Source organism: Parambassis ranga, chromosome 10, assembly GCF_900634625.1.
Source record: "Parambassis ranga chromosome 10, fParRan2.1, whole genome shotgun sequence".
Lineage (NCBI taxonomy): Eukaryota > Metazoa > Chordata > Actinopteri > Ambassidae > Parambassis > Parambassis ranga.
This window is the reverse complement of record NC_041031.1, coordinates 19,194,417-19,266,505: the sequence shown is the minus strand read 5'-3', so window position 1 is coordinate 19,266,505 and position 72,089 is coordinate 19,194,417. Positions and strand designations below refer to the sequence as shown.

The 72,089-nt window shown below is 40.7% G+C and overlaps 3 protein-coding genes across 3 annotated transcripts in view; 1 reads left to right on the top strand and 2 right to left on the bottom strand.

Moving 5' to 3' along the window:
• gria2b (glutamate receptor, ionotropic, AMPA 2b) overlaps positions 1-2,068 on the bottom strand; it is a 50,167-nt gene extending 48,099 nt beyond the window's left edge. Inside the window, exon 1 of the mRNA XM_028415862.1 lies at positions 2,055-2,068. The gene's annotated coding sequence lies outside the window, so the exon portion shown is untranslated. The remainder of the gene's footprint in view (positions 1-2,054) is intronic.
• A 3,317-nt stretch (positions 2,069-5,385) lies between these two features.
• glrbb (glycine receptor, beta b) lies at positions 5,386-28,087 on the bottom strand. Its single transcript, XM_028416093.1, has 10 exons — positions 27,800-28,087; positions 24,074-24,212; positions 21,658-21,764; positions 19,807-19,874; positions 16,328-16,554; positions 15,483-15,565; positions 14,952-15,092; positions 12,970-13,122; positions 8,552-8,844; positions 5,386-6,013 (listed from the first exon to the last, which is right to left on the bottom strand). The coding sequence occupies exons 2-10, from the start codon at positions 24,193-24,195 to the stop codon at positions 5,720-5,722; spliced, it is 1,488 nt and encodes a 495-aa protein (XP_028271894.1). The 5' UTR covers positions 24,196-24,212; positions 27,800-28,087; the 3' UTR covers positions 5,386-5,719.
• Positions 28,088-34,813: 6,726 nt separating this feature from the next.
• On the top strand, positions 34,814-71,852 carry pdgfc (platelet derived growth factor c). Its single transcript, XM_028416980.1, has 6 exons — positions 34,814-35,611; positions 55,958-56,150; positions 60,200-60,380; positions 70,071-70,278; positions 70,351-70,571; positions 70,734-71,852. The coding sequence occupies exons 1-6, from the start codon at positions 35,500-35,502 to the stop codon at positions 70,845-70,847; spliced, it is 1,029 nt and encodes a 342-aa protein (XP_028272781.1). The 5' UTR covers positions 34,814-35,499; the 3' UTR covers positions 70,848-71,852.
• The last annotated feature ends 237 nt before the right edge of the window (positions 71,853-72,089 follow it).

The following is a 72,089-nucleotide window of genomic DNA, read 5'->3' as shown; positions in this document are numbered from 1 at the left end:
AGAAAATTACATTGCATGTAATCTGAATTTTCTTCAACCCACAAAGTGCTAAGCTAACACAAACTGAACCCCAAAACCTTTGCTTTCTGACGCCGTTTAACTAAAAATCTATTTACCATTAAAACAAATTGCACACTCAACTACTCGTGTTCCTCCGGCTCTCATATGTTCATCTGTTTGACCTTGTATGGAGGTTGTGCCATGCATGGATTCACTCTGCTGCTGCTAGACTGAAATGCAATTTGCAGTTTGATTATCTTACAGGACAATTTACCATGTAGTAAATTTGAAGCCTGTTTAATAATTTCACTGTGACCACACTAAAGGAGTGTCCTAATGAGTTTTTTAGGTGGAGGAACGAGACTTACTCATAATCATAATCATGCCCTTGCTGGCTGTGTAAAAATGTTTACCTTTAAGTCAATTTACATAAATAAAACACAAGTGTAATGGGAATTTTGCACATTAATGACTGAATCCAGCACAGTCAGGCCTGTAGAGCAAAAAGCTGGTAAAACCAAGTCACTGACCTTTGCAGAAATGTCTAACCAGCCTGCTTTATGCACCCTGGAAATCCTGTGCAACTGTTTCCTAGAAAGCATTCACATTTCTGACATTTACTTGGTGCTCTTATCTTAAGAGAGGCATACAGGGAAGCATTTAGTGGCCTCTTTATTAGACACTTGGCTTGTGATGGACAAACACTGGCTGTGAAGTTCTGACCCTTCCAGACGCAGAATGCTGGCTTTATGATTCCCTACTGCCATTAGCTGCAGAAACAATATGTAGGCGTTTCTATACTATCAATTATTTGTTCTTTTTTGTGTCCTCTAGGGGGCTTTTCTGCTAAATGTTAAACTTTATCCTTCCTATATAGTTTTATTTTGAAATGATTTTCTGTTTAGACTTAATCAAATATTAATTAGAAATTGAGTGAATATGCTACAAAAAAAGAAAGGTAATGCTGAAAATTGCTCCAGCATTCACAGAGATGGAAAGATATTTCATATCACAAGATATTTCAGACACTGTGCTGTTAAATTGATGAAGAGTTTCTCGTCCAGCAAGACCAAAAACACCTGGAGTTTAAATCATGAGGTGACTCTCACCACCGCCAAGCCAGCCTGTTGCCCCTGGGCTACATTGTGCAATGTGAAAAATTTAAAACCCATCTTCCTCAGGAAAGACAGAAGAAAAAGAGCTCCAAAACCACAACTGGACAACACATGGCAAGATATGAATTATATCTCCAGAAAATGGGGCGCATAATAGATAAATGTGTGGACCACCATATGTATTTTTGTCCAGTGTATATTTTGATCCGTTATATAATAATATAGTAACTCTGTCCCTGGTAAGCTCAGCATCTCCAGAAATTCTTGAAAAAAAAAGCATTACCTCAGGGAAAACACTGATGCCAACTGCACCATACTATTAGGCAGCTGAGCATTTGAACGCCCACCAACACATGCATTTATAGTAGCATATTATGTCTCCTAGAGGCCAAAAACAACTCCTACAGCAAGGACCAACACCACAAATACAAGAAAGAGCAGAAGACATGGTCACTGATGTGATGAAAATGCTTTGTGTTGAAGTATAAAAAGTAAAATCAGGTTTTTAGATCAGAAAACAAGTGACTTCCAGCCGCTGCTGACATGACAGTGAAGCAGGGGCTGATTGAGCATACTGTAAAGAGGTGATGTGAATACTTAACAAGGCCTGTGGTCACACAAGTTGCAAAGCCCAGCATATCCTGCCATTAGAACTGTTTGAGGGGAGGAGGAGTTAAAACCTGCAGGGATGAGTCCCAAGGTCAGAAAGAGTGCTGAGACTGGACACTTTGCTGCATCTGCTTGTGCCAATACAGCATTTAATCTTAACTGTTTTGTACTGAGCTCCTTCATGTATGTGACCTTTGATTATATGAAAATGTATTACGCATTAAAGTGACGATATTGATGAACACACATGGACTCTTTGATGTGAGTCCAACTCTGAGCAGATAGTAAGGTCTTGTGCTTCATAACTTAAAGGATTTTCTCATTACTTACCCACCATGTCTTCAGGAAGCAAAAGAAGGAGGGGACAAATCACTACCTGTATTTAAGCACTTCCTGGTAGCATCAGTGATGTCACTGGGATAGTCCATGTATGAGAGGGGGGTTGGATCAGGAATGTGATGTTATGTAAGCGTCATTTGTTTTTTGTTAATCTTAAGCTCATTTTGTTTAGTTGAAATGCATTTTTATGGTGAACTAAAGTGGATCTAGTTGAGGAATTATTTGACTTCAGCATGTTACCTGTTGCACTGTATATACGGTTCTACCCGGATTGGCTCCTGCTCATGGAAGGACTATTTAAGCAGTGGTGCTATGGCTGTTACTGGTGATGGATGTTAAAGTGCAGCATGTTACAGCACCTGAAGTGACAATATTATGGAGTCCTGGAGACTTACGTCATGCACAATCCTTTGGCCCAGACACAGGTAATAACCATCAACCCTACACAGCTGTTGTTTGATATTTTGGTGTGTTTGGACCTCATGGTTGACCTAGTGTTTAAGTTTTTAAACTATACATTGCAGATATCTACACGATGTCATGTGTGTGACTACACTATGGATTTGAATTTTGCACAGAAATGTCATCAAAACTTTGTGTTGCTGTAAATGTGAGGACATTTGCATAATCACCAGTGAGTCATAAGCTCAATAAACAATGTTGTCTCATGTGGTGCAAGACAATGACTCGACAGACGGATGAAATCTTTTAGGCTGTCTTGCTGATGAATAACAGTTGGAACATTTAATTTGCGGATGTGCAGTGTTCTTGTCTTGACAAAAGAAAGGTGCACATTAAAAACACACATTGCTTCAGTGGAACCAGATGGAGGAGTAAATTAGGTTGGCAATGATTAACATTGTTGATGATGATAAAGAGCAATAGTTTCCTGTCTTTACTGAGTATTTTATTTTCCAAATATATTTTTATTTCCATCTTTTTTTCTGTTTTGTTTTTTTGAGCCAAGTCATACTAGTTCAAAATATCACTTCCAAACCTGTACTGTAAATGCAACAACACATTATACTGAAACATTATGAAATAGTTTGGAATTCTTGGAAAACTGATTTTAAATTGAGGACACCAACTTTTTATACATGATCATATTATCTTGCTGCTTTTATGGCCCAGTTTAATTTTCTATTCCTCTCCTTTTTTCACTATCAGGCCTTCACACCATTTCATCCCCGTCTCTCTCTTCACACTTTATCGTCTCTGGTTTTTGCAGAACTAACTTTAATGATGGGACCCATGGTCATGGCTGTTTTACAGATTGGTTCGGTCTGTCTGGAACTAAGCTTCCTCTTTTTTATTTTTCTTGCCACTTTTTGACCTCTGACAGCAAATGGCATCCTCCACACTTTTAAGACAAGCCAAAAATCCACCAGACAGTAACAGTGTGAAGAATTGTGTTTGACCTGAAATCTGCTGTAGCGTTTGGCAAAAAAATACTATTATGTCTCAGGTTTTAGATAAAACTACCATCACTGAACAAAGTGAAGGAAGGCAAGTTGTTTATTTTTTTGTTTGTTCTTTTAATGTTTAACTGGGTAATATGATGGAATATGGATGATAACATTGGATAGTGGTAGGACTGAACTTATACTTGACGTGTAGTATGCAGTGTTGTAAAAGCACAACCCTGATGTGTGAAGGCCTTGTTCACAGTAAATGAGCTTCCAATAAGCCTTGTGGCCTCTCCTCCCCCCCCACAGCTCCTCCACTAATCATTGCCTGACTGTCATGGTGGTTGTCTTGGTGGCTCGGGTGGATGCCTGGTGAGAGGTCATGTTGGATTAGAAAGCACCCAGTGTGATATAGGTTACTGCACTGTGCTGCTAGCAGGGGTGCTGAGGGTGCGGGGGAGGAGCATGCACACACACATGCACACACATGCACACAAACACACAGGGACACATGAGTCACACCTGTGAAAAGGGCTTCGTTTGATACTCCCTCTCTTTGATTCCTCCTCTCTGAATGACCAGTGATGTAAAATTGTCTTGCTCATGTGTGCTTAGCATTGCTTGATGTTTTCAAAAGGGGTTTGTTGCCATTATTATTTCAATGAATAATCACTAATAAAATGTCTGGAAATCATGGTTGTTTGTGCAAAAACTGAGGCGCTTTCTCTGCATCTACCTGCATAACATGGAAGTCTGCCTCTTTTTTTCAGAAGGAAGATCTAGCATTATATCTGTTTCTCTCCAAGGAGATGATTTATCTGTTTATTACATTAGACAAATATTCATGTGACCATTAGGGGGCACTGCAATGCAAAATCTCCCTTGACATTCAGTCAGAGCTGAAATGAGTCCTCAGATCTGTCCAGATTAATTACAGATATACTGTCATTAAAGCCAAACATCCTCTTGATGTTCCCTCTGTGATTGTAGTGGCTTTCCCCTCCTCTTTCTAGTGTGTTACAGGCTCGTTTTTGCAGTGACAGACTAAATTTCTTTCCTGTGTCTGTAACCATGGCAGCCACAGAGAGGTGTTAAAAAAAGTCGTTTTCTCAATTTGAGCAAACCAAAAAGGACAAAAAAAAAATCAGAGCAATGATAATTTCCCTCTTATTTACTGGAGAGCAATTCCAGCCTGAATGGCTTCAAACCTCATTAATATGAACCTGTTGTCATGACATTAGGTCAGCATCTGTCCTGCTTCATTAAGCCAGAGACAGATCTCATATGAGGATTCTCACAATTATAGTCAGGGGTCATTTTCTAAGCAGGTTTGCATGAATAATTGATGGGCGGTTATTCAGATTATGAGAGGTTAAGGCTCAGTGGAAACAGATGTTGTATGATGTGACAGGCGCTGTATGTCAATGCCAACCAACCCGCACCAAGAAGAAGAAAAAAAAAAGATGCACAGTGTTTAATTCAAATCTTTGTGTTGACTTTTATTCACATCAAATGGTGAAAAGTCATTTATTTATTTTTGCTTGTAAATTCCACAAACACGTGGTCCCAGCTCACTGGTGACCCGTTTAAACACAGGTGAAAGTTTGTAAGGAGTGGCAGTGTCACATGACCATCTGGACAGGAACAGGAGTGTTTCATTATCCACTTATCTTCCCAAGAGCAAATCAAATCAATAAGAAAAGTGTGATAAATACTTTGTATAGATTTAAACTTCATCTTCATATACATGCATTTTTTTTAATATATAACATGCAAGGTAAATTACAATGTTACACTTTGCATCGAAGCTTAAATAAAATGTTTAAACTTGGCAGCACACTCCCACTGGGTGGGGGAGAAAAAAAAAAATCAAAAAGCTATTTACAAATGCTCTTCGATTAGATCTGTGTGTCTCCGGCTGTTCTTACTCAATCTTTGTGGAGTTTACACACTATTCATCACAACACTTGTCTTATCTGTAATCCTGTATTAGCCTCTCAGGAACCACTATCAATAATTAAAATAGTTCAATACAAGATGCTATATATATCTATTTTAGGAAAGATAAGAAAGTAGTAATAATTTAATACATAAATGACGATAGTTGCCTTTTTGTGTGAAGATAAATGGAATTATAATTTTTTTTTTACTTTCTTCTTTAGTATGAGCTTAACATTTCTTTAATGATCACTTAAAAGTCTCAACCTGAACTTGTGAGAAAGTGGAGTGGAGTTAATAAATTCAAGGTAATCACAAGTATATGGACCAGTAAATCACATTAAAGAAGAGGAAGGAAAAGGGGAAGAGGGCTCTGGAGTACAGGTCAATTCTTTTGGCAGCTGAGGGGATGACCGGTTTCGGAGGAGGAGGTTTCTTGTTCTTCGCCTGCGATTTGCTGTGAGCGGAGCCGGTGTTGATGGGTTTCCCATAGCAGTCAAAGTTTGACAGTTCAAAGTCCCTGGGGAGCGAGCCCACGATGCTGAAATCGCTGGTCCTCAAGTCTGATTTGGAAGTGCACACCTTCTTGCAGCGTGTCTCAGCCACCTGGGGTGGGTTGGTGGGTGGGGGGAGGAAAGAAGGAAGCAGATTAAACATTAAATTGTGCATCATTTTATTCCAAAACAGATTTACCCATAAGAAACATATGAGCTAAAATGAGATTAGACTAATATTCTGAAAGCACTGCTGGCAGACCCCCCCGAGGCAGAACAGCCAGACCAAAGTGGTTTAAAACTGGTCGACTGAGCAGTGCAGTGCACGGAGGATTGCATTATCCTTACAGAGATTATTCTATCCTGCAAAACAAATAACAGTGATGAAGTATACTCATTGTTTTGTCTCTCAGGCTTGCTTACTTTTACATACTTTCATTCTATACATTCTATCCTGCTTGGCCGCTGCTAACCCTACTTGTCGTTGCACAGTCCATTACTCTACATGTTCGCTTGCTGCCATCAGTGTTTTAACACCTGAGCTCCACACCCACACCCATGCACCTGCCCCTCAATCCCATATTGTTTCCCTCAGTCCACCAGCCCGGGTGAGTTCTTGGCTTCATTCCTGCTCCTTTTTTAATTTTGTTTGCCTTTGATGATTTACTCCATTTTGGATGCTGGCTTTGGAACTGGACAGAGTAAACATGGCAACAGGGCAGTATGAGTGTGCAAACTTTACTCTGTTCATTCCCTGATTCTCCTGTCTGCAAACATTGGCTGACACAAACAATGGCAGGTCAATAGGTCAAGATAATACATGCAAATTTTAAGGCTTTGATGGAACTTTCGATGAAATATACACACCTGCTCTGGATGTTATCCTCTCTGCAAACGCCTGGGAACTCTTATCACTCCTATATTTAAGACTAATAGGGACCTCCTTTACCTATCAGCTATCACCCTTGCTATCTCATTGTAGTTGCATTATCCAAACCACAACTGATAACAATCCCCTTAATCACAGGCTGCTGTGTCTAATGGTTACAGGAAGCTCCTCATCACTCATGTGAATAGAGGTAACACACCTTCTGCTTGACTGTTAGCTACAACAATGCTTTACTTTCCGTAATTATGTTGCAAAAGCACTGATAACGAACACTGAATGGGCCAATAACTTCTGGCCATATACATGTTTTTGTGTTCAGAAAGGCTTGCTACTCATTTTTAGTAATTCACTCCACACTCCCAGCAGGTAAATCTGATCTGTAGTAGTGTGTGTGTACAGACACTTGGATGCATTGATGTGCACACAGGACCACAACTGTAGCTGCTGATTAAACATTTCTTGTAACACATACACACAAGCAATCTTACTCAGGTCACACTTGGGCAGTTTGCCTTTGCTTCCTAGAGACTTAGCCTTAACGATACTCGCCACACTAACCTCAAATACGGATTCTAAAATGTGCACTTTCCAAATTAGGACACAGCTTTTGTCCCCACTTGCTGGCCATGGGCCTGCACATACTTCCCTGTGTCCACACAGAGTCTGCGCTGTCTGTTACAGTCACAGATGTCCTGGCTGTGGACTGTTTTTCCATTTACAATGTTTCTACAGCGTTGGCTTGCACACTTCCTCTGAGTACTCTACTATCACACTATGAAAGCAACATTTAAATAAGTCTGTTAAGAACAAATGGAGTCCACTGAAAGCAGACAGCACTTACAGTAAAGAGTTGTTTGATCCCAAATCTTGGACAGAATTCACACTGATAAATCAAAACTGCAGCTATTTTAAGAGATCTTTGTTGCCAAAATTAGTTTGTGCTTTACAATGTTGCCTAATATGGTTGTTCTCTCATCTTGTAACACACACGCTATCACAACCTGTGCTTACACAAAACAATCTGCAGCAGGATTTAGTTTCATCCAAAAAAAAATCCCTTTCATCGACTTCCCTGAAGGCCTGCATGGTGAGCAGGATCTAATCACACTATGGATGCTTACTCACTGAAGTCATTAGGCTCATTAAAGCTTCATTATTTTGATTTGGTTTTGACAAGAAAATCTATTAAACCTCAATGGAATAATGTAATCCTCTCAAACCAAATGTGGTTCGGACTAACATGGACTCAGAGGTAAATTAATTTCAATTAGGCATACAATTGGAAGACCCACACAACATACTGCACGCCTGATGCATGCCAGGCTTGAGCCTTGACTGAGAAGAGAGCGTGTATGTGTGTGTTAGGGTGTGTGTGTTACAGACAATTCTCATTTTTAATAACTGAATTTCCCTGTTTTGCATTTAGATTGGATCTCAGTGCTACAGACAGAGAGCTGCCAGGGGATATAGGATGTACAGTATGAATTTTAGCATCTGTGCTACAACGGTAGGTGGAGGAATCAAATGCAAGCACAGGCAAAATGGAGTCAAGTAACACCTGATGGTGCAGTTATCAGTCCATACTGGATCTGTTGGTTCTGTTTAGATTCATCCAAGTTAAAGTGTTTTCACCTTTTGTTACTGAACTTGTTCACAATATGTATGTTAAGAAAAAGAAACGCTTTACCAATCACCTGACAAAGAACCATTAAATTAAACAATGCAGACACACATTCAAATGATCAAACCAGATTCACTGACATGCAGGGTGCTAACATGGAGCGGCGTCCCTCCGGTGCCATTGACCGTGTTGTTCCTAGCAGTGGGGCTCTTTCCTGCAGCCTTCTCCTTGGATGCCATCCTGGCCTTTTCTGCCTCGATACGCTTTGGGCTGTTGAGCATCACCTGAACCATAGCGTACTCCACCAGCGAGGCGAATCCGAACAGCAGGCAAGCAATGAGCCAGATATCGATAGCCTTGACGTAGGACACTTTGGGCAGCTCGGAAGCCAAGGAGGTACACTCGGAAGACAAGGAGAGCACCGAGAGGATGCCTGAGTGGAGGGGGAGAACAAATAACCTTGTCAATCAGCAAAGTAAGAGGAAGGGTACGAGACTCCAGTGAATATAATCATGGAGTGTAACTACAGTAGAACCGCTTTTATAAATGCAGTGAGGCCTGACATTAAAAAGTCCGAACAAGTATGCCATTACATGACATGTAGCAATGTCATACTCTTTTCTGCTTTCCTGTAATAGTTTCCAATCTTTTGATGATATTGTGTCTACATGTTATTAGCAGTCATAGTACATATCAGTCATTTCTCCATGTGCAAGCTATAGAAAGGCCCAAGTCTTTTCCTAGAACCAGACTAGTTCCAGATGAGACACGCGAATACTGTGTGCTAAAGGTGTGAAAGGGCATTTTAAAGTTAGAATAACACATTATCTTCTTTCATAGTCTTGAATTTCCAAAAACATTTGATCAACCTTCTGCTAAGGTAAAATCCTGAATAGATTAACCTGCCCTTAAAAGTGAACACCCACAAAGGTGTTTCTGATAACTGCAATTAACTGTTCCTGTTATACCTGTTTTATGAGGAGGACATCTCTGAGAGCTCAGTGAGCCTCCAATGTGAGAGCCATTTTAAACAGTTCTTATCTCTGATAGCTGGCAGGATAGCAGATTAGTTTCCCCTGTTCAGCAGCAACTCTTGTAGGCAGAAATAATCACAGACACTCAGAGGAGGGCATTCAAATCTTCAATAAGGGACTTTACTTTGCTTCCTGTAATGCTACTTCAGAGGAAAAATAAACACATATAAAGGGCCGGTAGGTGTTGTCTCCGGGCCTCATTATGGTCACTGTAGGAATGGTTTGTATTGGCTTCAGGATTTCCAATGAAACTCAGGCTACCTCACTGGGGTTATTGAGAGAATGGTGGAAGCTCCCCTATTATCAATGAGCAGTGAGAAAACATGGAAGGTGGGGAAACTAAAATAGCTTTGTTTTGTCTTGTTCCCCAGTGACACACTCGGCAGCTTGTACAAAATAAACCTGGCCTTTGTCATCAGATTGGCTAACATGCAGTCTGATGTATTTCTGCAATGTTATGTGAAACCAGTTTTTACTGGTACATTTGTTCACATTGCCCACGGGACCAGAACATGCTGTGTTTCACTACAAACACACATTCCCAGACAAATTAACACATGGGTGCATATGTAGACAACATGTACAATGACAAACACACACACAGAATAGAGCAGTAAATGAGATAGGTCCCACACCTCGGTACTGACTGACCTGTACTGATCCCATTTAGAGAGAAGTCAGAGGAGGCTTCCAGGAGGAGTTGGAGTGATGATGGAATGAAAGTGGCGATAAACAACTCGAGGTAGGATGGAGAGAAAGGAGGCTGTGGGATGACTGAAGTGGATTATCTTATCCATGCAGCCCTGTATACACACAGTGAGGTGATACTTTGTGTGGGTGACACTGATATATTACAAAAGGCTTAAACCATGGAGGAAAAAATAAAGTGCAGGGAAATAGACATGAAAAATATGAATATCTATACAGCAGAGACACATATGGGTATTAAGGGGTCATGACCTCCGATTCATTGTCATTCCCATGACCTTTAAGACTTTAAATTATTGTTGAGTGTGTATTTTGGTCACATATTTGACAATAGAGGCCAAATATTGTATGTGTAGCCAAAGCTACACAAATGATGTATGCTTTGTTACACCGACAGCAGATGACATGAGCAGGAAACCATGCAGAAAAATAGCAGTAGCTTTATCACTGCAGCTAAAATGAACATCAGCCTGAATTTGCATGAAAAATCTATACATTTTGAGAGATAAATCTGCCACTGTTATCACTATAGAAGCGTAGTAATACAGATGTTCACTTTGTGCAGAATCTTAAGAAGCTGTGGTTTTCATTCACTTCTTTTACTGAAGAAATGTCATCATTGTGACCACTTTGGAGTGATTTTGCAGCCAATATTGGCCCACAGCTAAAGAATCCATCTTTGTATGAGTGTATATATATATATCTGTGGAGACTGAGTGTTTTATATTGTGACATAAGACAGATGAAATCATTCAGGGCAAAAATGCAAAAATGCAGTCATCACTTACTGTGTGATAGTTTTGCAGCCAATGGTGCCAACAAAGTGTACAAACCAAGTTTAAGACTTTTCTGGGACAGACTAATGGAAAACTAGGACTGTGTCAGCAACTAAGACAATAAAAAGGGGGGCCAGCAGACAGTTTATCTGTGATGTTTTCAGTTCACAAAAAATACACAAAATAGCCTAAGCAGCCTCGACTAATTGAGTAATCTTAGGCCCCGTTCACACTGGGGAAAAAAATGTGGCTTAAGCAGGATTTGGCCGCATCCAGATCAATCCAGATGTGTTTTTTTCCGAGTGTGAACACCTCCAATCCGGCTGAATCCAGTTTGATTTCAAGCCGGCTAGATCCACCCTCGAGAGGTGGATCTAGCAGGATTGGCTCAAATGTGGCTCAGGTGTGAACGCAAATGTGGCTAGCGAATCCGGCTAGCAACATTATTAGCCATATTACGAGGCGCCCCCTAGTGGTTTGGAGAACAGCAAACACGCTGGATGAAGCCGGATTGAGTGCGGACACAAGTGTGTGCTAGCCAGATTTGAAAATAGGTCTGAACGCATCCAGCTTAAAGGCTGTCTGGGCTCAATCCTACTCTAGCTGGACTGACTCTCTCCAGTGTGAACGGGGCCTAAGCTAGACCTCCAGGCTAGATGCATCCTGTGCTTCTCTGGTTTGGAAAAACAGCACTGCTCTCAGTGAGCTTCAGTACACCCCATCATTACTTGGGTTAATAGGGATCAGGTGTGCCTTGTTGGTTTTCTCAGCACTTTGCTGCTCACACTGAATAACAGAAACATAAGAGCCTGTGCTTGTTTTACAACAACAAGACATCACAATCTAGGAGGCATCTTTTTTTGCACACTGATGGAAAAAGGGAGCTGGTGCATCATAGAAACAATAATGTCCACAGATAAACTGCTCTATGATTTAAATAATGTGGTTCATGAACATTAACTGAGGAGCAGACAACTGTCATTAACACAGTGAAGCTTGGAGCTGGAGCAGCCCGTCACTGACTGCAGAGGGACAAACATGGCACTGACACACACATGCACACTTTCCCGTGTTACTTATTAGTTACTCCACACACATCCTTATCTAACACTCCCGCATTCAGATGGTCTTCATACATTTATACAAACACTTGAGACATGGACATTAATATCTGTTGTTCATTCACTCGCCTGCACCCACACCAGCTGTCTGACTGTCCACGCCAACTGTTTGAGTAAAGTGCTAGTGGTGCTAAGAGTGTCTACCTGTCTGAGACAACGGCCAACAATCTGCAGCTAAATAGTGCATCATAAAGTGTGCAATGTAGAAGCTAAGCAGACCAGTCCCACAGCAAAGAGGCCACATCCCCGTCAGTCTTGCATTTCTTTTCCTCTTTTAGCTCTTGGCAACATAAGCCGGTCCAATATACATGCTTTTGCTCAGTCTTGTTTCCTCAGACAAGATCCTCTTTGGCTTCTTCACTGGCTTAGCTATAACATTCACTCAGAGCATAACATGCTACATAGCTGCATCAGATCCACCTTCAGGCAGCTATAGCAATGTATGTCTGATGTACACCATAAAGCAGGGGGGGTTATCCATAGTATCACTTTAAATCTTGGTCACAGCAGTTAGTAAAATGGCTCTAATTCCCATTGGACCCACACCAGATAAGTGCTTCTTGCACCACTGTAGTGGGTCCCATCTGTCAATTACAGCTATATTCATTGATGTATCACATACAACCAAACAGTGGACACGGTACCATGCTTGATGGATAAAGTCCTTCATGTTGTCAGAGTGATAGATGATGTCATAGTGGAGATGATTATAATGTCAGTGAACCCTAAAAAACCTCCCAACCTTTATCTATAATATTGTTTCTCTGGATTTACACCTAATTACCTCAGCTGTACATGCACTTGCACTCGCCCCTGTTTTAAATGTGTAGTCATGCTTTTAGCCCTCGTTGGGAGAAATATTTACAGATTTAATATAACACAAAACATCAGATGGTGAAATTGATCAAAAAATCCATACCCAGCGGGACCCTGGCAGCACTCGCATCAGGGTTGATCCAGAAGGACAGCCAGGAGAGGACTACGATGAGCAGGGTGGGAGCGTACACACCCATCATGTAGAAGCCGACCTGACGCCTTAGAGTGAAGATGACCTCTACGCAAGTGTAGTACCCTGCATGAGGAAGGAGGCAGTGGTCAGATATCACAAAATGGCGTATTTCAGTTCAGGGATTGGCTGTGGGTGAAGCTGTGAGACCAATGTTAATGGAAGTTTAAGGATGTTGCTGTCAATGTCAGCCCATTAAGACTTATTGGGTCTTGAAACTCGGGAACATTGAGCCCCTGCATTGAAACAGAGCAGGTGAGAGAAATGGTCCTTTACTGGCTCAGTCTATTAAATGCACATTAGGCATTAAGGTAGCAGCCAGGTTAAGTCTTCAATCTGATCGGCCTGTTTTTGCCCATGTGACGTGCAGCTGTGTGCACCATTAGAAACAGAGAGAGCCAAAGAGAAGAAAGGGAAAAGGTGATCAGACACAAGGGTTTTAACATCATTTCAGCTAACCCTGTTAAAGCTGAGACCTCTGTGGGAACTCATGGTAGCACCTTGATAATGTGCCAACTGTGTAGGAGACCTAAAACTGTCACACATTTGTGTGTGTGTGTGCAGAAATGTTCTTTTTTCCTGCTTTATAGTTATTATTCTTGATATTAAAAAAACGTTTCTACTCATAAATTATATTTGTTCACCCTTAACTTCTGCTGGAAATATGGCCTTCATTAGTAACCACTATGGAATGATCATCCATAAACTTTCAGACCTTCTTCCATGAGCACCGTGTTCCTGCTCATTGAGGCTGGTCGGTTGGTCCAATGGGATGGTAGAGTGGATGGGCTGAAGTAATATTTAACTAGCCCGGGGATCTTCAGGGAGCTTTTATACCACATATAAGGGCTGCCTGTGTCGCCGTGCAGGCTCAAACCAATCGTACACAGAGGTGATCTTTGTGTCTGGCCATGTAGTCATAGCAACCAGTTAAAAGCCTGACTCACCGCCAGCAGTGTGCCTCCCAAGTGTGAGAGCACTGAGGTCATACCAGCCCTGCTGGCTGATACCGAGTTTTTCCATTTCATTGGGAAAGTCATATGTAGAACTCTACAGAACCTTTTTTGTTTTTTTATACTCTATTTATTGAAGGAATAGTTTTTAGCACTTCAATCATGTGGTAGTTTGATTCCCTTCTCTGGCACTTATACACTTATAGCCATAGCGTGCCCCCAGTGGCTGCACCGTTGATGTGCTGATGTGTGTGTGCTTGTGTGAGCAAAAGGATACATTTGAAGCAGTGTACAGCGCTATATGAGTACAGAGCACTTCTCTATTTATAATATCTCTCTTAATTCTCTTGTTTTTAGAGATTTTATGGCCATGCATTGAAAGACATAATTAAATATGGCACCTGATCATAAATTAATTACAACCACATCTCTGCTCTGTGAACCTCCTATATAACAAAATATGAAATGTTCGTAGTGCAACATTGCTTTGGTTAGTAGTTTAGATTTGCTTCACTCAATGTTGCAGGATTTAATTATTCAGTTGTAGCTTCTTAACTAAAATTTTTATTCTGATTTAACTGCAGCCAGGCAACACATCACTACACAACTACAAGATAATTCTAATTAGAACCAAAGAACCCAGACAAGTTCACAGGAACATAGTTTTGGGTTCTTAATTTAATTTAATTTAATTTAATAAGGACACTAAAGCTTTGAGCCTACCCACAACAAAATACAATTCAGACAGAATAATTAATGAAGAGATGAAAGCTAAGCCCACAGATGAGCAGCAGGGACGCTAAAGTCTTGCTTGAGTTCAAAAATACTGCTGTAAATTTCCCTCTTTCAATTGAGAGTGCAATTTAAAAGATGGTGCTTTTAAGGTTATTTTCATAGAAGACGTCGTTGTTTCATTGGCTACATGAGAGGTGCAGACGGTACCTGTTCCTGCATAGTACTTGGTGCAGTTTCCATAATCAATGTCTTCTTGTCTGATATCAAACTGTGGCAGAGCGATAGCATCCATTTGCACAGGATCTCCTGTCTGCCACATGAACTGCAGGTCATCAGTAGTGTAGCCAACTGGGGGTAAAAAGGAGCACATATACATATTAATCAATCACAGTGAAAATATACATGAAGTGTAAATGCATGAAGGCCTGCAGAAAGCTACAGAGCTCAACAGCATTAAAGTGTAGTAGTGGCTTCAAGTGGTGTTACTTAAGTCTACAGTGCTTCATAAACAAGATGCAATAACACCAGTCAGGCTCAATTAGCTGTGAGACGTTCCCGACAACCCTAAAATATGATGATTTATTCTACTTCTCTAACTGAAATATGCATCTAAGCAAAAATTTTCCGCCCCAAACAACACATTTACAAAAACCACAAATATATCCTCCCAACCCATAAATACCAACAAGTAAACATGTGCCAAAGTGCTTTTAGGTGGCGTTAATTCTGCAAACTTACAGCTTTCCAGTTGCATTTTACACCTCTGCGTGTCCATAGGGAACAATGTCAGATCCAGAGGACAGGAGAGGGTGATGGACAACCTGAAGGAGGATCGGACAAAAGTGCTTTGTTTAATGTTCTCCTTCAGTGTATATATACACACCATATGCACCCACACATAATCCTTGTTTGCATAGCACTAGTATTATCTACAGATATCGCAAGACTTAAAGCTTAAAAGTGAAGATAAACAAAATATGCTACAGTCAAAATTACAGACACATGTCACGGATTATGCCCGGAGATGACTGAAACATAACACAGCACTGTTTAGTGTAGCTGTGGCCCCGACTAGTTTACACTGAGCCTCTGTGGGAGATAATATGTTTAACTAAAAGTCAACAGTCTCATTATGTTTTGAGATTTCAGCCATGCAGCCTGTGGCCACAAATAATATCGAGAAAAACAAAAAAGAGGGAATTTTGGACATGGAAAAAAACCAACAGACTGAAAAATTATACTTAACAGTCAATGCATATTTGCAGGGGCATTACAGAAAACATGATTAATGGCTATGTGAATTAGCAGTTTCCTTTTTAGTTTTGGTTTTGAAACAACCTAGTAGTGGCATTGTGCTCATGTTAGTCATCTTTATGAATGAGGATGTTCCTGTAACCATTAATAACAAGAAACATTTTGTTTTGCTCTTTATAGCTCACACACATTGTGTAGGAAGATTATTCTTGACCTCATCACTGTAGTTCTGATTGGTCAGGACCAGGCCGATTTTGCCAAACCCCTTAAACACAACTGCAAGTTCTGGGCATACATTGCAATTAATTTTAGAAAAAATATATAATTACCTCATGCTGATCAGAACGTCTCCATTACGGAAGATGAAAAGCAGGATGTTTTCCTGCGTAACGTCATGAAAGTTGGCACTTTTCTCATTAGCGAAGAACAGATCAGGTTTCCAGAGACATTTGAACATCTTGGGATCGACAGTGAGAGAATCAGACTTGAAGTCTGGTGGCAGTTTCAGCCTGGGGTCGTTCCAGCGCTGCCGCAGGAAAATGTTGACTCTATAATCCTGTTAACAGCAGACAAGTACAAACATGGTTAATGTTGAGTAGCTGCATGTTAATGGTGCCGGACACGAGCTAACTTTATGACTGAAAGCTGTTTTCCAGCTGACAACACTGCACGACAATCCCAGAGGAGTTTTAAAGGGGCAAATAAAGCACTTTAACGCTCATACCATCCCATTTGCATCATATTATATCTTTGCTTTTAGCTTTTTCATAACTCACTCATCTTGAGGTGCAGAGAGACATTTTACAGCTGCAGCAAAAAAACATGCATGACGTCTGCTTTGAAGCAGCAGGAAACTGCACCGTCCAGGGGTCAAAGGTTATCAATACAACAACAGCAAATAGCTCATTAGAAAGCTTATTAGTGAAACGGCCACATTCCTGTTGGTGGGAAAGTATCACTGGAGGTTTAGGGACGTTTTCTTGTGGCCATGTTGATGGTGTGCCTCAAGCTGTTCTGCAGTGCAGGTGGACTATTAATGCTGAGCCTGAAGATGGATGATATGTCAAATACAGCTGCCAAAACACCATCTGTATGTGTGAAGACTTCCACATTTCCTCCTCCTCTTGTTATCCCTGCTACTATTACATTGGTATATATTTTTATTTGCAGCACAACAGCTTGTTTCAAGTTCGCCTGCATCTGTCATTGGACCGTTTGTGTTTTAAGATAAAAAAAAAAGCTAATGCAGTTAAATATATCCTCAAACAATCCACTTTCTGCCTTGGCTGTGTGACGTTCGTGCTTTTAATATACACCAATACAACATTTAAACTGAGAGAGCATCTTTATCAGCTATCATAGATTGTAATAGAGAAAAAAAAACATATAAGAGATAAGTCCACACAATAAATGTTTTGAGGAAACATATATTGATATTTCATTTTTTGGAAAGCAGGCTGCCATTTCTTTACATCCTCATTTTAAGGTTTCACTGTCCAACTAGTCCTCCAGCGACAGCATAGACAGCTTCTGCTGGCTCTTCTGTGTCTGACGGAGACACTGGCCAATTCCCACACCTTTCTAAAAACCAGACGAGGAAATATATCTTCCATCTGGCTCACTATCAAGCTGCCAGAGCGCCGTTCGATTCCAGAGAGATTTAACACAACCGCTCAAGGTAATCAACGGGTGAAACTTAAGCTGAGAAGCAGAAGGACAAAAAAAATATTTCAAACATATTTGTATGACATCAAATTAGGCAGTGTCAACCGAGGACCACGTTCATAAAGTGAAAATAGATATTTTAACTAACAGTGGACGAGTGGTGGTGTCTGGCGGAGCGAGGTGTAAATGATGAGAGGCTTTCCTGAGATCAGATACCCCACAGAGTGAAAAATTAAAAGGGAGAGGTGACCAGCTGTCTTCTCTTTTTGCTTCTCCTGGATTTACTGCAAACCTGTGTCACTTTTTTGGTGAGCACCCAGAGGGAAGAGTGAGGACAGGAGCTTCTGTTTGGCAGCTGTGCACGTGTCTCTTTGTCTTTCAGCCCTCCATGTTTCTTCATATAGCCTCTCTCCTGCTTTCTTCATACTTTATCCTTTCCAAGCCTTCTATTTTCTCCCGTTTTATTCTTCCTAACAGCTCAGTCTGCTTCATCTACGTCTACTTTTTTGTGGTTATTGCCAGTTTTGGTCCCCCACCCCCTCTCTCTAATAACGTGTCCATCTTTCTCACAGTCTGTCACCATCTTCCTGCTTACTGTCCTGTTTTCTACCTCAGTGCTTCCTGTTATCCTCTCTCAACTTTTTCCTGATTTTTCCTTCTCTTTTTTCCTTTTCTTCCACAATCTATGTATCTCACTTCTATACTTTAATTGTAGGGTTTCCCCTCAATCATCACTCTAATTAATCTTGATGTGAAGCCCAACTTCAGATCCAAAACGGCACTATATGCATGAAATAGACTCAGAGTGGACACTGAACTATGACTACATTTGGACAAGTTCAATGAGGAAAACAGTAGGTCCTGCTAAACCCATCATCAGCATATGTCTCAGGATGGTTATATATAGCGTATATTAACTTTAAGTGTCAGCTAAAACTACAGTAAAAACATTTTGATGTTTTTATCAGATTTGGTTTGATGAACCATCTTGTTTTAAAAACCGTGTTCAGGCTGCCAGCTTAAATTGGATTTTTGGCCTACATGTACACGACCCAGATTGTATCCACGTGGATTGTAGAAAGTCTGAACAGCAATCCAAACCACATTCGCTGGTGGTTTGGAAATGAGATCCCACTCTGACTTCTCTAGATGCCTGACACTGTGCATTCTTTTTAAAGTGTCTTTGATGAAAACAGACTGACAGAAATTCAGAACAGCAGTCTACAGATAGACAACGAAATAAATTATCTGCTGCCACTTTGCAGGTGGAGGCAAACCTATCAGAACAAAAGAAAACAATTTAAAGCTGCATCACCAGCAGAGCTGTAATAACTGACATTTTCGCTGTTACCATAGCAACCCACAGAGATGGGCTGATGATGAAGTCTGGACACACAGATTTAATCTGATCTCTTGCAAAACAGTGCAGACAAGATCTGATTTTGAGCAATAAATGTGATTTGCCTGCAGTTGGAACATACTTTAACCTTAAATGTCCCACAAGTGCAACATATTAAGTGTAGCTGTAGCATGATATGACTGCATTGCTATCCTTGTAGGCTCAATGAAGGACCTTGAACATTATCATGTCATCTAAGGCCTGTTGACATGACAAAATGTGCCTGAAGTGCCATGTTACAAACAATTTTAGGGTGACAATATTTGAAAGTTATGTTAATATAAGGTAAATAAAAGGGAAATCTGAATCAAATCAAACTGTGGAATCTGAATCTGCTCTCCATTGATTACATGTGAGATTAAATCACTGTGTATTTATTACCTGCCTTCCTGGTGAACACTGCCTTTAAACCAGCCTTTTTTAGAAAGAGGAAAGTTCCCCTTATTGTTTTCTAAGTGAACAAGAGTCGACCTGACTTTGCCCTTAAGTTTAATCGAGTTATTGGTATTCAAACTGCAATTCTTTATCAGCACTTAAGCCATCAGATAAATGAGGCATGAAAAAACTCCAGTCTTCATAATGATTCACTGCTAAATGTGTTGATGCTGTCTAAAAAACCCACACTCTCCCTAAAAGGCCTGAAAAAGCGTTTTTTTTTTTTTTTTCCCAGGCCTGATCCACTGATTCTGATTGGCAGAGGTATTGATTATCAATACAGTCAGGCTTCAGTGGGTGAATTCTTACCATGGTCGTTTCTTGGATGGAGCCAAAGCTGTTGATGAAAATGTTCACTCTGTCCTCCACAGGAATGCCTGGTTAGAGGGAAAAAGGAAAGAAGAGATGGTAGAACTGCGTCCACAGCTTAGCTGCAGTGGGACTGAGATACCACTGTGCTTGTAGCTTACAGTTAATGTTGTGTAAAATCCTTTACATGTTTTTGTACACCACTCCGTACCTGGTGATTAACATGATTATCTTTCCGATCAGGATTTGTCAACATTCTCAAGAGCATGCCATGCCTTTAGTGAAGCTAATGCTATAAACATTTATACTGGCATCTCTCTCTGCTGAGCCCTTTGCATAAACTAATATAATCCTTGATGAATGCAGACTGCTCGCCCTGCTTTGAATAAATTATGCCTTTCGAGGTGTTTACTGGAGGCTCCTGAGTTTCACTGGATACACTCTCCCATGCAATTCACCAAATTAATGCATATAATGTTGAGGTGGGATTGAGTATACATCGTCTTTGCATTAATACAGACCAAACAAACAAATTAAAATTCAAGAAACATGTTGCCGTTACCTTAAAAATTCTCTACATGGTTTCTAAAAGCGCCTCATCACTTCACAGGCACAGGAAACGTGATGCACAGGGCACAGTTTAGATGTTAATTTGGGAGATTATGACATGGATGTTAATGGACGGGGAGCTTTCAGCCCACCCTGAAATCAAGAGCAGATGTTTGGCTGCCGGACACGGGCAGTCAGGGAGGGAGCTGAGCCTGCTCACATCAAAGTCCCAGATACAGCTCCTGCTGCCAAAAGTGGCAGTGGATGGAAACTATCTAAGGTTCCACCTGAAGACTGGTAAGACCATCAGTCAGACGCAGAGGCCACCAGTCACCTCTTTGTTATTTTTATGGCTGTTTCTGTGAGACTGAAGTGGGGTACTCCCTTCGGTGCAATATGTACACTACACCATAAACACTGAGGGTGGATACTTGGTGGGCAGAAAGATGGACTAAGGGTTCATCTGTGTCCTAGTTCCTGCAGGGGACAGTTATTGAGCTTTACAGGCAGCCTTTAGATGCATTTGTACATACCCTCTGTATCTGTGAGGGAAAGTTTGTCATCAGAGGCTCAGCATGAGACCTACATAGTGCTGTGGATGCTTATTTTATATGCTTGTATGGACTTTGAAGTTGTATAAAAGTCAAATTTTGGCATTAACTTATTTTGCCATCAGTAATCAAGTTGATATTTCACACTATGGGCATCAATGGGCATCAATGGGTTTAGGGTGGACAAACATCACTAAAAAGTGTCAGCATATGTATTTTTATGTAGCATGTAATGTAATGTAAGCTCATTGCTGTGAATCTCTACTGTATTTATTATTTAAGATCATTATTAGCGGTGAAGATCAGTATGTTCGATATCGTTGTTAAATTTAGTAGCTACCACTAAAACCTTAAGTGTCTCTGGCTTCCAGCCCAGCAACAGCTGATCAGAGATCCCATCCCGGTTATTTATATCTTGATAAAAGCTTACCTTAGTGCAATTTTAATGTTAAAAGGATTTGATGCTGGTGTTAAACTACATATTTCATCTGACACTGTGTCAATCTGTCCGTGTTCAGGGCGCCGTAAGAAGCCAACCAGAGAACATCATGCAAAACAGACACTGCCTTTTTTGATAAATGCCTTCACATCTGCAGAAAGCAGCAGACTTGTTGCAGCATGACATTCTAAGGGAGAAATCCCAAAGTGTGTATTCATCATACCCTTATTTCTTTAATTAGCATGACAGCGCTGCAGCTACAATATAAATGTGAAAAGAGACAGAAGCAGATATAAAGGGCAAGACACTCGCCTTTGAAGTTGGGTCTTATTCTGGGATCATAGCTGATCAGTAACCTGTTCAAGATGTTACTGGTTGAATTTGCAGGGACTCGGGCCAGATCCTCAGATGACAGCTGTCTGCAAACAAAGAAGACGGAGAGCAAAACGTTAGGCACATTAGCAGGTCAAATTCCTGGCAGATGAACAGTTGCACAGATGCACAGTGAACCCCCGCTCTGCTTTGATTAAACTATAACCTGAGAGAGCTACCAGTTTGGGATTAAATTGGCTTTTTGAATTTGGACCACCCAGGCATTGTTAAAGAGAGAGAGGCAATGTTTAGAAATGAAATGAGCAGCTGCTACATTGAGATGTTTCCAGATCATGACTGTGGAAGTTGACACCATCCTGAGGTATAAGAATCTGGCCAAATAAGAGACAAAAAGGAGTTTGAAATCTTTTTTGGAAATTAAAAGATACAGCCTGAGTTAGTATGTAATCCATCCTGTATGTGGTAACAAGTTTAAATAACCTGTCAAGACAAACAAAAATGTATTGTCACATTTATTCAAACTTTCCCCAGAAGAAAAAACATCTGTCTACTGAAAATTACCACCATAACATAAAGTGGTTACTTTCAAAGGCAATCAGCTCAAACCTCATTTGTTGTCTGAGCTTGACTAATAAGGAAACAATGGGACAGAGGGAGGTGAAAGGGGAGAACGGGAACTGGCAGGAGAGAAAAAAGAGAAACAGAAATCCTCCTCTTGGGTGGCAGTGAATTCTCCTGCCAAAGAATTTCCCCTCCTCAAAGCACTTTACATATTATTATGTAAACCTTATCATGCACTGAGGATGAGTTGAAGTGCTCCGCAGGAATGCTACGCACCGTGTATATGTTCTGCGGTTCCCCTGATCAAAGTGAAATGCACAATTCCCACACACTAAACCCCCTTTTTTTCCCACTCTTTTAACAGACCTTTCTGACAAACTGGAACCAAGTGGTTTCCTTGATCCACAAAGGCATCTGCAGCATTAAACACGAAATATGTCATACTGCATACACTTGCCAATACTGGGACTACATCAAACAGTTTATCCCTCATTTCGTACACTTTCATTGTGGAACCCATTTGTTACCATTTAAGGAAGCAGAGGGTGAAGCTCCACTCTACACGGAGATAATGGACTATCCAAAGGCATGTCAGGTCGCTCTGTTACGAAACATGCACCGTATTTACTTTATTCAGTTTTACCACAGCCTGGTAATGTAACTCTTTTGTTTTATACCTGGCATTTTACAGGCATTCTAGGCTGTGACTTTGTCATGCTTTGGGTTTGGCATTGATCTCTGGAAAGTCCAGTAAATCTGGTGTGCGATATACTAAATGGCCGGTGAGAGTAGAGATTGATGGATAAAGAGGATTAAAGTAAGATCCTACAGTTATACAAAGGTCATGCATTCATTTAATGCATAACACTTAAACATAAACTCAATTTTATTTTTAAGTTTATTAGCCGTGAGGTACTAAAGTTGATGTCTTGCCTGTGTTTCTTGCCAAAAAGGCCATCTGATGGCAAGATAAAGTGTTGGTACCTCAAACTGGCGACCTACTGGAGGTACAACATCAATTCAAAAAAAGTGAACTGTCCCTGGATGGAGTTGGAGGTCCAGTGCAGTGAGGAATAGCTGCATTTGCAGACTGACTGTATCACAGTGTCAACACAAAGCCTCTTCCAGGTCGCAAATGTGCCTTTAATCTGTACAGCTCATAAAAAGTCATACAACTCATAACAAATAAACTTATCACTAGAGTTTAAAAGTGTTTTTTTTTTTTAGTGGAGGGGACTGCCTCGGTTATGCAGCCAGCCCCCAGAGGCCGCAGGAGGAACTGCAGTTTTCAACACTTGAAATTCTCTACCCCCTTGAAGTGCCGCTTAGACCCAACATATCCCAGGATTCATTGAGCCCTGGTAACAGTTGGATCATTTTTCTGCGCACACCGCAAACAAGAGTGATAGCAGAAGAGTAAACCTCTAAAAGTTATTATCCTGCAGGTTGCTATAGGTGACAGGAGCAGCACAAGGATAAACAGGATCTTTTCATCTGACAAGAGCTGCCCATTGGTTCAAATTGGAACGTCTGCGAAGGCTACGCGTCCAGTCTAAGAAGGATGCAGCTTTATAAAGGGCATTCCTTTGAAGGATTCCGCCACTGACTTTGCAGGCCTGTGTGCGTGTACATTTTACACGCACACATCACGCCTGTGATGGTGGTAAATCTGCAGCCCAGTTCACGGTGGTCAAGATAAAAGGATTTTGCTGATCTTTTCCTAAGCAGTTATTGATATCCAGACCTAACTAAATTTAGCTAAAGCGGAAAAAGAACCCTATTCTTATGGGTAATGGTCTTGTGTAGGGTTAATAGCTCCATGCTCAATACTTACGATGGACAGTAAACCTGCTTTCCCTTCTTCTTTCCTTTCTTTGTTCCTTTTTCTTTGGCAGATCCTCCTTCAACACAAAGCGAGAGGAGCAGGAGAACGATGGCGATCTTCTTCATGCCCATTCTGTCGTGAGTTAAGCCTTCGGGAGAAAAAACACAATAGTTTAAACACAAAGAAGAGTCCCTAATACTTTAGCTTAAAAGTGTTTAATTTAACAAAGCAGTCCATTTCCATCACATTCAGCACATTGAAGTATTCATCTGTACAGCGGCTACTTTGCCTTTGGTGCAAAAGCTTCAGAAGCACTCTACTCGTCACGTCTACTCTGTTAACTTTGCCCTGTACATTCATGACATGATGCATTCCCGTTCACTCTGGATGCATGTCACATACAGTCTGAAATATAAAATTAATCAACCTGACAAGGTTTAATAAAGTAGAGCAAGTTCAAGCATAAATTCAATCATTGCAGTAATGCACCTGAATAACGATGGTCAGTCAGGACTCGTCAGCTGAATGTGACCTTTAAAGCGTGGCTGAAATATATATTACTTGAAATACCTTCCACTTCAGTCCAGAGCCTGCAGCGTGAGGCCTGAAAAGACTGCATGGACTTGGATTATTCATCATAACATGTGTTCTGATTTATGCAACCTGTAGTGTTATTTTTCAATCCTTTCTCAAACCACAATAGCAAAATGTTGCTAGTTAATTTGCTCCTGTGTGACTGTACGTACACAAATGCACACTTATATGCACAGACTGTGCATTTTTGCATTTCTTGATAGGGGCCATTAATCAGCTAGCAAACACAGTACCTGTATGATTCATTCCCTATCCAGGTAAAGCGGTGCCCTTTCATTGCATAGGGACACTGAGACCAACAGCAAAGCCAGCAGTGTCACCCCCTCACACACCCTGCCAGCAAGTCCGTATATTAACTCAGGCAGTTTATTGTCTAGACAGACTCTCTCTCTCTCTCTCTCTCTCTTTCACTCTCTCAGTGCCTTGTCCCAGCAAGGCTACCCCTCGTCTGCACATTGATCATCATCTTCTCCAGCAGAAATCCTTTCCATAGCTCAGTTAAGCGCCTTTTGTCTTCATGCAAACACCTTGCCCTGCCCGAACTAAGTCAACATTGCTTAATCGATTTGGAAAGTTCCTGAAAAAAATGGAAAGTTGGGTGTTGTTTTGTCGGCCAACACACAGCAAACGCCAGCACACACACACATATCCGATGGCAACAGCTGGAGCGGTGTCAAATGTTTGACTTGGCAACCCGGCCACAGTTCTTAGAAACCATTTCTTATGTGACCCACATTTTAACTATACTGTCCTATACTGCATTCCTCTGGATGACAACTCCCATGTTCAAAAAAACGCCTCTACAGTCATTCTGCCAAGGAAGACATGAGGTAAAAACAGAGAATACATTTATAAAACTTATACTAACTATATTTTAAAGCACATCCCGGCACTTTAAAATGCTTTAAAACACTCATTAATACATTTATTGTAGCTGCAGTTTGTTTAGTTTCTGATGGAAATGCAGCCAGAGAATACAAAAATAAGGTTGTACACTAATACAAATAATTCCTGATTATATCTTGTTATCATCTTTTTAGGTGTTTGTTTAAGTGTAGCCAGGAAAATGTAATATAAGGGTGATAATTCAGTCCAGCTGGATAACAACACATGATTATGGTAATGCTTTTCAGCCAGATCTCTGTTGTGTAGGGTGAGACATGTCATCTGTGGAACAGCCAGCTGAAGGACCTGAGGGCAGCAGCTAGTGTGGATATTTTTAAAAGCACACTCAAGACCTACCTTTATCTCGGCTTTTAGCTCTGTAAAGCACTTTCTATAAACGGCGCTATATAAATAAAGTTTGATTTGATTTGTTGGAATGGTAGGTGTATGGCAGCGTCAGAATCAAAAATAAAAAATAAAACGAGCAAGGCCTGGCAACAAGCAACAGCACAAACCAAAACATGAACTCAAAACACAGCTGAGACTTTTGGTGAAAAACAAGGGAAAGACGAGGGATAACACAACACATGCAAGGTAACAAGCATGGTATCAAGGTAGCGAGGGTACAAACATAGCTACAAACACAACACCTGACAAGAACAAAGGGGAGCACAGGACTTAAGTAGACACAGACAACAAGACACAGGTGAACACAATCCAGACGGAGCAGGTGTCACAAAAAGCGGGAAACACAGGGGAAGTAAAACACCGGGAATACACAAGGAAGACAGGACTTTCAAAGTAAAACAGGAAACAAGACTAGGCCAAAAAATACTGAACACACAGCTAAAAACCAAAATACAGATCATGACAGACCTTTACCTAACCACTGACCCCGTTTGTTAACACCGACCTTAACCAGTTGTTTTTAATGCAATGTTTAACTGGACAAAGCGTAAAATCCCAATTAGGGACATTACTCAGCCCTAAGGGTAACTAATGCTGTGACAGCTAAAAGTAACATCAGATTATCATAGAAGATAATGGACTGACTCACTGTGTCATGCACTTTGAAGGCCAAAAAACATGGAAGAAGAACAGGCTAGTGCAACCAAAGGGCATCAAACCCACTTAGAAGCCTCTGAGTAATCATAGTTATTGAGGGATGTGATATTAACATCATATATTAGTCCCAACATTGACTGAAAAGACAGAGTGTCGGATAATGGGGCTGATCCACAGGCCTGGTGTGTTTACTTCCACTCTAACGCAGCATGCCACAGCAACAACATGGGGCCAAAGAGTCAGGTGTAAGGTGGGAATTCAGGCTAAATAAATGGGTTTGATACCAACACCAGGTATCAGCCATGAATAAATAGATTAAATCTGTGCATCCCGACATTCAGTCGCAAAGGCAAATATTCTCACGACAAATAAAATGTATCTTTATTTATTTTCTGATCACTTCAGGGCCCATCGTTAAGGTGGGAAAATTAAATTTGTGATTTAAAAAAATGTTTATCAACAACAACAACAACAAGTCATGATGAACAGAACAGAGTACAGACTTCAGCTCAGACCCATAACTCGACCTTGGTACTGTCATGAGTCAACTATGTGCCACCACAGAAGAACATTGCCCTGGCTGTGTTTTACTGTTGGCAATGTTAAAACTGCAAAGGCTTTGTCATACAGCGGCTGACAGTGACTCAAGCAGCCTGGGGTCAACATGTAGTCCAAAGCTGCAGACCATAAACGCACCATCCCATACCAACAATATTTAAGAATATGTGTCATTATTGTTATTGTTTTTAAGCTATTATGATAGAAGACTTAGTGAAGACATCTGATTCCAAATAGCATTGCACAGTGGAGTAGTTGCCATCTTTATGCATTAACCCAGAGAGAAAGGCCTGTTGTGATGAGCTCAACAAATTACTAATATGCTACCAATGCAAAACAAATAAGCAGACTACCGGAGCTCTCACAACCTGTGGCTGCCCGTCGCGTTGGGTTTCTTTCTAACAACAAAAAAGTAAGTAACAGAGGCTGACACTCGCCCAGAGCCTGAGCATCAGAGGAGGAGCAGAGGGGCTGGGGTGAGATCCACACAGCGAACAGCGACCACCATGTCGAGAGGGGGGGGATGCCAATACATATGAATGCGAGCGTGCCATTTTTACGCCACGGGAGCGCACGTTATAAACACATAAATAACACGAACATTAAAAAAAAAGAAACACGCCACGCACTCACCGTTTGGCTTTGTCACCTGTCAGTTCTTCAGAAACCTGGATCCAATAAAGCTGACTGAGCAAGTAGTCGTTAACAGAGCCTTCCAGACCAGCCGCTGTCTTTCTTTTCCATGCTGCTCTCCGCTCTCTACGCTGAAGCAATTTGTTGAATGGGATTCTGGAAAAAAGTTACATCTCGGCAAATTGCCATTTTTTTCCCGTCTCCCGCCTTGTTGTTATTTTTGAATCAGTGTGTGTGTATATATATATAAATGTGTGTGTGTGTGTGAAAGCTGCCCTTTCGCCTCCGCTCGGGATGCCCAAGATGGAGGCTTGCGTGTAGACTACCTGTCATGCAACATGCGCAGTAGCGGCTGCACAGAGCTGGAGAGCATCACTCCCATCAGCACCACGGACAGCCGCTCCCCGCCTCCAACATCCACGGCGGCTGCTAAACGCTGACGTGACGGCGGGAGGGGGGGATGAGTGCTCTCATTCACGTGATGGGAGCAAACGCCTCACTATTTATGGCAGTGTCTGTGTGGTATTTAGCGGCAGATGGACGCGAACAGAGAGCGCTGTGCGGACCATAAAGCAGCGAATTATGGATGCAGTGGAGTTCACGCTCAGCCGCCATCGCTTCTGGTGGTTTTGTTTTGAATTATGTTGTGTCTTATATATATATGACTGTCTGCGTGATTTAAGAAAAATATAGAGATAAACGACTCATTAGCTGAAATTAAACATATAATTGTAATTATAGTTGTGAAAATGACACATTTAAGTAGAAAAAAGGAAATGTTATCATCTACTTCTGGGCATCAGACTGTTTCTGAACTGCTGCTTAAGTTCAATAAGTTATTTTTAGCTGTTGGCTCTGTGCTGCCATTCTGTCTCCTGAAGCACATATGGGAGTAGTAACAGAATGTGAGGAGTTTTTATTATTGTGATTTTATTATTTTATAAACATCTTCATGTCCAAATGAGTGACTAGAGGAATGGATGAATGACATAATAATTGTGGACTGTGATAAATGTTTTGGCAGATCTCCAAACGGTTGTAAACTTACTTACATTACTTGATATGTGCTTTGGTTTTTATATTCAGTCTAAACGCACACTGTGTATAGAGTCATTTTATGGATCATAGGATTTTTTTATGTGGCATATGATTGATGTTCCTCTGGTACAGTGCTGAGGTTTCTTTTGGTGCTGAGTGTCGTCTCAGTGTTTCATGCGTTAGGCGAATGCACAGCTACAATGTTCCTGGCTCATTTGCTATTCTAGCCCTGTGACAGACTGGTGACCCGTCCAGGGTGTCACCCATTGACAGCAGGGATAGGCTTGATACCCCCCAACCCCAACCCTGTGACCCTGTACAGGATGAATGCTTTACATTTTAGAAAATGTACTCTTCTCCTGCATCATGTCCAGAAGCTGTGAAGCATATGAATCCTGCTTTATTGAGGTCAAGCGACGATGTTATCGTCATGGTCAAAATGGCAAACACTGAGCTGCTTCCAAGTCTTAAAAAGGGCCGTCTGACTTTTTGCCTCAGCTCCACGACCCAAAATAGCCAACGTATAGGTAACATTAAGGACTCTTGGTCCATATATGCAGAGTATTCCTCATGCACCTCTATGGGTGATAAGACCTTCAGACGCAGTCCATTTCCTCAGACAGTGCTGTGACAGAAGGAGGACAAAGGATGGCTTCAGACATTTTGTATAATTACTTAAAGAGTTGAACCATATTTGTATGTAACATAGACTGTATGTAAAGATGGATGGCTTTACCGCTCCCCTAAAATGAGGCCAAACCATGTGGATTGCCCCCTGGTGGCTGCCTGCAGTATATGTCATAAACCCCACCTCTAGTGGATGAGACATGTTTTAATCACCCTGATCTGTGTTCAAGTGATATTTTTTTTTATTTATCTGTTTTTAATATTGGCTAAAAAGGAGGAACTAACGTCACAGTCAGAGTAAACCTGCTCGGAATGGGTGGATGATGGCAGCTTCACCTCTTGACCTCTACTGTGCAGACTCTGGCTTATTTTCTAACATGGTAATACCCATTAGCAAGACCTTGTGGCCTCACTTTTGTACAATGGGTGGAAGTAAAATGGCATCATCCATCTTTATATACAGTCTATTATACCTTAGTCCAAAAACATATTAGTCACCTCTTGTTAGTACAAAGCTTAGCAAAGCAAATATTGAATTTGCACATTGTGTACTGTGGGACACTAAATTAGTTATTTAACTCTTTAATAACGAATGACAAAAAGAATTGATGAACTGGCTGATGATTGAAAGGACTTCTCATGTGTTACAGAAAGAATTCCCTGAACAGATTTATTTTTATGAACCACAGCATGCGTCTGGATTTAGTTGTGGCTCAAACTTTTCTACACAAAAAGAAAAAAAAAACTTTTTCTAAACATCCCCAAACTGTTTGTGTCTTTGCTCATTTATTTAGTGAGTTTTGGTTGAAACACAGTAACAATAAGTCAACAGGAAGCCTGATCCCTTCTGTACTTTTTCAGTGAAAATAAAATCCATGGCAGAGCAGGGCTGAGCTGATTTTCCCCACAATTTCGATCCATATCTCATTCATCGTTTTATGTCAAACAACTTGGGCGGCCTTTCCTCGTTGATCCCTGTAGTATAATCTTGACTGACATGGCATTCCATTTGCATACACAAATTAATCAGCTCCATATGCCTGGAGATTAATGATTTATGTCACAGGGCATGGTTCTGGTGTTACAATCAGGAGGCAGGCAATCGAACACAAAGATTCTTTTGTGCTGTTTAGAAAAATGTTCACCGGCTGCTGGCTGCGAGCCACGGCTGTGATGGACAATCCTCTGCCATTCCAGAAATATGTCAGGCTGGATTGAAGCAATCTGCTCTGGTATAATACTACCTGGCACACAAACCACATTTTTTGCTACTACTTCAGCTTGGAAAAGTTGTATGTGTTGTCACATTTGAATTCAAATGACAAAAAAAAGAAGCTTTAGACACGCCGAGTGTTACTACAAAACTTCTTCACTGCTTAGTAACACAGGTTTGTTTTCATTTTAGAAAATGAGCCCAGAAATGCTTCAGTGGACTAGATCAGTGACAAGATAAATGGCCTGGAAGAGGAAGAAGCACATGTTATACATAAGAGCTGTCATAAAGAATGAAACCTAGATGTAAACCATAAAGGATAAAGATCAAAGAAAGAGCAACAAGACTCATTTTTCATCTAATATTTAAACGTTATGATTTATGATCTACATCAGATTATGTTTGTATTATACATTAGTGAAGGTCAAGAAATCTCCATACATGTTTTTTTTTCATTTTCAGCAATCATCCCTTAGATCTACAGAGAAAGTGTTTAGTTGTCATTTTTTCTTTCTTCTTTTCTTTCACAAAAGCTGCACCGGAAAGGAAAACAACTGTGTGAGGCTGCAGTCTGTTAGCGGGCCCCCCTCTAGTGATACCTGCAGGGAATATTGCTGCTGTCTGGCAGATATGTGTGTGTGTGTGTGTGTGTGTGTATGTGTGTGTGCAGCCAACACATGCTACCTCCCACTCTATTGTGCTTAAGCGCCCTTTTTAATCCTTTTCAATTACCGTATTTCCTCCAGTAGTCCCTAAATGTCCCTAAATGTGTGAGTCAAGGATGTTAGATCATTACATCACAAGCTGCTGAAACCTACCAATCCATTTGCAGCCTGTCAAAAAGTCTGGCATATCCCTGGTTATTGACATAAGTATTTGAGTCTTTTCACTCTTATCTGCTTGACGACCAAAACAAACCTGTTCATATAAACTGCTATTTCACAGAATGAAGTTGCAAAAGTCTGTGTTTGGAGATAGGGTGCGATTCCAACAAGCAGACTTTCACCCAAGTGTCCCAGGTTTGAATCTACCCTCTGCTCCCGTTGCGTTTGTGCTTCATGACTGACGCTTCCATGTTGTTTTCGACTTGAAGTTGGGGTCAGGTATTAAAACACTGCTTAAGCCATATGCCATACTATACTAGGAAAAATAATGTGCTACAGCACAAAACAATTCCAATTATAATGCAGTATTTACTTTGCAAAATAATGAATAATTTATGTCACTGCAAGAAACTACTGAGTCAAAGTTACATGTTGGTGTACTGTTTACACCTAAGTTCAAATCGGGTTACTTATTTTCAGCATACTCCCACATCACCATTGTCAACGTCTCATTACGTCAAGCGGTGGCAACAAATAAAAAAAGTCAGACAGCATCACAAAGACACTGTTCAGTTTAAATATTTAGTCCAGGTCCTGCTGTGAGCGGTGGCTGCAGACAAATTATTAAAGTGTATTTGCAAGTTTTGTTTAAATAACTTACATCTCTCCTGAAGCACACTGAGGAAAGTATCCATTAACATCCCCACTGAGTGCAGCAATCACACACACACACCTGAACTCATTTGGTCATCACTGCAGCTGTGTATAATCAGAAGAATGTGTGTTACTTTAGATGTTTTGTCGAGCTTTTCTTCTTCCTGTCTTGATGCATATACATTTTTCAACAGCAGCCTTTACGGCTCTGTCTTACCATGACAATATATGAGGTAACAAGTACAGTATGAGAATGTTGTATATTTAATTATGTTAATACAGAGGATGCTACAGTGCAGAACAAATCTAAATTGCCTCATCAACCAATAAATCATTTACAGCGTATATTTACTCAATTAAATGTGAACCCTCTTTAGTTTAAGGCAGCTGTAAGGCAAAGACTGTGAACAACAAGTCCAAACAAGGCAGTTAAACACAGCTGTAAACCTTTCTTTACCAAGCTGGAAATTAAATATGCTTGAGATAAAGGCTCCAACCCTCTTGTGACCCTGAGAAGGATAAGCAGATTAGAAGGTGGCTGAATGGATGGATGGATGATTCCATTAGAAGACAGCAGGCCGATTTTTGAATCACAGGGTGAATTATGCTTCCTAGACTGGAATCAAAACAAGATATGTTTTTCAACAGAACCAAGACATTTTCCTTCAGCAGGCTCCGGGGGGGTAAAGACTTGATGTGTAGGCCTCAGGGGCACCACCAGGGGGCTCTGGTTTCAAAGCCAAGTGCAGCCAGGGGCAATTAAATCAGCATGTAGCCACACTATTTCTCAAGTGTGAGCATAAGACCACAAAACAGCAGCAGGATTTCACTGGTATAAACCACATATTGAAGGGCATAGCATCCTCTGAGCATAACTCTAAGTATGATCTGAAAATGTGATTTCAATAGGAGCTCATCAGGTTTAACAATGAACACATAAAACTTCCTGTTCATTCTGAATTGCTCTGACATACCACTCATCACAAGGCCGCACAGCAGGAACTCCTACTGCTGCTGCTGCTACAGGAGGTTTTACCATATAAATGAAGCAATCTCAAAGGCCCCTTTTTTCTGCACTCCCATGTGTTTCCTTCCGTTTCGCTGGAACAAAATAGTTATTACACAGGAACCTGTGACAGATGCATTGTGTAATGCAGACCGATTAGGAGATGACATTTGTTTGTATGACAGTACAAGGCCGTCTAATGGGATTTAGCCCATCTATTCCATCTCCAGTGTGCTTGCACGCCTCTTGCACATTAGCCGTGACCCAAAAGGTCTACCTTGTTTCTAATTTCTTCTGTTTATTATATTTCTTTGTATCAAAGCCGCCGCTTTTCACAAGACCACCGTGGAAGCGGCAATCAAATGTAGACAACGAGACAAAATACCCCGCTTTTACAGAGAAAACCTCATGGGGTGAAAGTGTGTGTGTGTGTGTATGTGTGTGAGAAAGAGAGAGGGATTCCACAATGTGAAGTGCTGACATCTGCTGCAGGCCCTCGCAGGGCTGGAATGTGATACTCTACTTTACACAAAAGGCCTTGGCCCTTTGCAGCAGGCACATGAAGACCTCTATATGCCCCTCTCCACAGGGGCAACACAAGTATGAAACGACTGTATGGGTGCCTTCTTTCCTCAGCGATTAATTTTGATTAGAACCACAGAAGCCTCCCTTCGTACCTTGATGCTGCAGAGATGGCTGCTCTGCGCTCTCTTTGAGGTGGTAGTTTCTGAGCTATGTGAGACTGGGGGTAAATTGCTGCAGCATTGCATCATGTGTCTGGCTCAATGAGTTCAATATGTCTCCAGCTCTCCTTTGATTGTTGTGTCTGTGCTGCAGCAGACTTACCATACAGCAGGGGGATACACACGGGTGGATTTTGCCAACAATGGGATGGGAGGAACCACATGAAATGCAGTTGATGAGGTACAACATTGCGCCTGGGAGAAAGGAAATTGGGAACAGGAGGTAGTATTGTTCCAAGCAGTGTCTCTGCTTTGATATGACAAATTGTGAAGCCCTTAAACATTTCCTTCCACAGAAACATTTGAACACGGCACAGAACAGTGTGTTAAAAATTTTTGTTTGGTTGCACATTTATCTTTCATGTGCCTACTGGGACAATGATTCAATGTTTTATACAATCACTCCATGGTTAAAAACGAGCAGCTTACCAGGCATTTCATGTGGAAAGTTTTAGTTTGAATCAGCTCCTGATGTCAATATGCACATTGGGCTCCATTGTTTAACCATGTATATGGTATACATTTGATGAACCATGATGTGTGGGGCTAAAGGTGTACAAATACCACAATGTTGTAGCCAAATGAGAAGAAGAAAAAATATATTTAAAGTGCAAACCTGGTGGGTTGAACTGGTTGAACAGTAGCAAATGTGCCATGTTTAATTTACTCATCAGGGTTAATTTGTTAAATTTCTGCTGCAAAATATGTTCACGGTTGTACTTTGTCCTTCACATGAGACAGAGCAGATTTACTCTTTATTATCTGCAGACGTTTTGATTTCTTTTTCCTGGGAACTACTGGAAACATGTGAAACTGTTTGCAACAAGTGGGTGAAAAAAAACAGGAACTGAAAGTGGGTGAAATGTCTCCCAGGCAGCAACGGAATGGTTAACATCCTGGGGAGTTTCCTCGCCTGGGAAGTTGTACTTTATGTATAGCACCTGTTGTGCCGTCAGTTGCCAGTCTCCAAAAAACCCAACCCCGGTCGCGCAGCGATATTTTATCTCAAGTCTCCAAGTTATGACTTTAGAGCGCGCCAGACAACAGAACTCGTCTCGGTGTTGGGAATGGTTTCTGGGTACAGACTGTATCAGGTTGCTGGACTCTCTCGCTGTCGCTCTGTGTGTGAGCTTTTGCTCTAACACGTATAGATCTGCGGGGATTTATCAGACGGAGTGAAGAACGCACCGTGGACGCGCGTCTTATCCACAATGCATGTGTGCATTTCTAATGAGATTGTACCATAGATGATGTGCGTGCATGCGAGCGCTTCTTTTACAACTGATTCCCGGATTATACGTGCGTGAAACTTTTAAGGCAGTATCCAACTTTCCATAGACCCGATCCGACAGGTGCGCACTCGTATTGCGCAGCAGCAAGTTCGGAAGTTCTGGAGAGGATTCGTTTTGCTTCATTGAGTTAAAAAAAACACTTTGTTTTTTAGAGGGACTGATGATTAAGATTATGTGGATTTTACTTTTTCCTCTCCAAATGTGTCCAAAGCAGCACTGGTGTCCTGTAAACGACGCGTGTGTGTGGTGATACAGACCATCCTGTCTACAGCGCTTTGTGATCGCCATCTACCACTCATCCAAATGATCCTTCCATTATTACTCCTTCTTGCATCGCTTCTCCAACAATATGGCACGGAGGCTGAATCAAGTCATGTCAGCAAACTTCATCTTCCAGCTGTGAAGGAGCAGAACGGTGAGTGTTCCATGGGCTATTTTTTCTTTTTTTTTAACCTTAACTTAAAGAATATTTTTTGGGAAAATGAACATCTTTGTAATGGATGGGAACAGCCGCGTTTCAGAATAGGAAGTGCAAAATTACCTGTTACCTTTAAAGTGTACCCTGTGTATGTTTAAACGGGGAAACCCTTCTGAAATTCCACGTCCCACGGGAGAAGTTTTCCTTGCGATCATAGAAAAGGCTCCATTCATTCAGCAGTTCTCGCTCCAGGCGATGTAATTTGCTTACCCTCTGAACTGACTACACTAAGTTCAGAAAAGCAGCGTTTTTCCCACTGTTTAATGCTACCTCCAGGTTCATGTTGATTGTATTTTTAGCTGGATAAGTAAATAAGTACCCCACTCTGAAAGTTTGTGCCATTATGGGTAATTTGACAATCAAGCTGTTTGTTGTTGTAATAAGTGCACAGTAGTGGAGCAAAGAAGTATTTTTCAGATCTTAATGAAATCATTAAGATCTGATCTGAGTGCAGTTTTTTAAATTACTCTGCTTGGTTTCTGTTTCTTCACTGCTCATAAAGTTTCCTTAGAAGCATCTGATTGCATGCTTTATGTTCTGCACCCATCACCACTGCATGGGTGATGGTTTGCAGAATGGGGGATTTCCACAACCTGACAACCAACCATTTTCATAGCTTATCTTTTAATGATTAATATATGATTCTTATTTTAGTTAAATCAACAAAGCAGCACATCAGAAAAAGACAAAAGGTACCTCACAGTTCAATGTACCAACATGCCTGTATCCTGCAGATGTTTCTTTGGTCAACCTTCATTCATTACTCATTCACTCAGTCTTCTGTAGCCAGTATGTTTGACTGGCCTTGTGTGAGGACATGCGGTTCTGACTTCACTACAGTAACAGTCAGAGTTGGGAAATTAGAGCCTCCCGTCGGGATCTCCAGGTTTAATCAGGACGACAGAGAAAGGAAAACAACAGCGAAGAGGAGGAGGAGGAGGAGGAGGAAGGAGGGAGGAGGGAGGGAGGGAGAGGGATGAAGTAAGTGGAGGAGGGGGTAAGTGTGGGGAGAAAGATGTTAAACTGTCAAAGAACTCTTTAAAACGGCGGTCACACGTTGGCTGGGGGCATAAGCTGGCCAGACTGGCTGTAACCTTTGGCTGGAACGTCTGAGTGCTCACCCCTCTGCCGCACTTGATTGCTGGAGCTCTGTGAGACAATTTGATATCGATTGGACGGAGGGGAGAGAGCCAGACCTGTCTGGCATGTTTAGTAGTATAGTTGCCTGGAGAGTTACGGTCCCCAGTCGTATTAAACTTGGCAAGCTGCTGCTGATGACTCCATAAGATATCAAGAGAGGACCATCTCCCTTCGGTAGGCGGTGCTGTGCACAGTAACCATCTGTCACAGTAAATGATTTGGACAAAATTCTCAAAACCAAATCAACACAAATCTAAATTGTGTCTGTTGTGGTCATAAATAATGTGAACATTTCCTTCCTCCACCACAGAGAATTATGTTACAATAACACATGTCATATTCATGTGTTCTCCACATGGCTATAAGATTTCATTGTTATTAGAAAAAATGAAAAAAACAAAATGAGATCTCCATTCAAAACTTTCAACAGTGAAAAATGCACGCAGCACCACCGCAGCCTCTGGTCATGTCTTCAAGTTATTGTTTCATTGTGTGTGGAAAAATCCTTCATACATAATGAATGTCATTTGTGCTTAAAAGATCAAGCTTGTTTTTATGACGGTGATGGGTTACAGTCGTATGCAGAGAACTTGTGGAAAGTGGTTTGGTCTTAAGATGTCAGTGCTGATTCCAGATTCCAGCTCTCAGTTTGTGGAATGGTACAAATAATGCAGTCAATGTAATCCAGGAGACATCATTTTTCATATTTCCAACTTCCTCTATATATAACGTCCTATATAAGCCTATAGGCTTGTTTCAGTATATTGTGATTGCATTGGTTAATGTTACCCTGTGTTGTCATCCAGCCTATCACACAGGTCATCACAGGAGGTGCCTTTTCACATCACCTCTCTTTAAGTGGTTTGTCTCCTTATCCCCTGTAGAAGGCCATGTTTTCATCCCTGTTTAGCCCACCCACAAACACAGACTCCGGGTCTCATCAGAAAAATCCAGCTGTAGATATTTGTAGGAGATGCGGATTACCTGTGATATTCACGCATATCCTCCCCTTTCCCGCACTATACCCTAAGCGCCACCGGAGGAAGGTATGCACCACACTTAGACCTGCCAATGATCACAGAGGCTGCTGTTCCGCTACAGATTATGAGATTAGGGGGGAAGGACTGAGGTTACAAAGGTCACAAGCCTATGGGGAACATGTGCAGTGTACCACGTATGCATGCACAGAGGTGCATTGTGCATTCATTAGATTATGACAAATAAGAGGTTTGGAGTGAGGATTTTCAAAACAGGAAAGGAAATGGCTGGGTGGCCTTGTTAGGAGTTGTGTCTGTTTCAGGTGAAGTACCCATTCATTCAACATAAAAGTTAATAAAACTCATATTAGCTGCTCAGTGACTGACACATAAGTCAAATGATCACTGCTGGATTTTTTAATAAGCAAGAGTACAAGGTTGTATTTACAAAAAAAGAGATGTAAAATTGATAACAAACTCAATCTGTTTAATCAGTGATGACATAAACATCATCCTTTAATTTAGCAGGCACAAATCCACACCCCACACTGACCAGTAGGCTGTATGCATGTACGATTAAGCGTTCCTAACCTCTCACCTGACTGTTACCAAATCTGTCCTGACAAGACTAAACATAGTGATTTATACAGTTCCGAGCCCCTTTCTAGCAGCAGCTAAAGCTGGCGTTCACGTTTGCAGTATGTTATTTTAAGTGGTTTCCATAGTGTGTTTTAATTTGAAATCACGATACGGCTCTTAAACCAGCGCAACAAAACCAGCTTGGCTTGGAATCTCCATTCATTCTTTAATACAGGTCAGATGTTTCCTTAGCCCGCTTCCCTGGGAAAGCTTGTTTCCACTTAGAAAAACCTGTACTTTGATGGATATGCTCGAATGAATGAACGCAGTTAATCATTGTCGAGCGGGCAGAGCAATATAGTGGCCTATATACTCGGCTGAATTAAAGCAATCAAAGAAAATGAATGGCTCGAATCATGGAGGGCAACAAGTAGGTTGTCAGATAAAAAAAACGTATAAAGAGGTAAGGTTCTATTTTTGGATTTTGTCTATCATGAAAACTGCTGTATCAGTTCTCACGTAAACATCTAATGCAAATAAAAGAATCCCTAAATCTGCATTTGTGATATGTTTCCATGGTAGCCGCAGTAGAAACTGCTGAATACAGGCAGGTCTATGTGTCCGGGCAGGAGGAGATTTTCCCCTCAACATCTCACTCCGGAGTGTTGAGGGGGGGTGAGGGGGGAGTGAGTGGGTGGGTGGGGGGGGACCCAACTGGATAAAAAGTGTCTATGTTTTTCCTGTCAGCTCTATTTGAACGTAGAAAGCTGTATTTGGCAAGCAAAGCATGCCACCGCCTGCCTGCTGTTTGTCATTTTGAGCAGCCAGCACACTGTCTCTTCCACCACCTCACGAAGCCAAGGGAGCTTTCAAGGGATCTGGATCATGGATTTAAACTCTACTGAGGAAAAGTAGCCTCTGCAGACACCCGGTCTGTCTGGACCTGACAAGATTTGTTTACTTGTAGATAATCTTGTAGCTCTGAACATTCTAATGAAAACACATGAACAATATGTTGGTGCCCTCCTAGTGATGCCAAGCAACTACAATAGAAAAGTGTTTTACCCATAGATATTACATTACTGTCTTTATATCTTTGAAGTTCCTCTGCTGCTTTCTTATGTGCTCAATGTCTGTAGTGGCCTCATTGTCTGCTGACCTCCAATAAGGAGTACTGAAATATTGCAGATAAGGAACATGTGAGCACGGCAACATCATTTCTAATGCTTCTTCTTTTTTGAATAAATATTTCTTATCAGTAAAATTTAGCAATTTAGCCTCTTTAGCAGGATGTGAATGTTATCACCTGCTTTGGCACAATGGTTCATATTGCTATAGCATGACTAATGGAGAAAAGCAGCTTCAAAATACAAAGAAATTGGAAAATTAGGAGTCAAATGCATGCCTTTAAGGCTCAAAAAAAGCAGACTATATTCACTAAGATGTGCATTATGTAAATTACAACAATGCTGATATGGATAGAAGTGCATGAAGAGGGATAGATTATTTTCCAATATACTGAATAAGTCAAAAACACATTCCTTTTGGGTGTGTTTTTTTTTTTTGCTGCTCTGAGACCCTGAAGGACAGAAGGTCAAGACATGTAGTGCTATTTCCATTTAAAAAGAGTATTCAGTAGAGTAAAAATACTATTTTTCATATGAATTTGTCCTTGTTTTTTAAAGACCTTAATCTTAAACAAGGGGTGCATTCACAATTTCCAGTATTTATGTGCTTTTTGCACTGAAAACTGAACACGCTATGACAGGCTGATGTACTTATCTGTTAATCTTTGTAATAGATAAACTATGAAAAAAAGAAGAGCTTGAAAAGATTGTTTGATCAGGTGTAAAAGTTGGCAAGAATCATTATTATTCTTGTTGTAACAAAGCCGATGCCCTCTAAAACAGGAGCCTCCATTGATAAAATGGATGAGCTCAAGGCTGTGAGGATTTGAAGCGCTGGTGTGTGGCAGTATTTTTTTTCAGTTGTGCTTCGAGTATTGGTTTTCTTACGGCAACTGGAATTCCAACTGGACCAGAAATCTTGGCATTGAGTGGAGTTGACCTTGGTTACTGTCTCTAGTGGGCATGTCTGCATAACTTTGGCAGATGTCATCACCTCCTAGCAGAAAGGTATTTCAGAGTGTCTTGTGATGACTCTGCTCCTCAATGCATTTGGCCTTATGGGCATCACCTTGCAGTTGACTGAAAGGGAGCTTAACCCAGAAGAAGACCAGGGGAATCTTTTATCAGTGTGTTTTATGAGAGAAGAAGACCTCCGTGGTTGCTATGGAAACAAACAAGGAACTAAAATTTGCACAATCAGGTACTGGGGTATTGAAATCATCTCACTCATCAGTGATCCAGAGACAGTTGAGCATTTTTTTCACCCTAATGCTGTAAAAAAAAACATTGTGTGACAGCAAAGATCATTACTCCCCATGGTATGCAGGCCCATCACTGTGGCACAAACAAACCGGTCTCACTTTTACCACGCCTCCCTTCCTCGTCTTTATGATGTGCGACGTTCATCATGTGTGAAACTGAGCTACTGGGTTCATCTGATGCAGCAGAGACATTTCATGGTTATCAAGCACCATCATTAGGCATGCTAATTATAGAAAGCAGCAATGAGCGTTACTGATGTGTGAACAGCTTCGTGCAGTTCAGGGTACACATCAGACAGCTCAGTGCAGACTCTATAATACAATATCCTGCAATGTTGACAATATGAAGTCTAAATGGGGGGGACCTGTTTTTGGCATAGTTTTCACTGCATGTGCAGCCAAATATTGTTTTAGAATTGTTCAGCTATATTTCTTAAATTGCATGATGTCACATGTATTGCATGATTTAGGGTTGCTGTTGTATGAATTGCTAGTAAATGTCAATAGTAGTAACTTAAAAGCTCCCTTGTACATGCAGGTTACATTTCAGCTGTTCTGCATTATATTCAAGTTAGCCTGTAATGATTATCCTGTAAGTAATGCAGCTTTTGGTTCGTTTTGTGGCAAGCCATTTGTCATACAAGTAAAAAACTCTTCCAACTTTTTACTCAACCTCAAAGCAGCACATTAAATACATGTTAGAGGAATTAGTTTATGCAGAGTAGCTTCAGGCCGGTGATATGCCCGGGACATTGTCCTGGCTTTGCTTTTCAGTGTGCATACCTGAATGGATGTTGGATCTTAATTCTGTAGCTACTCTCCCATGTGTTTCCTGTGGTGTGTTTACATCACTTTTATATTCATCTCTCCAAGTTTATATGATGAGTTTGTGCTTTCAGTTCCTTAAGTCGTGCATGCCAATGGAAATCAAAGTACCACTGTGTCTTCTTTATGTGCTATTGGAGGAGACTGAGAAAAGAAGCAGGAGCTATTAAATGGAGATGTAAAATATCCCAGCCCTGATGCATTTAGTGGGGGGTTGAAATAAAAAACACACCTGTCCCAGTAATCATCGGCACAGCGCCTTCCCATGCTGGCTGGATTATGTCACCTAGCACATGGTGAGATGTGATATACGACGCTATGCCAGTGGCATACAGAGCCGGTAACCCAATCACACATACTATTTTGAGAATGTATGGCTTTTCCCAAAGCACAAATAGGTTTTCGGTACACGCTGGATATGCTCTGCCACAGCGTGCTTACACCCAGATCCCCATGAGAGGATATCCATTTCTACGGCCCAACTGGAATGAAAATGCACATTAGCTATTAGGTCTTATGACTGACTGGAATGGTTTTGCCAACTGTGTGTGTGTGTGTGCATGTTTGTGTAGATGTCTGCACATGGAGCAGGAATCTTCAGCAATCTGTTTAAGAAAATAAGAGTAAAAGTACCTCTTACCGAGCTCCCTGGTGGCACAGGATTGTTCATCATCATGAGTTACATCATCATGCTTTGTCATTTAATGGCTTCTACTGCTGATGATTTGGAATTTTACTCCAATGTAACACTCAGTTAAAGGGACAACCGATACTGAGGGTAGTAGATGACATGTTTTCATGCCAACGAACTTAGTCTTTATGCCTCTGCAGCAGCTAGAGGCATGTTGGATAGTACTGTGTCGTCTGTTTTTATGCTCCTCCATCTGCCCCATTTTTGGGCTGGCTTAAGGAAATTTCTTCAAATCTGGCACAAATGTTCACTTAGACTTGAGCTGAACTGGTTAGAATTTGGTGGTCAAACGAATCAGTGAGTAAACAGACACAATGTGGAGCTTGGCTGCAGCCAATGATTGTTCACATTAGTGATTGATTGTCCACAATATAACAATGTATTTGCACCTTTTATGGACAAACGGCTACACAAAGTACTTGAAACACTTGAATTCATTGCTGCACCTTAAGTGAAACTTTTAGGTGTTTCTACTTAACTCCACTGTTTATTTTTTTGACTTCTGTTACATTTAATGTACTGTGTGTGTGTAGTAGTGTGAATGATCAAAGGAATAAGAACTCTTACCATTAATACAAGATCTTTAAACAACATGCAAGTTTTAGGCCATGACAACAAACTGGACAGACAGCTGAATGCTGCAGGCTGACAGACAGAGGACTGTACTGTGCTGCCGGACTCAAGAAAGAAAAGTCTTTAAATTTTGGTCACAACTTTGGAGATTGAGCTGTGCATGATTTTGGCTAAAACTTGAGAAATTATACTCATAATTTAAAATTATTATTTTACCAGTTTACTAGGTTTCTTCAAACATAGATGCAAACTGTAACTTAAATGGTGATTAAAACAGAAAGAAGGACCCAAATACAGACTAATAAACCAAAACCAAAGTCCAAACAAGGGTGAGCTTTAGTAATATATATCCAGATGCAAAAAGGCAGAATTGAACTGACCTAACAACACTGGCGGCATGGCAGACACTGGGATGAACACACACATAAATGCACATGAACTGAGGCAGAGCACAAGACCAAAGACACACAGAGGGTAACGAGACACAGGTGAGAACAATGAGGGTGAGGCAGGGGATCAATGAGGTGGGAAAACACAGGAGGATGTAAAACACACAGACACACTAAACTTCCAAAGTAAAACAGAAAACAAACTAAGAAAGACTCTGTTAGCTCTGTTAGCAGTAAATTATACATCAAGATTCATTACATACAGTATAAGAATGCACTTTATTGTGATACATGGCTTTGTTCTATCCCACACAGTTGAGGTAATGAATATGATATAATGTGCAGTCACATTGTTGCAGCATGAAGAGCTGCTGTCCTTGTACACTCTGATAGCTTGGCAACGCTGACAGACTTACTGGAAGAGTGCAGCTAATTCATTCATCCCATAGCTCTTCTTCCAGTAAGTCACTTAAAGATGGCCAGTAATTCTTCGCATTTTGTTTTGTCACTTGGACACTAGTTGACTTTTACTTGATGATTAAAAGGGAATCTGACTCAGGATGTTGGTGCAGAACAGTAGAAAGAAAAGGGCTCGATGCCCAGATGTCATACATTTTCACTGCACTGCTAAAAATCACATCCTGGAGGGTGTGGCGTTTCTCACATTTTGACTTGTCTTAGCAGGACAAGTACATGTTTAACTAATAGCCCTAATTATAGATGTACTCCATTTAGGTGTGCCAGTAAGCTGTGCCAATGCGACAGAATGCTCAACACAAGGGTACTAAATACAGTTCAGCATTTATTACTAATAGATTAGTTTGGTGTGTGGCTGACAACGCAAGGAAGCATTTAGTGTTGTTAGTGAGGACAATGTGGTGTATGTGAACCCCATAAATGTCTGAACTAATATGTATTTAAGTCCTTTGGTGTTGAATGTGCATATGTTTAGTGATCTGTGATGAGTGCGAGTGAGCCTTTGTGTTAATCCAAGTGATAATTACATAAAACTGGTCGGGAAAGAAGAAGCATTAATTACACTGTGTTGTCGAATAAGCCGATTGGTTATTGAATTAAATATCAGATTAAGGTAAATGTATGAATCATAAGCTGTATATAAATATGGATGAACCATCACCAAAAGGTTTTCACCTTAACCCTCAGTAAATCCAGCTACAGGTAAAGAGGTAAAAGTGTGATAGGAGTTGAAGTGGGCAGGTAGTCGCAGACACAGGCTCCCGCCTAACACACAAGCAGTCGTGTCCATAATTATGCAAAATGTTGAGTAATTCTAAGCCATTTTATGAAACTGACTCACTTATTAAGCTTGCCCCTAGAGGCTGCAGGGGGGAATTGCAGTTGTTGACACCTCGGCAGAACTTCGTGAAGGACAATTCGAACCTTCGAACCGTGAGCCACAAGAAACAAAGCAAAGCCTCTTTAGTCTATGTTGCCATCCGCCCTTCTAGACTTTACTGCTCTTTATTGTCTACCTTTCCCCTAACAGTCATATAAGTCACATGTTAGAGTGGTTTGTGTACACACACAATTCTGATATTTACTTATGCATACAACATTTTTGAGCAATATTTACAAATACTTCAACAGGTTTAAGGTAAAAGACGTCTTCTCTGCAGTAACAGCCTGTAGATTCTGTACAGGTTCTATAAAAGAACACTTTGAAGCAGACTGACCAGCTCTCTCTCTCCAATACATGATTTTGTTCTTCACAGGGATGACTGTGTGATAGCAGCCTGAAGCGCACCAGAATAAATAATGCTCACAGAGAAACTCTGTAAAAAGAGTATGACAGGTTACCAACCAGTTAGAAAAGGTGTTAAGCCCCCCCTCCTCCTCCTTTTGCCCCCACAACATCTTACATCTGTTTAGTTGCCTCTAATTAGGACTTTTACAGACGACAGCATTAAAATGGGCCAGAACAACACCGGCTAATGAGACACCAATGACAAGGCAGATCTTTCATGCACAACTCCTGTCAAGATCTATCTTTCATTTTCTGCCTTGATGGCCAAAGTTTGTTCAACACTTTGTCTCCCTTCACACCTGTTGACAGGCTTTAGCTGAGATTTGGAGCGGGTCACTGAGCCGACTTGTTCTTGGCGTGGTTTTTGTGGGGTCGGATGCTGGAACTGAATGGTGATGGATTTTCTCAGGCGGATCACGGACATGGTTGCTTGCTTGCTCTGAAGTTTTTTTTTTTACATAAATACCATTGTAATAAAAAGACGATATTTAATTATACTCTATCGTATTCAAGCTTCAAATTGACGTATCTATGTAATATTTGTTATTCACACTGAGAAAAATATTTCTTTTGCTTCTTTCACTCAACAGCTAATCAGGAACACATTAGTGATTTATTGGAGTCTAAACTCTGCAGTGCATCATATACTTGCTAATTACTGGTTGCTGCTTTGGCCACAGCGAGTAATTGCTCACTTCAGGGATTGAATTGTGAAGTTCGGGTAAGAAATATTTATTCAGTGCATATTCACACTGGAGGGAAAGGCATCTGTTTTGTAACCATTTATGTCGGGCTGTAATTACACGGTTATTGTTCTTTGGATGCAGCTTCATGAATATTCATTGTTTCCAAAGATAAAAATAAGGATTTTTTTTGGCAGTGTTCTTTTTCACTTTTTGTTCATGTTTCTGTGATAAGGATTCAGCTAACAGTGAGGTTAGGTTTGGAGGCAAATGGACACAGATGATTGAAAGTTGTTTTTTTTCATGAGCAGTCAGAAGAGATGAGTGCTGGGAGGTCTTTTTTTTATCAAACAGTGGCCAGTCAATGAGCTGTGTAGACTATTAAACAGACAAATTGGGTGCTAAGTGCTCTGAGCTTCCATTTATTTGTCATTTCTAGAAACCATTCCCCCAAACAAGCACATAAAAATTAGACTCCATTGACATCGCAGCAGTGCTCAGCAGATGTTACTCATTGTGCGTGGAGCAATGAAAAGGTGACTGAAGGTCAGACGAGGGGTTACTCGCAGTTCATACACTGAAGATCAGCAACCGAATGAGACAGAATCATAATACTGTTTATTGTCCAGTCACACCTGTAGGTAATTAGAAGATGATTATATGGAGAGGGCGTCTTTTAAAGACTCGGTAATTCACTGCACTGGTGACCAGTGAGGGTCAGATTGATCAATGAACTCTTATAAATGGTTAAATTCCATCTTGCATTGGACTCAAAATTGACATACCTGTGACATATATTGTGATGTTTGTGGTATTGAATTTAAAGCTGTCACACATTTGGGGTTTAATCACAAACACATTTCAAGAGGTCAAAACTATAATACTGTTCTCATGTATTTTATGACCTCATTCACATATTTGATATTGATATCAAGATAGTACAAAGAGACAGCAATAAAATGAGGCAAATCATCAAAAGACTCTTGCAAGGTGTCTTCTCAAACTCCTCCTGCACTAGAAAACCTTTAAATAAATGGATCCATGGAGAGCTGTCCCGTGAGTGTGAGAATTAGCCTGCAGAGTCACTGCCCCTGCCTGCAGACATTTTCCCTCACAAACATCAATTCTCCCTGTTTTCTAATCCTCAAATTGCTACTTATGTCAACTGTGAGGATCCTGGTCATGGTTAGTTGAGTTGTAGCAAAGCTAGCCCCTTGGCGAGTTGTTGTTTTGGTCTGTATGTTCAGACATTGTTCTCTGAAGCTTGGAGGACAGTTTGTTGAAGGCGGGACATTGAAGCTTTTAACCAGAGGGGGTTTGAATTCTGTGAGATTTATTATTATTAGTTTTTTTAAACCTTTGTCTGATAGCAACAACCTGGAAAAGGCTGGAAAACAGCAGTTGTGCTGCACTGCAAATCCTCCCTTCGCTGGAGGTTGGAAGGAACTGCAGCCCCTCTCCTCTAGACAGCTGGACCAAAAGGTTACGAGAGCTTGGTCGGGTGGCGGTAATTAGAGATCCAGAGGAACCTGTTTAGAGAAATCGATCTGGAAGCGGAGCCAGACACCAGAGGATTGTTCTTTTTAAAGAGCCAAAATTAAAATGTGCATTCACTAGTCTGGTTGTTGAATGTTTTGGATTAATCATTCAGTCCACAGCAAATGAAAATCTGTGCAGACATCTGAAGTTTTAAAACAGATTTTCTTACTTGGAGCTACTTAAAAGGCTGTTCAGACTATGATATGTAAATTGTGTACTGTTGTGTAGACATCTGCTTTGTCTAGGAGTGCCTGCACAGACAAGATTGCTTTGTTACTGGTATTAAAGATAACATTAAAACAATGGGATAAGAGGAGAAAGATGTATGAATACTGACTGACCTAATGTGTCTCTAAAGGCCGTTGTCCTGTTTACAAACCAATCAGGGACCACACATTGCAAATCAATTCAAAAATCATTAGTCAAAAACCTTATTGACCTCTTTCAAGCTGCTCATTGCTGTAGAATGTTTCTGTCTTGAAGCCACGCAGCTACAAAGTAGATCGTGATCAGTGATCAATCCCCTTTGCTGCAAAAACCGGATCTTTCATCAGTCTTAATTGCAGTGTCTGGATCTAGTATGGCAGAGCAGAGTCCTCCAATCTGGCTCACCACAGATCAAACTGTAATTTTCTACAAATATCCAGCTGTCCGGCTCACAGATGTGACTACAAAGCAGCCTGGAGCTGCCGTCCACAGCTGTGAAGAGAAGTTTAAAAAAGACGTGGTTCATCTGTCAGCGCCTGGTTTCCAGCCAGAAGGGGAGGTTAGGCCCTCCTCAGAGTGTTTGTGAGAAACATTTCACCTCTTTTTGCCTTTTTACTTCACCTTTTCCCCCCCCGAACTATCAGTGTATTTATCTAACAATAATTGATAGTGATTCTATGTTTGACAGCTGACATGGAAATGAATCCTGATGCCAATGCAGGCCATGTTTTTGAGTGGCAGGCTAACACATCTCTAGTATTTGTTATGTTAATGTCATTGCTTTTCTTTTCTTTTTTGCACTTAGTTTTTGTAAAGCTCCAAAGAAATCAATGCGAGACTATCAGAAGTTTTCCGTTATAAAAGAGTCAACAAAGGGTAACAAATCAGGTATTGCAAAAATAGGACTTAGATTGGACTGGTGTGTGTGTGTGTGTGTGTGTGCAAGAATAAAAAGGAGAAATGCTTGAAGGATTTAGTCTTCACTTTATGACTGATTTTGGTGCTGATATCATGTCTAAATCCAGGCTCAGAGGCTCAGACATTGAATTCCAGAGCGTCAACATAAATAGACTGCTGTAGTGAAAAAAAACTGACACTTAATCTGGCTTTTTCTGGATGCCAAACACAAGTGCGGGCACTAATTAGTGGCTCTGAGAAATCATTGAGGTGTAGTGAAACCATTGTAATCTGAGGAGAAGCCGTTAGTGTGGTGACGAGTTTTAGACGCCGTGCTGGACGGGTCCAAAGCCTGAGGGGGGGTTTAAAAGATTTGAGTTGAGCTTTGGTGTGTCTGCCTTTTTCACACAGCGTCACATGTGCTTGTACACTAATGTGCATTCACTGTCATTAACAGCCTGCAGCTGTGGCTTTGGAAAAACTTTATCACATTTTGCAATCATTCTTCAGATAACACTTTGTGTGTTGCATTAAGGATCTGTTCCATGGCCGTTATGGAAGTTAAATCTTTTGTGGGCTTTAGGGCTTATTTTTTATTACTTTACTGCTATTAAGCACTGCCTGCCTGTTTTTATGGAAGAGGTAACTGAATGCTGCTTTGTTGTTTAATTGTTATCTAGCAACTGGGATCTGAGATTAATGTTTAATTTTCAGCCATAGATATAAAGTTTGGTGCTGCAGAAAAAAACGCTCTCAGATTTTTTACATAACACTGCATAAAGATATGTTGAACATCTGATAAAATATAAATGATTCCACATCCTGCACACTTTATACACTGCTGTCTAAAGCAGGACTGTCTGTAGGGAATAGAGTGTGACATGTGCACACACACACACACACACACACACAGACACACACACGTGGTGTCAGGTTGGGCCATCTGATATGATCCCCAGATGTTTTGTTTTGCCTCTGCAGCAGGTGTCAGCAGATGTCCTGTCCTCTCCATTTGCTCCATTTGGCTGAGTCGACCTGGCAGTTAGAGTCACATGACCTCTCCGTGCAGCAGCAGAACCCCCCCCCCCCTTTGGGCCGCTGCCTCTGGCCTCCATTGACGCAGCATTTTATTGCAGAGTATCAATCACATGTTTATGTCACAGCACAGCAACACTAAAGAATTGGGTCTTTTCAGTGCTGATTGCATTTGTTTTGACCTTTGACCTTTGACTTAACATGCTTTCATGTGTCATAATCGTGTGCCTCTTGATGACAGGACTGAATGTTTAAGAGGTCTGAAAAAGTGAGACAGACAGGAGACAGGTGACATGTTTTGAAAATATTTTCCTGACTGTGATGAAGAGGAAACAGGTTTACTGAACTCCCTGCTACTGCTAACTTAACAAGTCTCAGCAAGCTTCCTGTCATCTCCTTATGTTCCTCATGTCCATGGCACTCAGTCATCAAACCTATGTGACTCTGTAGGTTAGAAGTGGAATTTTACATTTTACTTTGAAAACTTGATTGATAAAAATGTTAGTGTGGCTTTTGTGTGTGTGTGTGTGGGGGGGGGGGGGGGGTCCCAGAAGGTCCCTGGCCCAAAACATTGATGGTAAATAAAGACGGAGGGCATTACAGTATATGACACTATATATATATATATATATATATATATATATATATGAAGCTTCCAGGACCTGTAGGTTTCTGAAAAGACATTTTGACACCTGTCACTCAAAGCAGTTAGTCTTAATATAATTCAAACGAAAGGGATTTAGAAAGAAATCATCCCTGCACAGTTGGCACAAAAAGGCAACCAAACCCATTTTTTGTACCAGGCTATAAACGTGTTTATTTTCTCTGAAGGTTCAAAGGTTTGTTGGCTGCAGCATAGGTCATAAAGCCCGCCTTCTTCCATGTTAGTGGATGGGATGTGGACTCAAATAAAAACAAAATCACAGAGATGGTTTATGGCTTGTTATCTAGTTTTTGTCACACTGATCTGTTGTTAACTGCTCAGTTTTATATATATATAACATGATATTCACCTCTCAACCTGTACTGCACAGACTCTTGTTGTGGAGGTGGAGGTGAGACCACATTGTCCATCTTTATATACATCTATCTATGGTTTGAACATGCTGGTTGGCTGGTCTGTGTGAAGTTTGCACATTCTCGCCAATCCTGCATGGTTTTTCTCAACGTACCAAAGCATGTCGGTTTAATTGGGGCAGAGATGGTTGTGTGTCTCTCTGTGTTAGCACTGTAATAGACCTGTGACCTATCCAAACTGTACAAACTTGGCTGGTGTCAGTGATGGGACCAGCCAATGAATGAATATGACAACATTACAGTATATTTTTGTTCCATTTGAGAAATACATTAAGCATACTTTGTATAAATATTTTTATAATATTTCTGCATACCATGTTCTCAAACATGTTACACTTCCTCTTTTGTCTGACACAGGAGCATATGCTAGCCAGATTAAACAGCTACAGAAGGGTCCCACACACTCAAATTATTATTTTTTTTAATAGTATGTTTCTGCCTCCTTCTTTTGCCTGACTGACTGTAAACCCAAAAGCAATAAATATCCTAAGCAGGGTCGGGAATTTACTGCACCTGTAGTAACCGCTGGACCGTCTTAATAGGCAGCAGATGCTGGAGTGATTGCGTCGAGGCTGAAATGCTAAAGAAGCCAGTTCTTTGTTGGGTAAAGTTTCATCAGCCGACCAGAGCTGTTTCAACTGTGTTGCTCAGGGGGATTTCCATTCAGTTTGATCAGCAGGTAACAGCGTCTGAAATTAAAAACAATTTGGATTTAGTGTCACACTGACACGGACTTCGATTACTGAACAGGAAATAGCTGTCGTGAGTGGTTACGTTTGATGTGGCTTCGTGGGAGAACAGACTACTGGACTTATCGTTAGACCTAAAATTGCAAAATTTAATAGTGACAACTTCCCTTCTTAAGGTTTCATATTTAAAGAATAATCACTTTTTATTGCCACAAATGTAATGATTGTATTGTCTGTAGTGTCACTATTATTGTGTTTTCTCATTCATTGCATATACAGTAGAAACTTTACAAGCCTTATGTATGACCCTCAAAAGCATCCAGAAATATTTATTGGGTCTGAGTTGTGGTGTGGTAGAGGAAAGCCACAACTATGTCTGCTACTACACTACTGGCGGTGTGACCACCAGATAAACTCCGAAGCTGAGGATCGGTTTAATGAGACACTGTAATGATATCATGTGAGGAAAGATGAATTTAGTGAGCCACAATGAATGATTTGCATTCCTTCTGTTTGCTTGAGAAACATGCAGCAGCCTGGACAAAGAGTCCATTATCATTAGTTAATCTTTGCTTAGAGCTATCTAACATTTAATAAAGCGCCTGGGATTGCATGTGAGTATGCCTGTGTTTGGATGTGCAGTGAGAATGTGTGTGTGTTTGTGTACTCCTAGTCGGTACTGTATGATTGTTGGGCAGTGTTTTTTATGCTAATTAGTGCATATTTTGATGTTGTTGTCACTACAGTAGTAGCATCAGTGTAATGCTTTTGTGCACCCAAAGTGTGATTTTCTTCATTTTTTTTTGGCAGGGGAAAGGTTAATGTTTAATGGCATGAATGGTGCACCCTCTAATGTGTGAACAAAGCACAATAGCTGCACTGTATAGGCTCCTATTTATTCAGAGTCACTTCCTCCCTTAATAGTCGGCTCTACTTTCCTTCACAGAGGGAAAAAAGTAGGTCAAGGAAAAGTCATGTTTGAGGTAATTCACTCTAGGGGACCGCGTCTCTGATCATTAGATGACATTAGTTAACCCTGAGAGTGAGGTCATTCTCAAGTCAACGTTACACCCAGAATCCGGCCCGGACTGGTAGCGTGTCTGTGCGTTTTTACAGTACACTGAGGAGAAATCAGAGAAAAGACAGAAAGAAGCCTGAAAAGACAGTATTGTTTATAAGACCGAGGCTGTTTTTGACCTTGTGGATTCTTCCTTAATCAAATGTTGGTTTTCAGATGACGTACTCTTCACTCTTAAGGACTTTCTGCTTTGATGCAAGTGAACAAAAGCAAAGAATCACTCAGATGGTTCATTCCTGAGCTTCTTCCACAAAGACCTGAACCAAAGAGGAATGCAAACACATTGTTCCCCCACCTACTGCAATTACTTGTGATGAGTGTGTAGGGATTAAGCTGGATATTAACAGACTTTCTGGATTAAGTATGATTTCATCCATGCAGATCTCCTTTTCATCAGAACCTAATGCTTTCATGTCAAAGCCCCTTTTTTTCTCCTTCTTTTTCCCTTCTCTCTTCTAAGGCAGCTCGGATTTTCCTTTCACATTCACCTCTTAATTACATCTTTTATAAGGAGGCATTCCAATCCAGATTTAATGGAATTTTCCAAAGGAATTATGGTTATTTGTTTACGTTTTGTGCATAATGAATTGTTTTGGCACATGCATCTATATATATTAAAGATTCAGTTTTTTCACATTATTCATGATGTATGCGCCTGTATGTTAGAGCCCACAGTAATGGGCATGTAATTAAAAACATGTCATCTTGATGGAGGGCCGAGCTTTAATAGCATGAGAGCTATCGGCTTGTTTCCTCCTGAGCTAGCAAATGGATATAAAAACAGTCAATCAAACCAAGTGTGTTGCTACCACTTGCACTACACTTTAAATAACAGAGCATTCCTGTAAAGATATCAACAAAAGAATCAGATTTATCGGAGTGTTTTTGTTAACCCTCAGCACCGAACAACAAAAAACGTCTTTTTTCTTCAATCCATGATAAAATGTCTTCTTTTTTTTAATGCCTGCGAGGAGAGGAGGTATTATTTTGCAAAGTTTGATTTGCCCAAAGAAGGTGGCTCTGATTCGGTGAGACAGTTTGTACTCGAGGCCAAACTCTTCACACGGTTATGAAAGAGCCTGTTCATTGAGAAGTCATGCCTGGGCTTTGTTTTTCTTTGCATCTGGCACATCGTCATTCAGCCTGTTCCCACCTGGCTTACCCCCAAACTCAAATGAAAACATCAAAGCAATATCTGCACTAAGAAGTAATTGTTTTTTTTCTCCCTTCAGTTTCATTGTTTTTTTTATATCGACTTTCTTGATTTGATAGACAGCAGGATGCCAGGGGAGAAATCCAGAATGTGCCATCAAGCTACATCTTGAGGATTTTTGTTTGTTTGTTTTATTAGATCAGATAAAAAGGTAATAAAAGGAATTTCCATTGCTAATCAATTTCTCCACATTAAAATCTTTGCAATTTAAGCAATTTACCTTCTGGGATTATTAAAGTATTTTGGATTCTGATTCTGAATTGTGAGGTAAATTATGATTTGTAGTTATGCATTTGGAATTATGCTGACATTTCTCAGCTACTTGGTTAGGTTGGTTGTTGCTTAGGGTTCAATACACCTACTATATGCGCCAGCCATCCTAAATCTCTTTCTATTCTATATAAAGAATTCCTCTGGTCTCTGTTGGTTCAAGCTGCATTTCAAATTTGGAGGCATTTGGAGGGTTTTGATACAGATTGTTAAATATGCAGTTAACATGTGCATCATTTGAGAAGGGAACACTTGAAAAGAACCCACAGCTGTGTGAACTGTCAGTCGTCCTCCAGTGATCTGAATCAGAGCTGCTAAGTAGAGACCCAGGCTGAAGTTGGTTTCACTCACTTGCTTTGAGTGACCACTCCTTTTGGGGAGATTTGTTGTCCTTGGAACCATCCTGTGAAAGTCAGAGTTGCTGTGGAACAGTTATTTGACATTTCACAGGGCTAACACATGGCACAAACCTAACCTGTCTGGGTTTTTTTTTGTTTCTATTGCAAGCAAATAACCTCAGAATGACTCAGGCTGTTGGGTATGAATCATGTCCTTAAATCAAATTTATGGCAAAATAAAGAGTAATCAAGCTCTAAATGTGTTTCAAACATAAATTGGTCCATATTGCACCGGGGAAACTGTTACTCATCCGTTCAGTTCACTAACAAACTTCAAGCAGCACACACACCCGTCTCCCGACATTAAACCCCTGCTGGCTCCTCTGGTGGCTAAATGTATTGGATAGGTTCATGAATACTGAATGTTCATCAGCAGCACAGAACTGAATACAGCTTAAACAAATTGGGGACAGATTGGGATTGGGATTGGATAGTTTTATCAATGTAATCTCTGAGAAAGAGACTAATAAATCAGTGACTGTGTTCTTATGTATTTGTGTTATGAGAAACAAACTGTATTGTCCTGCTGACAGCAGCTTAACTCCATCATACAGTGAAATGCCCTTATTTGCTGTCATACCGTTAGTTATGGAAGAAGAACAGTATCGATTTCAGCTCTGCATTCAATGCATAGCTTCATGGCAGGTTAAGCTGGGTTTAGCTCAAAGACTGAAGGTCAGGTGAAAACAACTAATCTCGATTCACCAAAAGTGCATTCCACCAACTCAAAAGCTGTCTTTGACACTCAGAATGTGTCTCCAATGCATTTATTTATTTGTTAGCAGTTCTTTTACTGCTAAAAGCACAGCCTATGACTTACTGTAGTGCATGTGCATGTGCAAACTTGTGGATAAATGTGCAGATGTCTGCACACCTGCTAGTTTTTTGTGTACTTATCGAACAATTGAACTTACAGCAAGGTCACCAGCTGCATATAAAATCAGTACCTATGCAGGGGTGGTTCTGAACCTTTGTTGACTTAAAAAACGATACCAAATGTACAAATCTTTCTCCACACTGCTCTGCTACTTTAACCGGATGAATTAAAAAAATGTTGTTACAATCAGCATGTCTTCAGGTTGTTGCTGCGATGATCATTGGGCTCAGATGGAAGCATCCTGGAAATATTTCATCTGAAGGTGACGGGGTCTGATGGAGCCCCCAGGGGAACTGAGTGACAAGTTTTACCGCTGTGATTAAAACCCTGCAGCCCCTGGTCCCGGCAAACTTTAATGGGTTCCTGAGAGGATTTTGGTGAAACCAATCAGACTGCACCCCCTTTGCAGCATTAACCTAATGTTGTTTGTTCACAGAATTATAATAACAACATCATGCTATTAAATGTAACCTCTTTGACTCCCTTTCTTAATCAAGGGGTTGATGAATGAAGCCGATGTAATACAGTTCCATCATCGGCATCATTGGCTGCAAAAGTGATCAATCCATAGAGACTATGGACAAATAGTTTTGGTTTACATTGATAATTACCCTTTTCACATCATAAAGGGCATGAAGTAAGTTTCCTGCTTCGTGTTTGCCCTCCCGCCTGAACACAGATGAGTATTGGAATAGGACCGAACTGTAAATCTGTTGAATAAGATGTGAAAGGAGTAATAACAAAGTGTCACTCCGATCTTCCTTTTTGCCTTTTATATTGGACACCAGGTCAAAATATCATATTACATAATACCCCTTTGCAAAGTGCTTGACACATTTATGGTCTCAATCATAACGGTCTCTCTCACACCAAGCTCTTGTCAGTCAAATAAAACATAGCTGCACTGTAGGTAGCAGTGGGTCAGTCATCTCGTTTCATCTGTTTCGATCAAACTTGCACAAAAGCACAGAACATTCTGTTTTCTGTTTTAGGAGTGCAAGATTCCAATCAGGAAAAAGTCATAACAGTGTCTGGAGAGGGAATGGTCCACAGCCCAGACTTCCCACACACCTATCCCAGGAATACCGTGCTAGTCTGGAGACTAGTGGCGACCAGCAACATGAGGATCCAGCTCACTTTCGATGAGAGATTTGGTCTGGAGGACCCAGAAGATGGAATATGCAAGTAAGTCTGTGCAGCAAAAATATGCTGAGATGCAGAAAATTACTATAATACTCGCATTCCCTCTACTCTCATTATGTATGCTGCCCCAGTTGGCATGCATGATACATGTTTCCAGGTAAAAAGAGGTGTCCTGCTTGTGTTGTGGTCCACCTTCAAAGATTTAGAGTCAGAGTGTGGCCATTTGTGAAATTGCCTTTAGTCTGTCATGGCAGCTCGTGAATATTGAAAACCCAGCAGCGGAATGATTTGTTTCACCCGAGACACCGTGATGACGTTGTGCAGACATTTTTCACTAGATGTAGTCAATATTGTTAGCTGCTTTTGAAAGACAACCAGTAAGCCCTCTAAGATGGTAACACATACACACAGAAACACACACACATGCACATACAGTACGTCCTCTCCTTTATTGAGGAGCCCACTTTCAATTACTGCCAGGGTTTGCCTCTGTTGTCATTCAATATGAGCGGGGATTCCGAGGCCCAGCGATTGATTTACCCTCTGTGCATTATGCTCAGTAGTAAGCTGTCAATATATCACAAGTGACTGGTTAGTGTGGTGGAGCCCAATCAGGAGGAGGAGGAGGAGAGAGAGAGGGGCTGGGGGAGGGTAACTTCACTAGTCATTCATGGAGAGCCCCCTAAAGGATGATAATGTAAATGACAGGTGGCTTCTCTGCATAGCAAGATATAGATGTTTGCCTTGATAGCACTATATAGATTAGATAGATTTTATACAGTTAATTTATAATTGAGAATGCATCTGTGCTCTAGTGACAGATTTAGTTCAGATTAAAGATGGGATGCAGCTAATCCCAGCCATCCCAGACATATATGTGTGTATGTATCCTGCCTTTACTGGCTGTTGACTGAAAAACCTGAAAACACTGCTTGCACTCAGGTAATCTGAGCCCTCCTGCACACCTGCTATGGGCCGGGTGCCTGTTGACGAATGAGGCGAGCATTGCTGTCAAATCCCTCTGAGGGAAAGTTGCACAGTGGAGCAGGGTGCAGACTGACAACTTTTGTGCCGGTCCTGCCTTTACAAGACTGCACTAGTCAGCGACCTCAAAGAGAGAGAGAGAGGGGGCAAGAGACAATAACAACATCCTTTTCCAGGGTCATGCAAGTCCTTTCTTCATCTACCTGCTCCAGCTACAGCATTTTTTCATTCCCTTAACCCTCTCTAAAGTGAAGCTGAAACCCAACAGATTTTAGTCAGATCCCAAGATATTTGGCAGGGTTGGCAGAGAGATAAATGCAGCATGCAATCACAAGTACAAGCCTTTCCTTTACCCTGTCTCTCTTTTTTCTTTTTGTCTACACACACACTCACACATAAGCCTCCAGCCTACCTGCTACTTTATCTTTCATGTGTGTTTAAAAATTCATTCACAAAATTTCCCTTTCAACCTTCATTGCAAAATTTACAAATACACAAAGCTGGTGATACCCTCCTCTCAGCTCTTTTGTCACTACACAATGCAATGCAAATAAAACAAGACTGTACTGCCCTGTCCAGTGATTCACAGCGATTGCTGGGGATAAAACAAACAACAGTGGGAGATGTGTTCGGCTCTGGTAGCAAGCCCGGAGCAAGAAGTCTTTTCTAAGATGAGAGGGAGGCTGTATAGTTCAGTCACTAAATCTGCTATTCTGTTTGTTTGTGGCACGATGAAAAGCATTCTTACCAAATCCACTGGAGGGGGAGACATATTGAAGAGAGATTGGTCTTGCTGCTGGTTGGCATGGCAGCAGCAGAGTCGTGCTTGACGGCTCCCAGACAGGACTGTTCTCAGAAAGGCATTTATGCTCTCTGTCTCCTCTGTCTGAAAAGAGAGGACAAAAAAAAACAGTGTTTGTGTTGCTAATCTGCGTCATCTCCGTGGCACAAATTCTGTCTATTAATAATGTACAAGGAGAAGACTATGTAGTGGGAAAGTGTTGTAAATATTAATCATGGTTTCCTTGCAGTGAAGTAAAAGGTTCTCCTTTCTGGTAGTATTGTAACATATAGGATTCCTTTGCTGTTCTCATCCCCGTTCACTGTAACTATTCAGTATGTATGTCAGTGGATTTGTAAATCTGAGAAAACCGCTGTTCAACATAGTGATTCTGAACACATGGCGATGTGTAATGATCATCAGGGCATCCTGCATTATTGATGAGCCATCTGTCAAAGTTCTGGAGCTGTCTGAGAGAGGAAAGCTTCTCACTGACCTCTAATGAGAACACCAAAAATGGAGTTAAACTGATATTTAACCTCGCGGTTCATGTTTTACCTTTCTCGGTATGTTTGTTTTTGTAAAAGATAACACTTCCTGTGTGAGTTTCCAAATCAAAGTTAGCAGAGTCAATACATTTATTGACACCACCCACCCCCTTTTGGTTTATTTAACATAACAGAAAATCCATTTTTAGCGTTGCTCATGTCCCTTCGTGTTGTCTTATTGAAACCAGCTTGAACTGAATCTGTCAAGCCTGTGCGAAATGTAAACAATGTCCTTGAAATCCAAATATCCGAATTGGCAGCAGTGAATGAGAGGTTAGCGTGTCTGTTGACGCAAATGGCGAAGTGATTAATCCCAGACTGTGAAGAGGCAGTGAAACAAGGCTGTATTGAATGCGGCGCAGCCACTGCTTAAACACAGGTATAAATAATAAAAGGCTGAACTCCTGAACTGCGTGTCTTAAGTGCTGAGGTTGGTCAATGTTAGCATTGGCACACCCAAAGGGTCTGGAGCATGGCCATATGCTTCTGCACTTCATAATGTTTACTGGGATTGGCAGGGTGGCCGGCGGAGAGAGGCTGTCATGTAATTACAGGGTCGCAAAGTTTGACAAGACAACAGGAAAAAAGATGACTTTAGTCACAGTTTTTAGTGTCACAGATGTGTAAATCAAAATGTGTGTTATTATTTGTGCACTGCTTTCATTACATATAAGCTCATGTAAACTCTATTGAAGTCATGGGTGATCAGAAATTAAAATGAACTGTAGGGAGTAAAAATCATGTTCAGATTTAATTGAGCCCTTTAAATGTTTAAAAACTTTTAAGCCTTCCAACCAGGTGTGAATACCATGCAATGCTGCACGCCATGCACTGCTAATGGCTGCACTGAGTATTTTCAAATGTTGGCCATCGACAACTAGCACCAGACAATAAACATAAATAAAAATATTTTTAACAATATCCTTTATACTTATTTGCTTTTCTTCATTTAGTTTTATTATTATTTATCATATACATATTATATGTATGTATTTAACTTATATTATATGTGAAGTTAAACCAGTTCGATGTTTCGAAGCAAATTAAATGACCCATCTTGATGTATGTGGTGCCCCCTGTGGTCATGTGATATAGTGCATGTATATTTAAAAAAAAAAAAATCTCATTAGTGATTATTTTGCCTTGTTCGTGTTCTGAATGAATCTGTTTTAAAGACAGTCTCCAGTGGCTTCTCAAGGAACTACAGTTTTGGCAATACTGTCCAGATTTGTCCAGGTGACGGGGCCAAGCTCTCTCATAGAGTATAATGGGTTTAATGAAAGACTATATTTCAATGACAACATTTAACAACAGTGTAATAGACACACAGTCAAAATGTTGCATCAGTGGCCATTATCCACTGAAGTGTAAGAACAGCTGACTACGCTGCACTAACCTGAGATTTGTTCTCACTGCACAGGCCGTCTCCAGTTTATTTCTATTCATTTAATTCAGGCAGTAAATAATTGAGCCACATCTTACCTGTCACAGCTAGTAACCTGCTGTTAAGGGTTTTATTTTATTTTATTTTATTAATGAGGCCAAACCTCCTTTTCCCTGGGGGAGCTTTTATTGATATTTACAATCCCACCTTCAGAAGGGCATGAGCAGATGCAAAGTATTGACGGTGCTTACACATTTACAACAAGAAAAAGATGCAGTTTACTAATACACATGTAAAGGTTCCAAATTATCATAATGGAACCAGAGCATAGTCAGTCTGAGAGTCTAAAATCACTTCTTGTTTCTACTCTACACTCTACACTCTACACTAACAGGTATGACTTTGTGGAAATAGAGGATCCAACAGAGAAGACGCTCCTGGGTCGCTGGTGTGGGTCACAGTCAGTACCAGCAAACCACATTTCCAAAGGCAGCCAGATCAGTATTCGTTTCATCTCCGACGAGTATTTCCCCTCTGAGCCGGGATTCTGCATCCGCTACTCCCTCCTGCCCGCGGTACGTACCACCATCTAGCCCAACACTTAGCTGTCATAGCATTTCTCTTCTTCTTCTTTTTCTTCTATCTCCAACCAGGGAGTTCACATGGCAGCAGTAAGCAATGTCTGTCTGTGCAAGCACAATTAAAATAATTTACTTGTTACATAACATGGAGTCTTAATTTGCAATCATCCATTTCTGCTTAGGTTTTAAGCATCGTTGGGGAGAAATTATGTTTAAGCACTTTGGAACATCTGGCACCAGCAGTGTCATTTATTTTAGTTATGAAAATACACACAAGCGGAGAGCAGCACATGCATTTATACACAGATAAAACAAGACATACACAACATCAGTGACTAAAACCACAAAGGATTTGTGTAAACCATGACATTGTTATTATATAATTGTGATAGTATTCTTGCATTTAAGGATGCAATATACTGATTTTGCCAATACTAATCATTTCTTTTGTGAGTGAAGCAGATACCAGGGTATGCACATATTGTTTTCCCTCATAACTGCACAGAACATCAGGCATCCCTAAATGATCAAACTATTTTCTATATGATTGCTGTCTATATATAAAGCCCTGTGCCTAGGCCTTTGAACCTGTACTGTATCTGTGATTCTGAAAGATGAGGTGTTGTAATGTCTCTGATGGTGTTGCATGATACTGAAATGGAGAAAATAAGTGGCTGTCACATTCACAAAGTGGTCCTCTGACCCATGGGGGATTCATTCCAAGCCCCTGAAATGAAAGTAGGAATTAAGTGCTTCATGTGCTATCTGTGTGCTTTTCTATCCGTATTGTTAAACCAATCACTGTTCAAAAGTTTGTGTGTGTGTGTGTGTGTGTGTGTGTGTGTGTTACAATACCCCACTTCACAAAAATATCCATGTTATTCTACTCTATACTTACTGCTGAAATATGTATTTGGCAAAAACACACACACAGTCGTTTCTTTCCTGTTGTTTCACTCTGCTGTAACAGAGACTATAATCACTAGTTCCATCCCTACCTCATCTTTGTTTCCATTTGCCTTTTTAAACTTTTGGCAGACGTTCATCTAGTTTACAGTAATGTTTGCATAAGCTGAAACTACAGTTAGGACACGAGCACGGGCTTTCGGCAATAATATATGTCAACGTTGTTCGTGTGATGGATACATAATGAGTTATATTCTCAGTGGATGGAGATAAAGGATAATTTCATCAACAAACTATACAGTGTGAACTGAGGTTCAGTATGGTTACAGTATTAAATGTGGGTTAGACACTATATATAAATGAAGCCTGTCCAAGCTGTCAAGAGGCAGGGTACCACCCGGACAGGTCTCCAGTCTATGACTGAGCTAACTAGGGATACAAAACATTGAATTTTTTTGCCAATATCTGAAATTGTTAATACAAATATATGATATAATAATGATATATGATATGCAAGCATCCTAACATACAACATGGTTTAACAAATATCTCAAATTAGAACATTGTAATGTTTTATACTGTCTGGTTATTGACAGCTTCTTTCAACTCTAGGTTGTAATTTATGTTACATTTGACCCTGTGCCAGCCTCCAGTGATGAAAAATGTCAAAAGCTGCAGTCCCTCATGTGGCCTCTGGCCCTTAAAGCGAGTCAATCCCCTTAGGCCCCATGTTACCATTTTAAAATGAGCAGAATTAACATGTTTGTCTCTTTTGATAGGTTTCATCTACTCACACTTTTATGTCACTAACTCCTTTAGTTATAGTAAGACATATATACATAGTTATGGGCATGGTTGCCAACATAAGGGACGGTTTTAGTCTTTTACAGGGACTCAAACCGCTCTTCAGAAACCTACAGGTGATGTCACAGACAACTTGTCTGTAGTTATATACAGTCTATGTTCTTAATGCTGACTGTCATAACTCTATCAAATGATGCTCACAGATGTTCCCGTTATAAATGTTACAGCAACTATAGGATGCTGTCTTTATTATTGTGAAGAGACACATCATGTACCTGTCTGCTCTCAGAAAGTTAACCTACAGTGACTTTACAGTCATTTTCTTCCATGCTAGCCACATTCATTTTTTGTGGCTAATTTCCTGTCACTGTTTTTCAGCTGACCAGCTGTCTCTGTTTTTGCCAAGAAGTAGACACCATTGAGGACAACACCAGATCTATCTGTAATGTGCAATTTGGGCCATGACTCAGAGGTCACGATCCAGCTCGCCTAGCTGGACATTGCTTCAACAGAAAAGGCACAGTTTATTGACTGATTATGGTTTGTCCTGTTTCCAAACTATAACATAATGAACATTGTATCTAAAAGAAATGACAACAGACTTTTGTGCCGCACTTTGTCTGCAACCACTCATCCTCTTCCCATTTTTCATTTTCTTTCTTTCCTGATCTCTGTACCACACACAGACAGAATCCCTGATTCGCTGCTCTCTCATTGACAAAAGCCTGGAGATAAACTAAAGAGACGACTGCCATGTTTTAACCTGTCACGTTTTAGTTCTGTTCACTTACTTAAAGTTAACATCTCTACTCCTCATTAATCCCTAATGGCCTGCAGGACAAATAGACATGGGAGGTTGCTGATTTATAGTCACTCTTTTTTTCTTTGTGCTTCAAAAGCCTTTCTTTTCTTTAATTCTTCATAAACACTGCATTTGTTCATCAGCTTTGAAATCCAAAACAGTATTTCTGATAGGAACGTGAGCTGACAAAACATTCACTGACAAAGTCTTGGGTATTAAGTCTTTATTTCTCACTGGCATATCATTACATGCCCTCTCTTCCTGTGGCACAGTCAATAAATGTAGTATTGTAGCAGGCTGTGTTGTTACAAGCTCATGTTTTATCTAATAGAAATGGATTAATCTAATAAAAAGCTATTACAAGGAATTATTTGATTCCAATCCCTGCAGTGAAGGAAAGACGTAGAATCACCTTTAGTGCTAAAAACCTGTCAAACCAAGTAAAATGGAGTCAGTCTGAGCCCCTGATTAAAACTTAAGCCCCAAAGGTTTCATAAATTATATAATACACAAGTCTCTACATTAAAATGGACATAAAACTCAATAAAGTAAGCATACAAGAGGAGCAAACAGAAGCAAAGTGGACTGACACGTAAAGGATTTTATAAGCAAAAAAAAATAGCAATTAGCAATAAATTAGGATCGAGTGAAAACAACCCCATGTGAAGCTTCAGATGATCTACACAGGACCAGTACATTATATCGTTTTACGTTATAGTTTATAAAAGTGTCATTGCATGGGATAATTTTTTTATTTGAAACCGCCATGAACGTGGGGGAATCCTCTGGATGTTACACTCAAATTTCATTCATTTGTAGCAGAATGAAACAATCCTACTGAGGCATTCAAATTACTTTCCACAAACTGTTTCATGAAACAAGAGACCCAAGTTTTTCTTTCATATTCCAACTCTAAGAAGGTGCGGAAACCATGAGGTGGGTGGGGGGAAAGGAAGCTTTGGCCTCTGCACGATCGGCCTGTCTTCCCTTTGAACCTTCGTCTGACAGAGGAGGAGCACGCAAGAACAGCAGCACTCTGTTTCCTCTGTGGTCAACCAGCAGCTACTGGAACCTCATGCCATGCAGGGGCCGGCACTTTAGTTTATATTTAAACAAGCAATAATTCCTCCCCACCACTTCCACGGAATGGAAGGGGGGAAAAAATAAGAGCCAGTCTGTAATTCACAGGAAGAGATTTTAGAAAAAGTGAAAGGGCAGAAGCAAAAAGGTTGTTAAAACACAGAGGAGAAGGAGCCTGTTGAATGGAGTGTAAGGGGTGTTGAGTGGTGGGCACTGTGGTTTAAAGGAGCAAACAAAACATACATCATTGTCTCTGTGAGGTCTCAATAAACAGCACTTCTACTTTGGCATGATAGATCTCACCAGCTCTGTTTACTTTAATGGATTAAAGAGAGTTTGACAGTGTAACTCATTCATGTTCAGCAGCACAACTTACACCAAACCTGCTATTTAGATGTGAATATGGCCTGAATAGAAGCTGATAGTACGGCTGGAGAAAAACAGATGAAGGAGTCTTACCGTTGGCATGATGAAACTGAGGTCTGTTTTTACACCAACCTCAATTGCAGTGTGTGGCACATAGTAAGAGAAAATAACACTTGTTTCACGCACAACAAACCTTGCTGCTTACTCAAAGTCGTCTTGTGCAAGGGAGTGGTTTTGCGACTCCATGTGAAAGAGAAAGATATTGTTTTCCAGAGCTCTCCCAAGATGCTATTTCAGAATTGTCATCTCAACATAGTTAACTGAACCTGTCATTTCAGTTACCAGAAATAAGATCATGTGGTCGGGCTTCATAAGAACAAAGAGAAGTTGGAAATGAGGGGGAACTATTGAGGGGGCACAGGGGTTCAGAGGGTTTGGTGGAGCGATAAGAGGCGTGATACGAACAACTGATTCTTTAACGTTTCACCTTTTGAATCGAGTCACGCCGTTGTTGTTGTTGCTGCGGGAACGTATGTCAGCTTCCATCCAAAACTCCACATATTTCTGCTGATTGGTTTGAGGACAAAAGACTCCACAGTGTCTGGACTCAGAATCTCCCAGTGTGCCTCAGGCTGCAGGCTCAGCTATTTATTAGTGATATAAATAACCAGCAAATAACCAGAGACTCCTCTTACCAAAAAGATCATAATAGATGCCAGCTGGGTTTGGATTTTACATCCTCTAACTGCCTCTAGTTTGAAGTTGTATCATGCTTTTACACCATAGTTACACCTATGACAAGTGACTCCAATTATTGTTTCTCAGAGGTGACTTGTCGGCTGTTACCTACTGTTTATCCAGCGATCCTCACCGGGAAAGCGTAATATAGTTCAGTTTTTCTCTAGCAATATCTTTATGTGTGCCAAAAATGCCAATGGCAGAAGAAAACAGCCCTCCTTGTAAAATGTGTTTTAAGGCAAACCCTTAGCCTGGTTTTTTAAAGCCTGAGATTAATCAGTAGCTTTTAATGCTTATGAACCCAAACTGAAGTGAAAACAAAACAGCTCCCTGTGTTGGGAGTCACTAACCACAGACTCCTTAGTGAAGGCCACCATGCTGTACCACCACCATCCTAAACCTCCTTCCTAACATGCACTTAGGTGGCTATAATGGCTCCAGATGAGGTTGTGTTGGTGTTACAAACACTGTCTCACAAATAAATTCGGTGATATGTAACACATGCTTACATTTACACAGGATGGCTGGAGAGCAGAAAATATAAGCCACATAAAGCTGCTTCAAGAGGTTGGAGCAGTGGATGGTGGCCCTCACACCACAGCAGACTTATGTCCCCATGGCACTGTTATGTTGGTTCATGAACACCTGAGAGTCACTTGTGGTTAGGGTCTCAGCATTAAACAATACTTGTTACGGTTAGACATTAAAACAGGGTTAGGTTGTGATTTGGGTCAAAACATGTTTATTTAACACATCTAACTAGTAAAAATGTTCGCTTTTGCCACCGGTGCAACTTGGCTGCTGCACTAGGCTGCGTCAAAACCGGCTGTTTCAACCCCCATCATAGTTTGACCAACATAGTATTGTGTTGGTGAGGACAGGGTAAAAATAACTGCCTAAAACAGATCATAAACAGACAAAAATACATTTTAAATTTGATGTTGTTGATGTTGTAAATCCTCAGTTACAACACTACTGTTTCGTTGTGGACTTGATTTAGGCAGGCAGAGGGGGTAATTTGATCCTAGACACATTCTTCTCTGTGTGGAAGCTGTGTCGTCTTGTCAGCGTCAGCTTTTTGCAAAAGCAAACAGGCAGTTTTGTAATGTCGGACGCCTGCAGACACAAAGAAAATACATGGACCAGGACCTGAACTGACCTGGTGGCTCAGTGGGTCACGTTAAATCTGTCATCTCAACATGTTAAGTCAAATCAGTATCCTGTTTTTGTATCCTTTTTCTGCTCCGAGCCATTCCACTCACATGCAAGTTCTCATTAACACAAAAAAGGCAATGCATGAAGCTTAACAAACTTTATACACTAAATGGTCATAATAAAATAATTATCAATGATAAATACCTAAAAAAAATATTGCGCAGCCTTTATGTTTGTTCATATACATCTCTATGTATCGCACTTGACATCTTCTAAACTCTTGCCTGTTAGAAATCATGGTGGTCCTTTTAGGCACTTTGTTCCTGAATTTCTTAAATAGCAGCTCTCATCTGCTACTTATAGCTTTATTCACACCATCTTGATGTGTCTCTGAAGAATTGCTTGGCCTCTCTATCTGAAGCTGAGCTTGCAGAGCGCTGCTAATTGGGGGAGTGTTGCACCATCGACATTCACAAGCTGTTAATGGCTTCCAGTCCACGCTGTTATAGCCACTGCCAAGGCTTAGCTAATAGGAATCACAGCTTTCCCCTTTTGTCTGGAAAATGCAGTTCTGTTCAGCAAAAAAAAGGAGCCGTTTCACTCTTACTGCTCTACTCCTGTGGTGCTGTATGACCGGTCCTTCCCCCATAAATATTTCTTTCACATTTGTGGCAGTTTATCTCAGTTGGTGCCAAATAAACCAAAGATATGCTCAGTGGTTATAAAAGCAACCTCATTAGTATGAGTCACATCTGTGGCATGAACAGCAGCTGTGCATCAGCTGTATTTTCGCAGACTGTGGTGCAGCCATGTCAAACCACTGGCATCTTATTCTAAAGTCTATGCCAAAGGGACTTGAAGTTTAGAGTATATTAAACTGTCAATGAACATTATCGATGTTTCCTGTGTTATTTCTTTATTCTGAGTAAAAATGTCAATACAGCAGAATCACCTCGCCTTGTAATCTAGCTCCCTTTAATAACTATATTCAGATTATGTGCTGCTTCCATTGACAGTCCAACTCAGTCTCATACTGTTATGTGAAATAGTGACATAAATTAAGCTATAATTTTGTGTGCACTGATACAAATTTGTGAAAATATCATTTTTTTACCTGCTCATATGCACATATTGGCCATTTTTTTCTCACAGCATCAAGTATCAGTAAAATTGTTTGTTAGTTTGCATGAAACAAACAACAAGTACATTAAATTGCATGTCATAGAAGCTGAGGCACAAAGGACAATGTCAATTGAAATGCATCATGAAAATATAAAATGACTTTCTGTATTTAGACACATGCACTATAGAATCCCTTGTGTGTAGGATCTGACCTTATCATCAACACTGTCATCATGGCAACCCATTTTTTTCATCTGAAGAGGTGTCTCTTGGCACCAAATCATGGAATGGAGGTTCCATCCATCTCATTCATGATTTCAAGTCTGTCTGAATCTGCTTCTTCTTAGATCTGGTTTCTGGATCCAGCCAACTGACACTTTGGTCATTTAGACGTTTCTTGTGCACACATTCTTGGAAACTTTGTTGAAATGTCATAAATATTGTCCTCAGTCTCCTTGGTGATGATGGTGACAGGTCATTCAGGACTGGGGTCATCTTCCAGGCTCCTGTCATGTTTTCTCTATACAGTAAGAAGGACCACCGTTCCATAGTGTCCTTGTTGACCTTCTATGCTCTTGAGGTAGCAGATTAAATGGATGGTGGTCAATGGCGACCATTTAACTGGACAGTGATGGAAACAGAAACACAAGAAGAGTTAATGACTTCAAACCTTCTGTATATTTACTCAAAAATTGATTTGCATGTAGAGTTATGATTCATCTCCATCCTCATTAGGCCAAAAACCTCTCAAACACACTTGACACAATATTTACTCTGGATACATGTTTATGGTGTCTCCCAGGCAATACTCTGTGTTTGACACTAAACTTATATTAACCACTTGAGCATTTGTCCAAGTTTTTGGTTTTACGCTGCCATGAACATTTTTAGCATAAGCAGAAAGTACTTAATAGGAAACAACCCACAAATCCATGCACTGCTGGTGCCAAAGCTTCTGACAAGAGGGAAACTTTTACACTTCTAACCACAGTTTCTCACTGAATTCCTGTGTAGTTCTCTCCTACAAGTCATCAAAGGAAAGATACAGATTCCTGGAATCTTTTTCTTTCATTTCAAACATTTCTGGCTCTCCAGAGGCTTAAAGACCCAGCTGCCAGCAGCTGATGTTTTCAATGCTCCATGAGCGTTCTTTTTTTTTTTTTGTAAGTGTCAAAATGTGGCCTTCTACCTGTCAGTCACATGAGATTAGAAAGACCAGCGAGCTGACATGTTGGACAAACGCGGCGTCACAAGACTGAAAGGTTTAACAGATTAGCCTCTTCTCTGGAGGGAAGACCAGCACCGTAGGTATCAATCGTCTGTATCCTCGCTGTAGCCTGGAGAGTTGAGCGCTTAAAACAAATAATTCTGTTGCCAGCAACTGCCACACAGGGACAAATGTTGGTATGCAAAGTGGGCAGAGGAGACAACACAGACATGATCACACTTGACAACTTCGAATATTTCCGTCATTAATTCACATTTTCTACTTACCATCAGAGCATACAGATAATTTGGATGAATTCAGCACCACATGTGCCTCATTTGAGGGATGACTGCAGTTTATTTTTCTAACAGAGCTTCAGTTGCATTTTAATCGAGTGGGCGAAGAGTGGCCAAAACACAAGGGGCGTGGACCATCTTTACCTAACCCCTTACCCTGGAACCAAAATCTTGTATTGACCACTGCAGACAGCTCAGTCATTAGAGTATTTACCATATTTTCCAGACTATAGGTCGCACTGGTGTATACGTCGCACCAGCCAAAAAATGCGTAATGAAGAAGAAAAAACCATAGATAAGTTGCACCGGATTAGTCGCACCAGCAGACCAGCGTAAATCACTACGTTTTTAGCGTAACATTGCCTCTTGAATTCCTCTTAACTGAAGTGGTGCGGCTGCAGGGCACTGAGAGTGAGACACGCATTTCAACAAGTCCTCATGCGGAGAAATGATTAGCTTCACCGCACAGAAATTCCTATAAGCATCCTATAAAGTGTGGACAAGCTGGAGGTGGAGGAGTCAGGAGAGGGGCAGAACAGCTACCATTATCTCTGTAATGGGACGTCAGGACACAAGGCTAACTAATTGTATATTTTTTCTCATATAAGTTGCACCTAAGTATAAGTCGCATACCCAGCCAAAGGATGAAAAAAGTCCAACTTATAGTCCGGAAAGTACAGTAATTCGGATTTTAATGCTGAGAAGTGGGTTTTCCTCTTTTCCAGACGTTTTCAAATTTCTGGAAAATATCCTAAAATAGGTATAGTGTGGCAAATGGCCTGTCTGTCTGAATGACCCTCAGGGGCTTTATAGTCACTGTTCATCCACACATCATCTCAGACATAGTACTTAAATTGGGCCCTTGCTGCCCTGGGCCTTCATGGTTTCTGTTGAACTCTAGTCCAAACCACTGTAGCATTTAATGAGCCTTAACCTAATTTAAACCTAATATTTTACCATGACATAAAATATACCATTGCAGGATAAGACTCCAGTACTTTTTTAACATTGTGCAAATACTCTACAGTGTTGAATCTCCCTCTCCTGTTTCAATATTCATGACAAATAAAAAGCTTATTCTCTTAAATGTCACAAAAAGTGAGGCAGCAATTCTAAACCTTGGATATTCACATGGCTACCTGTTTATTTTCATTGATGTACGTTTCTGTTCTGTCCCTCTGCATGTCGATCTGTTGGGTTTCTTTCAGAGTGTATCAGAACCTGAAGTCCCCGCAGTCCTCCCTCCATCCCTGCAGGGTGCAGAGGACCTGTCAGAGTCTGTGGCAGGACTAGGTACCTTAGAGGAGGTCATGAAGTACCTGGAGCCAGAGCGATGGCAGTTTGAAATGGAGGAGTTGTACAAACCCACATGGCATATTCTGGGGAAGTCATTCCTTCACAATAAGAAAGCCAGAGGTAGGTTTTTTTCTTAGCTGTGACATGTTTACGAGAAAAAGTGATGCTGATCGTTTCTTCTGTGCCTTGAAGGTGGAGCTGATCTCAATTTGCTGAGGGAAGAGGTTCGACTGTACAGCTGTACTCCACGTAACTTCTCCGTATCCTTGCGTGAAGAGCTTAAAAGGACAGATGCCATTTTCTGGCCTAGCTGCCTCCTGGTGAAGCGCTGTGGTGGAAACTGTGCCTGTTGCTCTCACCGATGCTACGATTGTCAGTGTATTCCAGCCAGGGTAACGAAGAAGTACCACGAGGTAAATATCAGTTAACCAAATAGCTTAGTTGACTAGGTGTAACCATAGCACTGTAGTTTTTCTGAAAACAACAACATTATTCATTATTATGAATGTCCTAAATGAAAATAAATATTATGAATTTTTTTGTGTTTTTAATTAAAGCCACCTTTTCTCATACAGGTTCTGCTGTTGAAACATCGAGGTGTTGGTAGAGGCCTGCAGAAGTCCTTGACCGATGTGCTCTTGGAGCACCATGAAGAGTGTACCTGTGTGTGTAAAGACGACTCGGACTGACCTCAAACATGTGTAATAGCTGCCAATGGAAGGGACAATGGAAACAAACCTCTGCCGCTGTTCTGTATCTCATCCACCTCCACTGGGAGCTAAAAAAGATTCCTCCTTCATCCTGTTGTCCTTTCATTAATTGGATGAAGGAGTGGAATCTAATAAATCTTCTGAATGGATCTGACTGCTGTGGAATACCAATGCTGTGCTCTGAGTGCATTTTAGAGGGACAAAAAAACTCACTGGAGCAGATCTGGACTATTACCTATGTGCTCTGAAGACTATTTTCTTCAGCTCTTGGAGATAAGAAGGAGGCATTTTTGCCTCTTCTTCCTGAGGTCTTTTTTTAAAGTTCAGCCAGTGTGGGCTGATAGTGTCATGGAAAATGGGAGCTTCTTTGTTCAAGTACTTTTTTATGTCTATAAGTGAGCAGGCTCCAGCTGCCTCAGCTCCTATTATTACCATCAAGGCAAAGGAAGGTAATTTTTATGAGGACTTTTCTTTTGCTCCTCTCTTGTTTTACCACAGATTAAATCTAAGGTAAAATGCAGCCACGGTGGCTCAAATGCATCACTAATAAGGCATTATGTGTAAATATTTTCATTTATGTTTATTTTCTATGTTATTGTGCCTTTTCTACCAAAGATTCTCCAGGAGAAGCTAAAAGTTGCACATAGAATCAGCTGGGCCTTGTTCATTTATACTCTTCATTCAGACCATCTCAACAATATTAAATCTGCTCGCTTCAGGAATGCCTAGCATCAAGCACATTTTCTTGAGATTGTTACATATTTATTTGTTTAATGAAAGGGAATTTAGGTCCATGGTGCTTTTAGATGCATTGTTTGCTACATTTGTTGCTGTACAGTAGTGTTAGCCTGCATTTGATTTTTAGATATTTTTTCTTTTTTTTTCATTTTCTGTATGCCAAAGTTATTTATCTGTACCTTTGCAACAATGTTTGTTTTTCTTAGTACTGAACATCTAAAATAAATTCCTTGGTTTCTAACTGAATGTGCTGCCTTTCAGACTGCTGACATCATAACACAATTAAAAATGGTAATTTTGGTTGTCAAGAACTTATATGCATGATATTCTTCTCAGCACACAATAACACAATTAGTCCTAAATGTATCATCTGTTCATTGAGATTTCAATTTATACTGTAAGCTATACATAGTATTACTGTCTTGCTTTTCAGACAATTTACAACTTCTGTAAATATTTAAAGGCTCATTAACAACACAGTCA

Coding starts and splice junctions, on each gene's coding strand:
- glrbb (XM_028416093.1), bottom strand. CDS start 24,195: ATGGGCATGAAGAAGATCGCCATCGTTCTCCTGCTCCTCTCGCTTTGT. Junction 19,875..21,657: donor AATAAGACCCAACTTCAAAG/GCGAGTGTCTTG, acceptor CCCTCTAACCAG/GCATTCCTGTGGAGGACAGA. Junction 8,845..12,969: donor TGCTGCCAGGGTCCCGCTGG/GTATGGATTTTT, acceptor CCCTCCACTCAG/GCATCCTCTCGGTGCTCTCC.
- pdgfc (XM_028416980.1), top strand. CDS start 35,500: ATGATCCTTCCATTATTACTCCTTCTTGCATCGCTTCTCCAACAATAT. Junction 56,151..60,199: donor CCAGAAGATGGAATATGCAA/GTAAGTCTGTGC, acceptor CTACACTAACAG/GTATGACTTTGTGGAAATAG. Junction 70,572..70,733: donor TAACGAAGAAGTACCACGAG/GTAAATATCAGT, acceptor TTTCTCATACAG/GTTCTGCTGTTGAAACATCG.